The sequence below is a fragment of the Passer domesticus genome, chromosome 15 (genome assembly GCF_036417665.1).
Source record: "Passer domesticus isolate bPasDom1 chromosome 15, bPasDom1.hap1, whole genome shotgun sequence".
NCBI classification, from domain to species: Eukaryota; Metazoa; Chordata; class Aves; order Passeriformes; family Passeridae; genus Passer; species Passer domesticus.
The window spans coordinates 11,773,666-11,844,763 of NC_087488.1; the positions used below are offsets into that span (position 1 = coordinate 11,773,666).

The 71,098-nt window shown below is 49.0% G+C and overlaps 1 protein-coding gene and 1 long non-coding RNA gene across 5 annotated transcripts in view; both read right to left on the bottom strand.

Moving 5' to 3' along the window:
• Positions 1 to 21,559: 21,559 nt before the first annotated feature.
• LOC135281475 (uncharacterized) lies at positions 21,560 to 38,507 on the bottom strand. Its single transcript, XR_010348099.1, has 3 exons — positions 38,370 to 38,507; positions 24,713 to 24,806; positions 21,560 to 22,404 (listed from the first exon to the last, which is right to left on the bottom strand). It is a non-coding gene; the product is annotated as an uncharacterized LOC135281475 (long non-coding RNA).
• A 23,762-nt stretch (positions 38,508 to 62,269) lies between these two features.
• Positions 62,270 to 71,098, bottom strand: part of MICALL2 (MICAL like 2) — a 24,381-nt gene continuing 15,552 nt past the window's right edge. For 3 of the 4 annotated variants that reach the window (XM_064390129.1, XM_064390131.1, XM_064390130.1), the window contains 10 exons: positions 70,445 to 70,520; positions 70,190 to 70,305; positions 69,499 to 69,648; positions 66,853 to 66,908; positions 66,237 to 66,360; positions 65,710 to 65,800; positions 65,276 to 65,349; positions 64,862 to 64,976; positions 63,910 to 63,956; positions 62,270 to 63,818 (listed from right to left, as the gene is read on the bottom strand). In XM_064390129.1, the coding sequence (XP_064246199.1) occupies positions 63,733 to 63,818; positions 63,910 to 63,956; positions 64,862 to 64,976; positions 65,276 to 65,349; positions 65,710 to 65,800; positions 66,237 to 66,360; positions 66,853 to 66,908; positions 69,499 to 69,648; positions 70,190 to 70,305; positions 70,445 to 70,520 (935 nt within the window). In that variant the 3' untranslated portion in view covers positions 62,270 to 63,732. The remainder of the gene's footprint in view (positions 63,819 to 63,909; positions 63,957 to 64,861; positions 64,977 to 65,275; positions 65,350 to 65,709; positions 65,801 to 66,236; positions 66,361 to 66,852; positions 66,909 to 69,498; positions 69,649 to 70,189; positions 70,306 to 70,444; positions 70,521 to 71,098) is intronic. The other variant, XR_010348012.1, reaches the window with a different exon arrangement.

Here is a 71,098-nt window from a genome sequence, read left to right on the forward strand (position 1 = left end):
GCTGTGACCTGCAGCCATCAACTATTTTGATGTTGTTGAGCCTCTAAACCAGCTTCTGGCAGCAAGGATTGCCCTGTGTGGGGAGCACAATATCTCACAGACCTTGAGAAAGCACAGAGGCCTCCCAGCTGCCCATGTGCATGAATCACGCTCCTTCTCCAAGGCCAATCCCAGGGGAAACAGCCAGGAGGAGCTCTGGAAGGTCAGAATGGAATTAAAACAAAGGGGATTTTCTTAATGGGTGCATTAAGAAAGGAAAATGGCTCTCCCTCTTGGGTCATGCATCTCCCACCCACTCCAACCATCCCAGACTCTCCCAAGTGTTCTTTCCTTCCCTGTTGCTCATCCTTGTGTCCCTTCTCATTCAGAACATCAGCCCTTCTGATGTCCAGGTCCAGTGACTGGGGGGACAACTGGGCAAATGTCTAAGTCCTGAGGGGAGGGGATTTACACCTCCTGTTGCCCTTGCAATGAATTACCAGGGCTATTAATGGGCTGGTGCCCCAGTGCCTCGTAAATCGTGTGACTGAGGCCGAGCAGCGACGGGTGGCTTTGATCTGGACACGCTGCCCTGCCATGGACAGGAAAAGGAAGAGGTGATTTTTCATGGGTTACTACTCCTGCCTCCAAGTTTTCCACTCTGCTGAAACTTTGACAGTGTTTAATAATCCATCAGTGAAGCTTTCCTTGCTCTGCTTCCACTCCATTACCACCTTCGTGTTCCCATTTAGCTTCTTTCACACGGACCCCGGAAAAGTTGGCTGTCTCCCACCATTCCAAAGCAGTTTGGAGGGTGGGAGCAAGGGCTGGGGTCACTCCACACACTTCCTCTGAGGAGAGGAATCAAAAGGTGGATGCTGAGATGCAGGGAAAGGGTTACGTCATGTCTACAAAGCTGGGGAGAAACTCATTGGTGAAACCTTTAGGGAACTCAGAGGAAAAGCAAAACAAGGCTGGAATGTCACTTGGTGTGAGAGAGTTAGATCTCCTAGGGTTCATTTGAGACACTCTGGAGATCTGCTGTGCTGGGAGAATATGGGTTTTCTACAGGTCTCTTGTCACATCTTCCAGCCATGCCTGGTGTCTTGGATACTTTAAGATGTCTCAAGTAGTGCAATCCATTTGGGTACCCGAGCAGAGTCTTTTGTCACCTCCTTTTCCACCAAGGGCTGCTGTTCAGATTTATTCTCTAGGCTCATAATTTCTCTTGACTGTCCCTTCCTTCTGTCTCCTATAGATTAGACCGAGAGAGCGCATGCATTCAATTTTGTGTGTTCTGCCTTCTGAATGGAACTGAATCCTCGGAACTGCACTGTTTTCTTAGACTAATGAATTCTTTGAGGGGAGTAAAAACCACCTTGGTAATAAATCCAGACTGTGAAGCCTTGATGTATCTGTTTTTCTGTTCGTCTCCACTGCTGCTAGACAGAATTAGCCCTCACCTAATACAGAGTGCAGACTTGATACAACCTTGTTTAGCACAATTGCTTTGAATCCATTATATTGACAATATCAATTTGTGTAATTCCTGCATTAGGATTTTGTACTAAACTGTATTTGAAAGGAGCTGTTGACCTTGATTAGCTCTTTAATTGTGGTTAAAATCCAAAGTAATTCAGATATCAGCCTTGACTGTGGAAGGAAAGGGCCATGCCACGTGACAGGGCAGTCAATAAATGCCACGTTCCCCACGGACACATCTCCCCTGTTTTATGGGCTCTGGGTCTCACCACTTCCACAGTGCATCCATTTGCCTCCCCTTTGACCATACCCTTGGGGCTTCACCTCTCAAGAGCATGTTGTAGGAGCAAGCACTCCAGGTCTCCTGACACATTCCAGCTGAATTATCCTTGTGGCTCACACCACCACTGCTTCTGCATGCAGGTGGGATCTTTCCCTTAATTTTCCATCCTAAACAGGACTGTAACAAGGCTGGGAACTACAAAAGGGCTGCCCAGAAAGGGATAGGAAGGGGCTTGTCAACAAACCTAAATTTTGGCAGCAAATATTGCCTGACTCCCTTCATGGTCTCTTAGGAGCAGAAGAAAAAGAAGAGCATGATTAGTGCACATTGAGAAGTCCACACCTGCCTTTCAGAGCCCAGGAGTCTGCAGGGGATGTGGAGTGGTGTTAGGGGCACCCTGGAGAAGGGATGGACAGGCCTGCTGGCACCAAGCTCTTACCCAAACTCAGCAGGAGCTGGGTGCTTCATTCTCTCAGGAGAAGATCAGCTGTGTGCCCCAAGGTCTGTGCTGGTGCAAGTGTTCTGTGTGAAAAAATGCCAGGCAGGAGGAAAGGCCATTTCCAGGACTCCCATGTGCTGAGAGGGAAAATGGATGGGATGAAGCCTGGAGGGGGGGAACCCTTTTAAGTCAATGAGGAATTCTGCCAGAAAACAGCAGAAGGAGCAGTTCAGCAGGAATTACAGAGAAGAAAAAAAAATCTGGCAAGAGATACAGCCTGGAAGATGGAGCACTTCATTTTGGGCAAACTGAATGTTTCAATTAAAAATGACAGAGCTGCAATCCTTTAAGAGCAGTCAGAATTTAATAAATTTTTCATGAATGGAAGCAGCCCATATCCTGAAGACCTGACAAACTCCCTGCTCTTTGGAGATCACATGTTCTCCTGGATCTGTGTCCTCCTGGCATCAGATGGCACTGCCAGGCACGGATCAAAGGAAAAAAGCACAAAAAGGCCCACCAGGCATCTTGTGCTACATATGTGTGCAGAATAGAGTGTGCAGAGAGGAGATGGATGCCTGGCGCTACAGCAGCGAGGGAGAGGGTTCATGGGAAGGAAGAGCAAACCAGCACTGGAGAACAGGACACAGAGATAGATGAAAGAACAGGCAGTGAAGAAAACTAATATCAAGGAGAGGAGTTTGTGAAAGACAAGAGTAGAGCAGTGGAAGTGGAGGGAGGGAGGAGGAAGAGGGGGGAGGGAGGAATGTCCCCTCTGCGCCTGGGAAAAAGACAATAAAAGCTGTGGACTCCTGTCACGCAGGACAATCCCAGCACTATTTACTGTTTGCTCATTTAACCTGGTTAATTTTTAATAATGTTGAAATTTTCATTTTAATAATTTAGGTAAATTATTTATTAAACCACAGGATAAAGGAATCATAGCAATTATGAATTGACAGTGTTACCTGAGGCTCATGAAAAGGTAAGGGGTTTTACAAAGTCCTTGTTATTGGATAAACATTAAATTAGTAACAACTTCACATCCAATTCAAATTACCGTCTTCCAAGTCTAAGATTGCTCTCTCTCGGTCTCTCCTGGGAAAGAGCACTGTGGGCAAAGGAGGTGGCAGGAGCCAGGTCCCCTGTGGGGCTCGGATGTTTCTCCTGGGGGAGAGGATGAGGCAGTCTGTCCATCAGAGATGGCAACAAGGTGACATTCACTGCTCTGATCGTGTAGAAGAACCCAGCGTGGTCACAGAGGAGGTGACTGGATGGGTTTTGTCTGGCTGTGACTTTCAGAGGAGTGGTGGCTTTTCTGGTGCACAAACTCCAGGAGCAGCATGCTGGCACTTCCTAGCCTTGCTGCTGTAAGGGCTCCTACAGTGTTTGGGTGAAGCAGACCCCCAAAACTGCCCCGTGACCATGGGAACAACTGATTGAAGGCAGCTCCCTCACAAAGTTTTCCTGAGGAAACCCAGACCTGGCTCTGCAAGATCCCAGGGATGTTCTGGAGATGTTTGTGGAGAAATCCAGAGGCTGCCACTGGAGGAAAGCAGCCTTTGCTGAAGTTGGTGCTTGGCAAAGGGACACAGCTCTGTGCTTAATTGTAGTGGGAGTGCAAAATAAAGCTTTAACTGTTTGGGAGGGTGAAACTGATGAACTTTACAAACACCTAGGGAAGGTGGCATCCAGATATCCTCAGAAAGAGCAACAAGTTTTGCTTTAGAGTGGAAATCTAAATGGGGGATGGCAAGAGGTGGGAAGGGGAAGGATGAGGACGGGACCTGAAGCCTGGTGGCCTCAGCCAGGAAAGTCCTGCAGCATTTGCCCAACTTTCAGCATCAACATAGACCCACAGAATTCAAACCAACTGCAACTTGATAGCAATCCCAAATTTTAAGTGTTGCAATGAATCAGAGCCATGTTTGCAGTTTCATATTTTGTGATGTTTAATTTCCAAGCATTTTGTTTTAATTACCAGTTTCCAATCATTTTTATGTTAGCTCTGAGTGCCTTTCCTACATTTTCTTCTCAATAATTAAAACTTTTTAATAACATTACTTTCAATCAAAGAATTTCAATTTATCTTCTAACTTAGTTCTATCCTAATAGGTTCTTTTCCCCTGGAAATTTCCTAGCATTCAGTAAAGGAAATAAGCGTTTCTGAAGAGTCATATTTTTCCTTCTAACAAATTGACAGCTCGGTTGTCTTGAAAACATTATTTGGCAAAGGAAAAAGACACAGAGTCCCAAGTATTTGTACACAAGATGGCTCAGATACAAATCTGTTCTACCTCCTCTTTGGTTTAAATAAATAAAGCCCCTGACCAGTGTGTAAAAAGTTGATAAATAAACATGTCATGTAGGCTTGAGAAAACCCCCTCTCAGTTTTGAAATCTGCTCAATCACATTTTGTATCATGCCTGGCAGGTGAGAGAATACAACCTACTGCCTGAGAAAACAATGTTGGGCAGAGTGTACAACAGTGCACAAAGGCTTGATTCAACTGCAAGGCCTGTCTGGTTTATAATAAAATAAAACAGCCTCATTACAACAAAGCAAAAACAAGTGAAAACACAATTGTTCAGAGTCTGTAAGCCTCAAATTATTCTAAACTTGCCCATCTCCTGGGTTTATAAACTGCCAGTTTCCAAACTCTGGAGGGTTTAGCAAAGTCTCTCTGAGGGATGCTTGCACCTCACAGATGAAATCACAGAGAAACCTTAGAAACTCACAGGCAGAGAAGATGTAGGAGATAAATATGAACCATGGAGATCTCACTAATATGCTGAGGCACTCATCAGCATTGTGGACAGTCCATTATACCTGGATCAGCATATTCCTGAGAATATCACATTAACTGAAAACAAACAAAACACCAGCCATGGGCATCCCAGCTCTCCTTCCTTTGCCCTCAGTCTTCTCTCAGATTCTTCCTTCAGGAGATCAAGTGATAAATTTCAAGTGTAAAAATATTTTGTTACTGTGACTCAATGACAAAGAAAAAAAGCTGAGCAGCTTTTCACCAGAAAAATGCTTGTTCTACAAAGCCATGAGGTTTGTTAGGAAACCAAGTGTGCTGAACATTTCAATGAACATTTAGCAGAATCCTTCATGCAGGTGAAGTCCGTGTTTCAAAATAAGCAATGTTTTTCCTCTTTCTCGGTGCATAAGGACACATGCACAGGCTACTATTTATTTCACAGATCTTTTCCAATATCATGATGTTGTAGGATACGTTAAGTTTGCTCCTTCCATGGTCAGTTTTAAAATTTTGGCTTTTCATTTCAGTATTGAAACTTCCTACAGAAAGTGTGAGCTTTCCCTACTTTGGAGCCTAAATTCCCATTGGGAAAGCAATAGTGCCATGGAGCTGCACCCTACGTAAGCAGCTCCTGATCAAGAGGCACCCAACAGCCAAGCCCCTGAAACCACAACTGAGTCAGGGCAGGCAATTCACAGCCTCTCTAAGTTCCTTTCTACAAAATTTCTGTTCAGTCTAAATTGACAATTTGACACCCTTGGGTGTCCCCCGGTGTCAGCAGCTAACAGGTGGGGTGTCCTTTGGGGGGAGGCTCCCACCAGCTCTTGGAGGTTGGAGGAGTTCTCTTCCCCCAGAGCAGCTCTGTCTCTTGTGGTTTTGTTCAGGGAGTGTTTTCCTTGCAGGGTGCCTGTAGCCAGAAGAAGATTTTGCAGGTTTACAGCTCTTCCCATAGACAGAGAATGTATATACATTATATTATCTGACATATTTTCTGCTGCCCAGCTCACACTGTCAACTGTTTGGTGGAGCACACACTGAGATGAACGTGTGGAAACAATTAATAACCACATCTGATTACTTAGAGCAACTCTTCCCAAACTCCTCTTTGGCCAAGAATAACCAAGCTCTCTGTGCTCTTCCATTTTCCATTACTCCTGGATACTCAACAGTTATTTTTCAGAGGTGGGGTCTGATCCACAGCCTAACAGAAGATGAGAAGAAGTCCTCAGTGGTCACCACGTGGCTTTGGTTCAGCTCATGGGCACACAGAGGACATGCAGAGGTATTCAGATGCACATTCAGGAGCAGCACACCTGGGATGGCAGCAAGGCCATGCCTTTCCTGCAAGGGCAGCTGGGGAGCTCCTGAAAAACCCAGTGTGACCAATGCTGCTGTTTCCCAATGCAAGACACCCCCTTGTCTCCAACCCCACATGCTCCCTACTGCAACCCCATCTCCCACCATGCCTTCCTCAGGCAGGCACACTGCACATGTCTGTCTTTAAGTTACCACCTTATTTTTATTATTATTATTATTAATAATTTTTTTTTCCAAATGGAAAAAAATATCTCCCCCTTCCCTGTCCCTCCCTGCCATGTTCCCAAGGTGCCAACTAATCTCCGATGCCCAGCTTGTACACAGCCACCTCTAATTGCTCCTGCATTTTCATCTGGTGTAAGTTCAGCCATCGCTACAGCTGCCCCTCCTCCCTCCGGGAATTCACACCTTCATTATCACTCTTTACTGCGGAGCCGTCCGCAGGCTCCCGGCTCCGAACAGCAGCTCCGATAAAAAATAGAGCAGCTTTTCAGTGGTTTCAATTTTAATTACCAGCATCAAGGCAGCTCGCATTCTCACCAGGCTGTTTCGCACTAATTAAAGTGAGGAGGAGTTTATGGAAGGGACACCAACTCCACTTCACTCCCTCATCTATTATTTACAGACAGTAATACAAATAATTTCCAATTTAAACAGTCTGGGCTGGCCAGCAAAGAGGAGGGAGAGGTGGGGAGAACGCTAAGCAAGGAGAAACTCAAATAAAGAGCAGAAACTGAGACAAGGGAATGGAAAATCGACGCCCAGTGCCCTCTAGTGGGATGATTTCCTGAGGGGTCGCAAGGCTGGGGGTGTGAACATGCCCACGAGGCCCACCGAGGTGGCAGACGTTGGCTTCTCCTTGCCTGGCCTCACCAGTGACCTTCAAGATGTGACCAAGCAGCAGCAAAAGATCATTTTGTGCCAAGGTCCAGTTGGCTCCAGCTCTGTGCAGGGCAGGGGGGTTAGTCCTGTGCTGCCCTTCACTGGTGGGGCTTCATCTTTCCACAGGCATGGCAAGGTGCTGCTGGAAATGGGCTCTGGAAACCCATCCTGGGTGGGCTCTGAGCTGGCAGACACCCCCAGCTGGGTGCCCAGTCCAGCCTGAAGCCCTGGTTCTGATCTGAACAAAGGATGGAGCTGGGCTGGAGATCATGAATGGGATGTTATGGAGCTGTGGGAAAACCCCTTATCCAGAGGATGGGCTGCCCACACAGATGATCAAACCAGCAGGCAGGGTTTCCCAAAGGCAGGATTGTTTTCTTTTTCTGGTCCCTTTCTCCCTGGATGGGAAATGTTCTCCATCCCTTGGACTGGCTCTGTTCAGCCTCTCACAGTGCAGCATGTCAAGCCTAGAAGTTTTATAAATTTGGAGGACAAACCCTGAGGATGGGCTGGCACAGAGGGAGGTGGTTCCATACCCATGAAAACACTGTTTGTAAACAGGGAGTTTTACCCCACTGCACAGTGAATTTTGCCACGTCAAGGAATGAAAATGCAATAGTGTCTCATCCTCCTTGCTTTGTGCTGGTCAGCATGGATGGGGGAATATATAACCCAGGGAACTTGGTCTTTACAAGGCCCTGAAACCATGTCACCTGTGGGTCACATTCAGATTTCATTTAAACCAGTGCTGATTAGGAATAACTCCAATAAGAGCAGCGTTACCCTGGATTTACACCAGGCTAAGGCAGATAAGCCTGAAGATCAGTGACTGAAGGGGAAGAAGTTTCAACATAAATGATGTTACTACAGAAAAGTACCTTGATTGAAGCACAGGTGTTGAATGTTAATCACCAGAGGCTTGATCCAGCATCTGTGTAAGTCAAAAGCAATATCCCATTTACTGCAGCATCTCAGGACTGGATCAACAGCAGGTAAAAACTCAGAGACTGAATCATCTTTTTCTGGTACCTCTGCTGGAGTGTGGGAAGTGCCTGGGACTTCAGTGAAGGCATTTCTGATTTATACCATGGTGCAATAAAATAATCAGGCCCCATCTTCTGCTTCTTGGGTGTTTCCAGGGAATAATGATGGCATTTGGAGCAATTTCACCTTGAGATCATCAATTCAGAACTGGGCCAGACTGGGTGCCAGAAAAAGTTGCTGCCAAAGGCCAGCTTCTGAAATGAGTGGGGTTCTGGGGTACAATACAATTTGTCACTGGTACAAGAAGAGCAGATATTTCACAGATACTCTTAACAAAAACAGATTAGAGACTACGGCTTGAGGTACACTGCTGTCTCCCCTTTGGCAAACACAAGACTTGGGGCAGATGCTTGACTTTTGTTAAAAACGTGTGAGCTCAGCCCTGGTGAAGTCTCCCTCTCTTTCCAGGGCTGGTACTGGGAGACCATAGCTGCACTTACAGACAGGGGATTTGACCAGGACAAGCATGGAATCGTTTTCCCCAAAGTCTGCAATTCCTTTGTGCTAGCAGGGATGGGTTGGTGATCATCCCTGGGGTCCAGGGTGAGTCTCCCTGCGTTTTTTGCTCCACATCAGACTGTGCCTGCCCAAAGAGAGGAGAAGAGGCTGGCTCACGTGCCACTGACTGGTCAGACCCAAGCCAATGCTCACTCCACACATGCTGGCAGAGCCCAGCTCAGCTCTGGCAGCTGCCAAATGCAGCTGGAAGCACAAATCATTTCATAACTGCTGGTGTTTGTATGGCTGTGCTCGGGTACTCCTGTGGCCAGGCCTGTACATCTCTGTTATGGGCAACTATTTACACTAAAAAAAGAAAAAAATACAATGTCATATTTGCTCTCATCTGGATTCATGAGATGGATTTTGTTGCGTTCTCTGTGGTGAAAACCAGTCATTTGTGTCTGCAAATAAACACAGCCATTTTGGCCTCAATCAGCTCCTCTCCAACAGCATCAGTTAATTGTACTTTGAAATCCCTTTCTCTGTCCTAAAATGTGCTTTCTGATCATTGTCTCAGAGCAAATATGGTAAATAACTAACCAGTGTGAGCAGCCACAAAGCCATAAACATTTTACAGATGTTCAGCCAACATCCATGAATGCAGACAAAGATTCCAAACTCCAGCCATGTGCAATGAGCCCGACTTGGAGCTGAGTAGTTGGGTGCACTGTAAATGTGCCTGGTTTGTAAGAAAAGGCTTTTCACCACAGATCACAGAGAGCCCCTTCGTGGAGCTGAAATGCCTTTGCACCAGGTCTCTTGCTCCCAGCCAGAAAGTATCTCTCTCTCTGATGAGAAAAGGGGTTTTTCTAATTTATTGCTTTTATGGGATTGTTCCTCCACAGAGGCACAAATAGCAGCATATCAATAAAGCCAGTCGTTTGAAGTTGGATATTTCCACCTCTGTCACAGCAAAATAATTAAAAAAGGATTCACAAGATCATAAATTGCATGTCACCAAGGACACAGCCTCCTTAACCCTTTAAAAGCCAGGCTGTGCCCACCCGTGGCCCATCTTACGGAAGGCATGAAGACACATTTGTTATTTTTAGCATCTCAGTCACAAGGGCTTTCTTGTCTGGAAAGAGATACAGTAAGAACCTGTCTGCACAGGGAATGAACTGGCTGGCTGGTGGGATCCTAGCCCAGCTCTGGTATGCAAATGCACATATAGAGTTGATTTTCAGCCAGGCAAACCAGGAGCAGTGCTGCAGACCTGCAAGAGCCCACATTTAGTCACATGGAAGTTAAAACATGTTACAGGCATTGGGGATAACATTTTCAAACATAGTTGAAGAGTGGCAGCATGAAGGGGGCCTAAAATAATTTGTTCTCAGTTAAAAGCTCCTCTGGTTTCAGCTAGGTAGTAGAAAAGGATGGAGGCCATCTGGGCTAGAAACTCCTGTTGTCCTGCTGATCCCTCCCCAGTACAGATGCAGCCAGAACACACCCTGAATCATCGGAAAAAATGTTAGTACAAGAAAAGGAATGAATGCTATTTTCTAGGTGGGTTGCAACTTAGTCCCCAATACAACAGCCAGTGCTCCAGCCCAATTTGGTTGCAGTCGAGGTTAGCACCCATTGTTAAATTCTGCAGGTCACCTCCTGCCCTCTTACAAATCCAGAGAACTCCATGGAAAAGGCTGGGGGTGTAAATCTGCAGGTCTGAGCCCTGATGGTCCTGGGAGCTGGGCTCCCCAGAGTGCCAGGGCACACGAGGCACGAGAGTGAGCAGTGCCTGCTGGGCTGTGGGCAGAGGAATGAACCAGGGTGCCAGCTGCTTTGTCCTGGGGGAAAACACAACCCCCAGCCAGTGGCAGGTTGTTGGTTTGGTGTTGCTTTCGTAAAGACCACTCTTGAAGCCTGCAGAGTCTGTGGCATCAGGAGAAATCCTGCTGGGGGTGGATTAGTGGGAGGAACGGAGCTGAGTTAAGCATGGTTCATCACAGGGCAGTGTAATTATATTACACATATCCCATGGCTACATCCACGCTCACCAGCATGGGAGGGAGGCATGGGGGTTTGCCTCACTATGTCCTCCCAATCCAAAACAAAAACCCCTGGAAAAGAGAGGGATTTTCCTTTTTGTTACCCCCAATGAGGATGGTGGGACCTGTTTTTCCCAGCTTGAGATTTCTTGTGTGAGCTCCTTAGAGGAAGAAGTAAAGAAATCAGCCATTGTGGTATCTGCTTTGGGTAACACAACCTAATTTTGCATGGGAAGAGTGAGATTTGGGACATGTCACTCCATTATCAGAAGCTCAGGCAGAAGTGAGGCAGGTACAGGGGGTCTAAAGATGTCTTTTTCCTGAGCAAAGGGTTACTTGCTCTACTACAGACTCAGAAAATCAGAGGAGCTCAAAGTCTTTATGCCTAAATATCTTCAGTTTTGTAATGATCATCAACAAAGACAATAAAATTAAAACCTTAAGCCAGGAAAGCAGATGCAGAGCAACAACACGACCGGTGGGTGCTTGGTTTTAGCTAATACCCTTTCCCAAGCTCACGCTTTGCATGGTTGTAAAATCAGGAGCAGACCCCAACCCTCAGGAGCCCTGCCCTGCCTTCTGGTCTTCTCTCAACATGACACCAAATTAGGACCCTTCAGTGGCAGAGCCACAAACCAGGCAGACAGGAGCAAACAGCCCCTGGGTGCAGGATTACAGGGCTTTGCTGGAGGATGGGGCAGCACAGGGAATTGCAGCTCCCTTCCCATCACAGCCAGGCAGAAAGGGCCTGAGGAAGAGGCTGTGCAGATGGAGGAGGGCAGCAGCTGAGCCCTGTCTGGAGATCCCTGGGGACGTGCCAGGGAGGGGTGGGAAAAGCAGAGGATGAGCTGCAGTGCCCAAAGCAGGAGCAATGAATGGATGCCTCTCAGGCAGGGAGAAGGTGCCTGGCATGTGGCTCTGGTTAAACAGAAGGAATGGAGGAGACAGGGAAGTGGCTTCTCCTCAGACTGACACCCAGTGCCTGCAGGAGCAGCTGCTTTTGCTGACCCTCTCTGATGCCACCATGGGGCAGCAGTTGGTGAAACCCTGTGGGTTTATTGAGGAATTAGGAATCCTGCAGAAGCACCAAACCCAATTCCCTCTTGTGGCCTCCAGTCTACCCATGGGTTGTGAACTGAGGTCTGTAGCAGGCCACGAAACAAAGAGATATTGAAGTTTTTCTACTGGAAACCCTCATTCAGGAGTCCACAGACTGGAATAAGTTAAAATCACAGTTTCATTCCTAAATGGTAGGAATAAATTGCTGCCCTTCTAGACAAATTTTTCTATTATCTACCCAAAATAAAGCATATAGATAAATAATGAGATCTTACAGTACCTATCAGACTAGCTATAATAAGCATTTGAGCAGGATGAAATACTGTCTTATTAGGAGAGCTGAAGGTGTGAAGTTTGCCACCAGCTCCAAAGGGCAGAGATGCTCATATGACAACTGTCTCTTAATATTCATTAGCAAACTGATGGCTAATATAAGAAAACCCTTCACATTATCACTAATCCATCAATGGTACTCGTGGGGCTCCTATCACCATAACACCCAAGTACCTCCAGCATCCCTGCAGCAGATTATTATTCATGGAGAACCCAAATAATTCCTACCTGAGACTCTGAGCAAGTGATAAGGAGGTTTGAAGGAGGGGGGAAATCCTTCTTTTCCATGCTGGACAAAGAGTCTTGGTGAGATCTGTTGGACTGAGGGCTTGGTGAGCTTCAATCCTAGAAAACGGGGGTGTTCCAGGGAAGGGTTATGTGTGCTCATGGTGCAACACCAACAGCCAGGCCGTGCTGGGACAGAGGGCTCTGAGAAAACCTGCAGGGAGACACGTGAAATGAAATGAAGAGAATATGACTCTTCAGATTTTTCCTAGCTGTCCTATTTGGCCTTGGGATGGCCACTGGTCTCTGCCTCGTGGAAACCCCAAAGAGGCCAGAGCAGAAGTGGAGGAGTGACAGCATCAACCCTGTGCACCAGGAATGGGGCCAGAGGCTGAAACCTTGGCTGGGATTTTGAGAGCTTTTTGTGGGCTCACCAGGTGGGGTTTCTCTGGGCTGGCAGAGACCCTGCTGGGACCCACAGTGATTTCTGCAGCAAACCAGACAGGTCAGGACATGGAAAGTGGGGTTCAGACAGCTCCAAGCCCTCCAAGCACACCACAAGCACACGTAACACTCTAGCTTTTAATTTAAGAACTAGGAAATGCTGTTGTACTGCAGCAGACATCCACCAGCCCCTCTAAAAAACAACTCCAACCTCTGCCTGACTCACAGAACACACCTTTCCCCTAAATTCATCCCTGGGACCCAAGGGAAACAGCATGGGGTCCCCAAGAGAGACCAGAGCAAAGCTCCCCTTGTTTGCTTTGCCCCAGGAGAACTCAGTGAAAGATCCTTTCCTCTCTCCAACCCTTTGAACTATGCTCCCGAGTAGAGACAAAGGAAAAGAAGAGGGACAAATTAATTCCAGGCAGTTGAGTGTGTTCCCTGCTCTAGCTTAGTTTGGAGTAGGTACACATAATGATAACATTTTAATAATAATTTAATTTATAATACGCCCCCCTGCCAAGGCACTCAAGGCACTACACAAACAATTAAAATATGATTATAATAAATAAACAGCAATAATTAAAACATCATAAACCAGATAATATTAGAGACAAACTAAATGCTAAAAAGCAAAACAAAGCAGCATCTTTGGAGGAGGGAGATCCTTGCACAATTCATCTTCCAAATCTCCTGTTGATGTTAGATTGAAATTCTCCTGTGAAGCTGTTTTTGCATCTGCAAAGATTTTGGCAGTGTCACTGTCATTAAAAAATATGGATTTTATACTACCATAAATTAACTAGAGTTTTGCAAGGCTGTAATAACACAACATTCACTTTCATTTGAATAAATTCACAACTCAGTTTGCTCAGGAAACTCAGTTTATGGTGCTGAACTTGTGTTGACTGCCCTGAGTTTGGGAAAAACACACACTCACACTTTGTGGTTCGTAAAATGTGCCTCATTATAGAAACCAGAACGTATTAAAGATTTAAAACCAAACCCCAGAACTGAATGGCAGACCAGCCTTCTCCTGGCTGTCAGCTCCTCAGAGCCAATGGGATCAGCTCGTCCCAGTTTACACAACTGGAACCAAAAGACCTAAACTAACAAAAGAAGCAATCTCCCTCCAAAACAAATGAAATTCCAGCTTGTGCCAGGCGAGAGCCGTGCACTGAACTCTAATGATTAAAGGAGACAGGCTCTGTCAAGGCAGAGGTGGAACTGAAACACAGCCAGTCGGTCCCTCCTCTGAAAAAAGCTGGCAGCAGCCCTCAGACAATTACATCCAGGATCCGTTCACTCGAGTGCCTCAGCTGATCTCAGTGCTTGTGGCAGCGCATGAAGGGAAAATCCTTCTCGCAAACCCAAACCACACAGGGATTTCTCCATACTAGGGGAAAAAAAACCAACCCAAACAAAACAAAACAAAATAGAACGCATTAGGAAGATGACGCTGGTGGGTTTTATCCAGCACAGAAAACCAGGAGGATGTTTTCCATGTTTTCCATCTCGTTCCTCCGAGGTTTTGTTGTCGTGTGTTTTACTTTGAGCTTCAGATCCAAGAATCTTGAAAATCAAGGGGATGGCAAATGACACCACGTGGTTCTCACACACAAAGCTGCCTTTGGGGCTGGGTTTGTTCAAAAAGAGCCTTCAAAAGGGTTCATGAGCCTTAGTGCATGATGCCACAACTCTGGAGGCAGGTAAGAGGCCTGTGGTGGAGAAACCATTACAGATTTTGGGCACAGACAGATTCTTTCATTTGTTTCTATAATCTCCTATCAGGACCCTCTAAAAACTGAAATGAACCACAGATTCCTGGTTCCCTGCATAGCCCCTCCAGGAATAGCCCCAAACTTTGCTGCAAGAGTGTGGAAAGGGACCTCTTCTTGTCTGCAGGAAAAAGGTGCTTTCCAGGAGAGGCCCACATTACTAGGGCTGGGGGTTGCTTGTTTCTTTCCTCTGTTGAATGCAATCTCCTCCCCTTACAGGTCTCATGTCTGCATTAAGGCTCTACTGCCTCTCATAGAAATGGTCCTTCCTGGGTGCTCACCTTTTGAAAAGGATTTTCCAAGGGGAAGGGAGCCTCATCACGACCTCATGTTCTGGCATCTCCCTGTATCCAGGCAGCAAGGACCACTCATCAGTCAGTATTCTCACAGTTTTCCCAAATCCTTCACCCTGCATGGATGTTATTGAGAAAATTTCAAATTTCCACTCCCTGGAGGTAACTGGAAATTCATGGCTCCTCATTCACCTTCTTCTCCAGTAGACAACAGCATTTGGGATCCAATTTTACAAAAATAGTTTCTATTTTCAGTGGAGATTAAGTGCACTGAAACATAAAGAAGCTCATCCAAGTCCTCTGCTCTTCCTCATGCTGGGCCACATTTCAGTGAAAAAAGTTAAAATTCTGGGATGAACCACAGAAAATTTGCATTCTGTTTTCTTCACTACTATCCTTCAAGTGTCCTGTGTGACCTTGAACAGGTGAACCAGACACAAACTGTCAAAAATGTCTCTGCCTTTGGGATTCAAAGAGAGCCAAGCATCTCACACCTTGAAGGGTGTGGATTAGAGGTCTGTGCCTCAGTTTCCCTATGTTCTTTCCTGCTTTCCAGGACAGACTGGACATCAATATGTCAGTAGTTTTTCTCCTCAACTTCCTCATTCACTCAGCCATCAGTATTTTTAATTGAGATTTGGTCAATCATGAGATGATGATTCTGCCCTTGTCAGGATTTCACCATAGCAAGAGAACATGACTAGAGGTTCTCCCTGGATTGACACTCAGAGTCTTCTTTCCAGGTGTCACTCAGGGCTTTGATTCCTTTGGAAAAGCTTCCCAGATCCTCCAGGATTGGGGTAGCTCCAGCACAGGGGTTTGGGAGTCATTGGAAACTGCTTCAGGAGAGCACTCACTGACACTTGAGAGCAGAAGTGAGAAGACAGAGGTGGCAGAATTTATTTTACGACAAATCCTAAAAGGAAATTATGCAAAGTAATAAAATAAAGAATTATAAATGAGGACAAGAAATGGGTGAAATATAGAATAAATTATGGGAAAGCAGGAAGGTACGGGGGAAGAATTGAAGGCAGAAGTGCTGAGTTAAAGAATAATTATTAGAAACTGATGTATAAACTGAAGGGAAGTGGGCATTTGGGTTGGGGATGGGTTTTTGTGCATTTGCAAAGCATCTCCCTGTTAGGTGTGCCTTGGGGATGCATGGGGTGACAACCACTATTCATTATTTGGGTGCAAGCCCATAAATCCGGGGACAAGGTTGCTCCTGCTTTGACCTACAAAATCAGCCAGACCTCAGGAATGAAAGCCCTGGATGGTCGGTGCTCGGGTGGCTGCATCCTGCAGGAGCACGGCCATCCTCCCTCCTGGCAGCAGCGCCTTGTTCCCCGCTCAGCAGCCTCCCCCAGCCCTGCAGCTCCTCTGGGGATGGCTCTGGAGGGAGAAGCTCTGCAAAAACCCCACCGAGGGTTCCCCAGGGAGGGCAGGAGGGGACAGGGCGAGCCGGGCTGCTCCTGGGTTTGTCGGGGGAATCCTTTGGAGAGTTGTGTGTTGCCACATTCTCTCCACGGAGAAAAGCAAGGCACAATTCTTCCCAAGAATATTTCTGAGATTCGCATTCTCTGAGCCTCAGAGAAAGGGAAAAACACGATTCTTAGCACTTGCTGTGGCTGTGTTGTGCCAAAGTAGAATGCAGTATGGAGATTGTTTATCCAAAGTGAGGATGCTTTGTTTCCTTGGCCTGTCAGGGCCAAAAGTGTGTGTGTGTGTGTGTGTGTGTGTGTGTGTGTGTCAGGACTGTCGGGTGACAGCCAAGGGAGAGTCGATGATGGTGCAGTTCTGTGCAGTTCTGTGCAGAGTGAGTCAGTTTAGACGAAATGTACATGGTATAGAATAATAAAGTAATTAATTAGCCTTCTAATAAATTGGAGTCAGATGCATCATTCTCTCTCCCTCGCCAAGGTCGGGGACGCCCTGGTTTTCGGTGGCTGTGAGCCCCAGGTGCGGGAGGGGGCGAGGGAAGCCCTGCTCTGGCCAGGGACCCTGCCTGGGTGCAGCCGATGGCAGGAGGAGCCGGCCCCAGCCCCACGGCCCCAGCTGTCACTCCGAGCGATGAATTACATGCTATAAGAAGGTGTTGACAGGAGCAGCTGGACATCAGGGAGTGATGAAAAGGGAACAAAATTCATTCCGAGTTCAGACAGACTGGCTCGTTAGGGACACCGGCGGCAGAGGCCACAGAAGCACTGCTCCATCTCCTGGACATCCACCGAACCGGCTCCCGAGGAAGCCGAGAGCCCCAGCCCCTGCCCGGGGCGGTCCCATCGCGGTCCCATCCCGGAGATCCCCCCCGTCCCCCTCCTCGCCCAGCCCGGCCTGAGGTGTCCCCAAACACAGCACGGGATTCAATTTGGATGTCTTCAAAAGGAACCGAATCAAAGACTTTTTGTCCCCCTTGTCTGAGGCTGTAATTTGTGTAAACTGTATGAAGGATGGGGGAGGCGGGACGGGAACATTTGGCATCAAAACAATTATCTCCATTTTAATGCAAACTAAACGACATGCTGAAGGGGAATTGTTTCGTACATATGTACAGCAAGTGAACATTAAACCACGCGGCTAATAATTAACTGGCTCGGCATTCCCCTTGCTGCGAAATGCGAGGGTGTCCCCTTACATTAAATGTACGGAGAAGTTTGAGGACACGGAGGTCCCGTATGAGATTATTCTTAAAGCTGCGAAAATAAAAAGAGATTTTTTTTTTCTCTCCTAAGTCAAGCTACTTCTTGGCACTGAGAGAAGTTGGCAAAGAGAAAAAAGTGTCAGTGCTTCTCCCACCCCTTTCCTCCCTCTCTCCCTCCCTTCCTCCCGCTCTCCTCCCTTTCCTGACTTCCACTTCTTTCTGCCGCTGGAGAAAAAGAATAGCAAATTCAGAGAAAATTTCATTGACGTTATTCAAAGAGTTTTTCATGGATTATTTACACAAGTGCTGTTCAAACAGCCTTTGTCTGAACATCCCTTGAAATCTGCACCCAATCCTTTCAGATTCAAAGCAATAGCTCAGGGGAGACAAAGGGGAGCGGCTGACATGGGTTTCCTCTGCAAGTGAATGAGAGGTCTGGCTAAACACAGAGGGCTTTGGGATCACCAGCTTCCTTTCAGCCTGGAAAATAAACACTGCTCTGAGGCCGGGCAGCTGTACCTCAGAGCAGCCTGCCCCATCCACTGCCACGGAGGGAGTGGGGCACACACCTGGCTGCCCCCCGGGGCAGGGCACCCCTGTCCTGCAGTGCCCAAGCCATGTGTGCCAGCCCTGGGGACCCTGCACGATGGGCACAGGGAGACCCAGCACCCTGAGCCCCCCTCCAAACCCAGCGCTCTGTCCAAGGGACACAGGGAAGCTCCTGGTTGTGATGATGTCAGAACAAAATGTGCTCCTGCAAAAGCCATGAGTACAAACAAATATACTCTTAAACAGAGAAAAGAAAGAGGGATGGTGTAAGGAAAAGGAGGGTGAATGAAGGCAGGCAAAGCCACTATAGGAATATTACAAGGGGCACCCATGTTCAACACCCACTCTTGGCCCTCTCTCCATCCCAAAGCTTCTGCACTGCACTCTCTTCCCCTCTGGCAGAGGAGCACTCACCTCCCTCTGACCTGGGAAACGAGGCACCACAGGCTCATGAGATGCTTGAAATGCCCATAACAGGGTCAATTAAAATCAAGGGGATAAGTGAAATATGTAAGAAAGGCCAAGTTCTGCCTTAAATTACCCCCACATCAATGACCAGCTGTGAGGCAGGGAAGGAGCACAGTCCCTGCTCCTGCCACGCCTGCCCGTCCTCTCTGCACAGCAAACACAGCATTAGCTACCTCCTCTGCAAATCTTCACAACTTTTGGCTGTCACTTCTTTTAGATTAAAACATTAGACCATTCTACACACACAGATCAGTCCAAATGCTCTCTGCACTCTTAAAATTGTTCTTATTCCCTGCGTTCTTCTTCCCAGCTCCTGTTTGCCTCTTTCTGCTTTCCTAGCTCACCCACTAGCCCAGTACCAGACATCAAAAGAATCAACTTTTATGCTTTGTTCTGCTTTGCTTTGTTACAGACCTGCCCCAAGTAAGTGCCTTTGGATTTCAGTGGGAGGCGCTCACCTGCTGGAACTGTCCCCTGTCATCCCCTACTGCCTGTCAGAATAAATACTTTTCCTTCTCCACCAGTTTCTCCTTTCTTTCAGATATTCTCCTTCCTCCCTTCTTTCCCACCACCACCATACACCCAATCTTTTCCTTCCCTGACTTATTCCCTTCCTTTCTCATGGTCATCTGTGTTCTGGATGTCTCCACACAAGGGGTGAACAGAAACACTCAACTCGAGTGCAAACTGAGCACAGCAGTCCCGTTTCCAGGTGCCCCAGAGCTCTCAGGCTTCGTCTCAGCTCTACCACTGGAGGCAGCAGAAACTGGTGGAAGAAACCCTGTTTTGAGAGTAATGAACTTTGCTGGTTGGTGGAGTCCCGGTGCAGGCACACAGAGATCTCTCCAGACCACCACAACCATCGTATAATAATAGTAGTAGTAGTAGTAATAATAATAATAATAATAATTCATACAAGTCTGGATGTAGTTACCCATAAAAATGCTGAACCTCCTTTTGAACTCTGCTCAGCTTTCAGCATCACGCCTGGCAGGGCAGTGATTTCCAGCCTTCCTGGGCTTGAAGACGTGATCATCTTTTATTTTTCAGCAGCTCTGAGCTGATCTGGCTTTCCAGTTGCATTCATCACCTGGAGATGGAGGAAGGAGAGCCCCCTGCAAGGTTGTTTTATCCCTTTGAGTCCCACACAATCCTCGAGTCTTGTTGAATTACCACTTTTAACTTTCCCAGAGTGATGCTGCTTGTGAGTCACCTTTAGTGATGAAAAAAGTAGCCTCTCCTAGCAAGAAGATTAAAATCCTATTTACTTGTTATTCATGTGTTATTTAATGATATTTTTTCCATTATGTATTTATTTATTTTTAAGTTACTTGCTTTGAATCTCGAGTTGGTGTTTTTAATATTAAGTCTACTTTCTAGTTTGTTTTTCTAATTGGAATAAAATAAACATGGAATATGATTTTCTAGTGGTTATTTTTATATTTATTAAAGGAATGACAAAAGCAAGCCTCAACAACTGATGACCAAACAGCAGTAATGCAGCTGCACGAGATAAGAGCAACAAGGCAATAAAAAGCCCCAAAACTCCAATGTGTCCCTCCTAGAGACCCATTACTTCTCTGGTAATGATTTGGCATCCAAGGGTTGGTCATATAAACTCTGGCTTGAGGACAATCTCCTCTCTATACACAGGTATCTCTCCATCTATGGAGGAGGTGGGATGGATTCATGTTCCATCAGCTTTTGAGGATGACAAACTCCACTTTGGGAGAGGAAATATCTTTTTGATGACTGGATGGCTCTGAAGATGAAATGCCACAACCTCATCCAAGAGAGAGCTCACATCAGTGAGGAGATTCCTAAAAAAAATATTTTCAGGGCCTGGAAGGAAACCTGAGAGAAATGGGTCTTATTGGTGAGATAAAGAGCCAAATGGAAGATGGATGAAAGGGAAATAAAGATGGAAGGAGAAGAGAGGAAATAAGGAGAAGGCTCCAGAAGGAAAATCAGTCACTGAGATAGGTACCCTGGATCCAAGCAGAGCCAGGGAAGTGGAAGGGGGTCAAATGGGAGATCAGAAAGAAAACTGCTGCAGAAAAGAGAAGACATGGCCAGGAAAGGAAGGAGTGGAATGACAAGGAGGGAAGAGCAGGAGAGATGAAGAGGGTGGAAGAGGCTCGGAGAGACAAAGGAAGCAAGAATAGGAGAGAGGAGAGGAACAAAACTGCCCCCAGAATGAGGTGCAGCACCCCTCCTGCATCTCTTGGATGCTTTTAACAGGCACCTGGAAGAGTCTTCATTTATCAGGAATTCAATTAAGTGGAATAGTCATTAATAATTTTATAGGAATTATTTGTACAGGAAAGCCTGGAGCGAGGAAAAGCCTCCCGGAGCCATTTCTCCTGTCAACACCCTGGGTCAGGTAGGCACTGGCAGCACAGACTCACCAGTTGAGATATTAATGAGATGCCTCTAGGTGCAAATGATGGTTTAATAGGTGTTAGTTACCAGGAGCGCCCCTCGCCTGCACACGCCAGCACACACAGCTCTGCCTCCTTGTTAGAATAAGTAATTAGAATGTAGGAACACTCACTTTGACACTTTAATAAAGTGTCAGCCGTCATCAATTTAGTATTTAATAAAAATAAAATTAAATATTTACTGCTTTTTTTTTAATAACGTTATATTTAAAATACATATTCCTCAAATTTGGGGGGTTTGAAATGAGGTCCTGCTCGGATGCTGGTCCTAAAAAATGAGGTCCATGATTTCTTCCTGGGTTTTGTTTGCCATGTGGAGGAGGGACATTTTTATGGACAAGAAAATCCAGCAGCACTTGCAGAGAAGTGTTCTTATATGGGAGAAGAGAATGATGGAGATTCCTCCTCCATCTTCTGAACCTCCCTGTGCTGCCTGGAGACTAAGGATGAATGGAACAAACCCACCCAGACTGCCACTGCTGATGGCAGACACTCAATGCCAAGGAGTCAGGGAAAACACAACTTTGTTCCCATTTCATTGATAGAACTGTCTTCTAAACCAGGTGTTGGAAAGGAAACAGAAGAAAATGCTGGAAATGGAAGCGTGCTTTAAGCCTGGAGGGAATCTGAAAGTTAAAACAGCTTAAACGAGTTTATTCCCTTCCTATCTCACCATCCCGTGTTTGCCCTTCCTCACGGTGCCCACGTGGCCAAGGGAAGCCCAGCACCGCTCTGCCAGGCTGGGACCTCAGGATGCATCCTGGTGACAAAGCTGAACGAACTGGCCCACAGGGTGCTCAGTGCTCCAGCAAAACAATCTCTCCTCCATCTCTGCTAAAACAAAGAGCAGAGAGCCAAGAGCCCACGGCAGGGCAGAGCTGTTTGGGGTGCAGTCAGCTTTGTGCACGTCTGTGCCCACAGAGCTGAGATGCTCTGCCAAGCCAGGGCTGCTTTGGAAAACAAGAGGTGAGAGGAAGGAGCAGAAGGAGGAGCAGAAAGTCCCTCCAGTCAAGGTGCCTTGGCAACAGGGGGTGTCCCCAGATAGTGCCCTGCTAACAAGGGATCCTGTCTCAGAGACCAAGGAGTCACTGATGAAAGCCTGGCAACAATTGTTTAAATTGAAGCTGCAGCCCTTTTTCTCCTGGAGGGGGACAGTGGGGCTGTTCCCTGTCTTTTGGGGCTCCTGCTAGGCTGCATGCAGGATGTTTGCCCTGGAGCATTGCTCCTGGGGGCTGGGAGTGCTGTTGCAGACACCTTAAAGTACCAGGAGGCTTGTCCAGTGTCACCAGCCACCTCAGGCCAAGGCCAAGTTCAGCTCCTTGGGTTTTTCTAGGCTGAAAAAGCTCTTTCCTGGGCACAATGCATATTTTAGCCCAGGCATCAAATGGATTTTCTGGGGGAAGGCATCTGGGTTTTTCTTACCTCTGGGTTGGTTTGGTTGCATTCCCAATTTCTGGAGCCTCAGCTGTCACACCTGGATCCTCAATCAGACTAGGACCACATCCAACAAGAAAAAGCAGATTACATCTCCAAAACCAAGGGTAACTTACAGTAACACTAAGTCACATGCAAACAATTTTCCCAGGGTTAAAAACAAATATTATACCTCCCTCTAAACTATTTCCTAGGTGATCTTTCCACAAAACATTCATGATAATACAGACATACTCATCATGCTCTGAGCAGCTGTAAAGCATCCTCTGGGGCCAAACCCTGGGGATGGCAGGTCTCTGTGATGCCCAGCAAAGCACCAGCTCAGGGTGGAGAGGCAGTGGCCAGAGTAGGGTGTCCCAGAGTGGGGCTGTGTGGCATTCACATTTTCTGGAAAAATTCCTTTGCCCAGGATTTTTCTCCTGGGAAGCTGAGAAGCATCAGTAAAAAAGGAAAACAAATTTTTATCTCATTTGCTTCTCCTGTGTTTTGCTGCTTTGGAATGTGTTTGGAGACTGTTTACCCACAGGTGATTGTTTCATTGGTTTCTGCTGTGGGTTGTTTTCACTCATTGGACTGTTGGGTCAGGACTCTGGAAAGAATCACGAGTTTTCATTATTATCTTTTTAGCCTTCTCTAATTATCCTTTCTGTATTCTTTAGTACAGTATAGTTTAGTATTCTTTAATATAATATAGCATTATAAAATAATAAATCACCTTCTGAGAACATAGAGGCAGATTCTTCGTCTGGGGGAAACTCAAATACAATAGGGCTGGGGAGGCCCTGGGGCTGCTGGTGAGATCAGGGATGGGGACTGGCGTGGGGACAGGCTCCCAGGGCAGCAGGCAGGGTGCCTGGAAAGGAGTGCCACGCTGTGCCCGTGTCTGTGCCTCTTTGCCTGTGTCTGTGTGTCTGTGCCCATGTCTGTGTCCGTGCCAAGCCCCGCACCCGGCGCTCCGCGGGGCAAACCCGGCTGATGGCTCCAGCAGTGCTCTGTGCCTGCAGCATCCCCGGCACCCCCAGATCCCTGCTCCACCAGCAACCACGCAGGAACCGCCAGGAGCAGCTGGGGAAACCTGTGCTGTCAGCAAAGCCAGGGGAAATCTCCTGTGCTGGCGGCAAGAGCGAGGCAGGAGCAGAATTCCTGAGGGATTGCTGCCTGAGGAAAGGGAGCAGGCAAGGAGAGGTTCGGGGCAGCACCATGGCAAAGCCCTGCAAGGGGCAGCTGCTCAAGGCAGTGGGGCAGCAGGGAGAGCTTGGCTGGCATCAAATGCTCTGCTGTGAAGCCAGGTATGGAGCCAGGCTCCTGCCCCAGTGCCCAGAGGGGTCTGCAGGAGAGCCACAGAGGGACGTCAGACAAGGGGAGGGAGGGATGGGACAAGGGGGAATTCAGGCTGGCAGAGGCAGGTTTAGATCACAATTCTTCCCTGTGAGAGTGGAGAGGCTCTGACAGAGGTTGTCCCGAGAAGCTGTGGACGCCTGGAATTGTCCAAAGTGAAGGTGGATGGAGCTTGGAGCAACCTGGGATGGTGAAAGGCATCCCTGCCCATGGCAGAGGGGTTGAAACAAGATGATGTTTAAGGCCCCTTCCAACTCAAACCATGCTATGATTCCAGGCTCTTAATGACACCTGAATGAGGGTAACACACTTGGACAGTGATTCACTTGCTTTTTCCTCCTCTGGGTCCTAATGATGACTGCCTGCCCTACCTAAATTAAAAACTATCTCTGTTAGGGACTCAGCAAGCCCTGTGCCACCAGCAACATCTGTCCCCCAGCAGGAGATGAGGCCACTCTGTTGCCCCAAACACCAGCAGTTAAATTCACTGAGAAGTTTGTCTGATAGAGGTGAAGCCATCAGGGAGCAGCTTGGAGCTGAGTCTGATTTTTGTGAGGCTTCCTGGGAAGCCTCAGAGCAGATAGGAACATCCAGAGCCTCTAAGAAAATTGTAGCTGCAAACAAGCCCTGACTAGAAACCCTCACTCCCCATGAGCAAAGTGAGACCTACAACACTCCCATTCTGCAGGAGCCAACCAAAACATAACTCCTTGTAGAACCTACAAGGTTCTGCTCAGATGCAGAAGTAAAGGAGGTGCAAAGACACCCGGTGTGCTGGCAGAGCAGGGCAGGAGCTCTGTGGGTTCCCACCAGCCTGGGCAGGTGATGGGGAGTGCTCAGCTCCCGGCCCCACCAAGGGAGAGGTGTTACCTTGGAGAAGAGCTCCACGGCAGAGCAGCTCAGCAGCTGCCCACTGATTCACAAACTCACACCACGTCATTTGTCACCGGGAAAAGCACCCGGCTCTTGAATGGGTAATGCTGGCAGCCTCGCATCAATGTTTTCACAGGCAAATTCGTACGCTGACCTCCTCGGTGAAACACGCAGCAAATGCCTGGAGTCTGGTTTACATCTGCCGTGGGATCCTGTTACATTCAGAACAACCCCTGTCAACGCTGAATCTGTAACAATCAATAAAGAGAGAGAGTTTGTTTGTTCGTGTTTTGTTGGTTTGGGTTTTTTATGTTTTCTCATTCCTAATTGTGTTATTTTGCTACTCCAAGTTTTGCAAGTTTTGCAATTGCATCCCTCCTCCCCTTCTTGTTTTCTTTTAGGACAAGCTGTCATCTTTTCACATCTTTTCACCAGGCCATTGCAAATGTAAAACTGTAAATTGCAGGACTGTGCAAATAGCACTAATAGCATTTGCATAAAAATTGGTTGCAAAGAGCAATTAGCACTTCATTAATAATCAATGAAGGGCCAATTTACACATTGCCCAAAAGCAAATTGTAAATTCAATTTTGTCTATAACTGAGCATTTGGTGCTGGGCAACTGTACAATGGTGCCAGGAGAGACCAGCACAGCACTTTTAGAGTCAAATCTGCTGCGAGCTCAGGTTTTCAGTGATCCCCAACATGGCTCTTTCAGAGGCCAAGCCAGCACCCCCTTCCCAATGGAAGGGAACTCCAGGAGATCGATTTGTTCAGAGGAAACACACAAAAGTCTGGGTGCTACCAGTCCTACTGGCCAGGAGCATGGGTACTGCTTGTGTGGAAGCCTTGTCCTGCTCAAACAGAACTTGCAGGGAGGCTGAGGGAAAGGGGAGGTGCACAAAGGACAGCAGAGAGGTGTCATCACCCCTGTGCTGAGACCTGACCATCCTCCCACTGCAGTACCTGCTACTGCTCTGCAAGGGACAGCACAACTCTTTCCTTTGCCTCTAGGTGAAGGCCTGACAGAATCCCTGTGGGTGAAGGATTCCTACAAAGCCAATTCATCCAGCGTCCCCTTTGTCACTGCCACCCTCACGTGGCCTTTCTGGGACATCCCAGATTTGTATGCTGAGGTCAGAAAGGCCAAACAGCCCCTGCTTTGTCACCTTGATTTCAGTGTCACAGAAGGGTCCCCTGGTCCTGATTTGGCCATGAGGTGGTGCACCCCCCAGCCTCTTCCTTGACATTAATGGTGGTATCCAATAAACTGAGGCAGCTTAACCACTGCAACAACTTTCCCAGCCCCAAATTCTTTGCTATCTCATCCTCCACTTAAAAGGCACAGCCAGCTCCATTTCATGAGCAGAGCCTGACTCTAAACCACTTGACATCTGAAGTTTTCTTATCACATTTAGCATGGATCTCATGAATCTGGTGAAAAGCTAGACGATCATTTAGCAGGGGTTGGTCGCTTTATCTATTTTCCATAATAATTTGAATATTATTACAATGGCACCTTTCATCTGGGGATATACATGCACTTTACATATGTTACATTAATTTCACCGATGAGCTGGGGAAGCACTCCTTATCCCTATTGTGCACATGAGGAAATGGAAGCACAGAGATGATATACTGCTTGCCCAGTATCACACAGGAAGTTTCTGACAGAGCCAGGAATAGAAATCACATCTCCCATGTCTTATGCAGAAGAATATCTTTATGTCTCTGCCCAGTAACTGAGCCCTTAATCCAGACTAAGACACCCACACAGGACCCACTTTGCTGAAAGCAGCACAGACACTCAGAAATGGCAGTGCCTTGCTCTGGGAGAGACTCGACTGATCCAAAATTTCTCCCACAATGAATGCTGGAAGTGCCCTTTGCAAGGAGCAGCTCTGGGGGCTCAGAGGGAGGGAGGCTGGCTCTGAGAGTGGTCTCCATCTGAAGTGGATGTTATTAGTTGGTGTAAGCAGATGCTCAACGTGGGATGCTCAAGACTTCTCATTTTTCACCCAGCAACGTCCCTGCTCCCTTTTTCCTGCCTGTTCAATCCACCTTTACCAAGAGATTGAATTTACAATGGACTTGAACACATTTAAATCCATTTATTGCAAAATTACTTTTCAATAATTACATCATTGTGCTGACTGTGTTGCATAATGAAATTAGCATGAGAGATATTAGAAAGAATATAAAATTATAAGACATATTGAAATACCTCTTTCCCTGTCTGCCTTAGCACAACCCATAGCTTAACTGGAAAACAAGCACTGCTCCTGGATGGGATTTAAATGCATCAAGTGTAATTTTATAATGTTTTTTATATAAATTAATTATAATGGTTATTGCTGCTTTACATTATTAGACTGAAATTTGCCTCCACTTCAGTGCATTAAAAGAAAGCTGCACCCGTATTGCTTCTCAATGCCCTGAAAGTTCTTGTGGCATGGAATCATCCTGCCCACACTGAAATTATCAAAACCTCTGAGATAAAAAGCTTTGGACTCGTGTGGGACTGGCACTGCCCTCCATGGATCCCAAAACCACAGCCCTGGGAGCAGGCACTGGGGTCCTCACAGAGATCTTTGCCTGGGGTGGGACAACCCTTCCAAACCCTGATTTTTCTGCTCCATGCCTGAGCAATAGTAGGGATGCTCAGGCTGGTTTTAGCAGTCCCACCTCAACTGTGCATCTGAAAATAGTTGGAGGCAATAAACCCATTGCCAAACCCAAGCCATGGCACAGGTGAAGTGCCTAACTCAGAGCAGGCACAGCCCACTTAGCTGACCAGGGGCTGCTGGGTGTGTGTGGGAGCATCTCTAGCAGAGCTGGGGCCATCCTCAGGAAGAGCTCTCCTTTGAAAAAAAGAGTTTGGACACCGTGCAGTGATTCCTTTGCCATACCTCCATATTCACATGTTGTTTCCTCATCTAATCCTGGGCTACACCTGCCAAACCAGCCAAGGAGAGGAGGCAGTGAGCTCTTGGGTGGTTAACAAACCACTGGCCACGCTGGACAAACCACAGTCATGCAAAGCACAATGAAGACACAGTGATATGCTTTTACTGCCTCTTAATCCTCAATAGAAGTCTACTAATATTCAATTTGTGACATTATTTGCACATTGAATTAATCCAGAAACTAAAGGGCTAATGAGTTATGGAAAGTAGCACACGGTTTAATTGCAACAACAAGGGCCTGCCAGCCTCCCTCCACTCAGGAATGCCTGGGTAAAAATAAAATTCTGCATGCACTGGTACACACCAGATGGGCAGGGAACAGCAAACTAAAGAATGTGGACTGCCTGAATGACTGTTTTTTAAGTGCCCTAAGTTTTCCCTTTGTTTTCAGGCATGCTCCTCATGAAACAACAGTCATTAAGCATAACACAAAAAAGTCCGGATGACCAAGGAAATAAAATTTACCATGAAAATAATCATAGAATCATTTGGGTTGGAAAAAATCACAGAGTCCAGCTGTTAACACAGCAATTCCAGCTCCATGACTAAACCAAAACCCTGAGTGTCACAATTTCCTTACAGAAAGACACAAGGTCTTTAAAGGATATGTTGAAAATGAGAGAAGTCAGTTGCAGAACTTACAGAACAAAGAGGATAATAGATCTTTTCAGCATATGATGCCACCAGCCCTTGGCAAAAGCTGCTGCTTCATTCAGTGTGCTCAACCCTCTGCACAAGACTTACCCTGCAGCAGGACCACAGCCTTGGTCTACACCCAGATGAGTAAGAATTAGGACTTAAAAGTCAAACTGCAAAACAGAAACAATCATAAAACTTTTCCCCTCTCAAGCCCTCTTTTCAACCTGCTCTGCAGGAAAGATCTCCTCACTGTTTCACACCTTTCTGGAACACCTGAATTTCCCAGAATGGGCCCAGCTTCCAGCCAGCAGCACAGCACAGCCACATTCTGTGCATACACCTGATTTGGGGTCAAATAATAGGAAGGAAGAGACTGCAATCAGCAAAGAAGCTGATGGAAAGCATGAGGAAGAAAAAAAACAGGTTCACTGCCTGCTTGGTTGCCATTTCAGATGATTTAAAACTCTTCCCAAAGTTTTTTACTGTGGAGAAAAGCCAGGAAAAGCATCTTCTGCATGGACTTGTAGAAACTGTCCCTTCCTCAAATCCCCACCTGGCAGAAACTCAAACATTTCTTTTATGTTCATGGTATGGAAAGCTGGCCTTCTCTAAGGTCTCCTCCAAATCTGGTCTAACAAACATATAAAAGAGCAAATCCAGCAAACCCAGACGAAATGCCTCCTTTTCCCTGCCTGAGCTTTGTTAATGGTCAACCCAAGGCAGTAGATCCTGCATTTGTTTCCATCCTGCTGCTGCTTTCCCCAGCTGCTGGAACAAAAGCAAGATGGAGCTGCTAGCAAAGAGGGCTGGAGACCCTCATCTCAGAGCCAGGAGCTCAGGAGTTTGCACTATTTAATAGAAAAAGTGAATAAATCTAAACAGCACTTAATTTATTGATGAAGTAAGAAAGACTGTTTAATGTGGAAAACATAAGCAAGATCAATAGCAGGGAGCACAAATAACTAAGGCTATTGACACTTAAGTATTTTAAGCCTAATTGCAGGCATATGCACTTTCTAAGGGTATCTCACCTTCTAACAGCACCCTTGAGATTATGGGGTTAATTGATGCAGCTGTTTACTCCTGGCTCACGTGGTCCAGATTGGGATTCCCTGGAGGATGCTATTAAACTAAAGTGTTTAATGAAGTGCTAAAGAGTGGAGTTTCTAATATTCTCTTCCCTTGAATGAAATTGAATAGGAATTGGAGCAAACTTCTCCTCCCCAGGTGGGAGCTGCAGCTCAGCATTGGAGTAAATCACCCTGTGCTGCTCACAGGGAGCTTTGTGATGCAGGGGAGGAAGACCAGACCTGCTCAGGTTCGATTTTAGATCAACAGTATGGGGATACTTGTGGGTCTTTTTCCTCCCCAGTCACAGATAGAAGAGACCCACAGACATGCTCCATTTTAGCACTGCTGCTGGACAAGGAATCCGAGGAAGCCAATTCCACTCCTGTGGCTTTTCAGCATGATCTTGGGCTTCTCTCTTTTGGGGCGGGCTGAAAGGATTTGATCTGCATTTGGGAAGGAGAACAGATAACAGCACCCACGGTGTCACTGGCCCGGGTGGTTCAGCTCAACGGCAGCAGGACAAAGCAAGACTGCCAGAAAAGAGCTCTTTAACCAGCCTCCTCTGTTTATACCCTGCCCCAGGCTGGTTTGGTACCTTTGAAAACCAGGTAGGTGCCTGCCTACCATGTGATTGCTAGGCTGACATCCCTGGTCAAAGGGCACAGCCTCCCTGTACCCATCCTGCAGTGCACAGCACAGAGCTCAGCTGCCTTTGTCCCTGTAATGGGAAGGTCGTGGCTCTTCACCTCCATCCAGCACCACCAGCTTCTCCTGAGGGAGCTCTGGCAAAGCAAAGCAAGTAATGAAGGAGATTTCATCTCTGCAACCCTTCACCATCACCCAGACCCTGCCTGGAGGGACCTTGGAGCCTCCTCTGCCAGGGCTCATCCATCCCCTTGCTCCCTCTGAGCGAGGCTGGTAATTGCTGTAAGGCAGAAATTGCTTTCTCCATGTGGCTTTTCCAGCCTGAGAGGGCACACAGACTGATGAGGACAGGGAGTGAGGGGCACAGGGCTGCTCTGCCTGGTTCAGCACACTGGGCAGCACACTGACCTCAGAGCCTTGGAGCTCCTCCCAAGGAATCAGGTGCCATGCACAGACCCTTTGAAATCATCCTCTCCCTCCACAGCAGCCTTTCTACTGCAACTTGAGATTTTCTTCTCTTTTAAAATCAATTAGTTTGAAGCTGTTTTACAAAAGCCTTTCTGCAGCATAGCTATTCCCAGTGAAAATGCTCCTTCTATTGCCTCCATCCACATTGCACCTCCCCTGGGAGGGCCACAGAGATGGGGAGAAGGAAACATTATGTTTGTAGCCCAGATGATGTTACCAACTCCACTGAAAATGCTTCCAGGAACAAGCACGCTGACTGGTGTGTGCAGAATGTGGCTGGGAGTGTGGTGGGTTGACGGGGTTGGTGTTTTCAATGTGTTTGCCCACAGATTCCAGAGGGAGCCATCAGGAGTTGTGGAAGGTAACCAACACCTGGGGGTTCTGTGAATCCAAAAAGGCTGAGATCATGGGTGAAGTGGGGCTGTTTCTGCTGTTTCTGTCCCACCTCTCAGCAGGAATGTGGAACAGAAAGAGGCTGTGAATTCCGAGTTGGATGGGGGTAATCTGCAGGAGAAAACCCAAGCAGGGGCCATGAGTTTATGCCCTGCACAAGGGCCCCAGCTCTTGCCTGGTCAAGGTGTTATTTGTCTCCTTACTACCAGCTTCCTCTTGCTGGATTTATTCACATTTGCCCATGTGCAGTGGATTTCCCAGGCTCCAGTGGTGTCCCAGGCTCCAGCTCAATGTCACCTCAAATGTCACCAAGGGTGTTTTTACTTTCTCTCAGAGCCAGGGTGGCAGGTGGGCTGTACTGGGTGCCCCACAGCCACCTCTGCTCTGAGGGTCCTGCCCCTCTATGGAACCAGCAGCTCCTGGGAAAGTCTTTGTGTGACTTTCCTCCCAATCCAGCACGCCACAACCGCCCTTCCAAACCCACAGGACATTTCTCTTCTGCTACAACCACTGTGAGGGCAGGCTTAAGCTAAGCTGTTTTATTTCACAAATGCAGCCAGGCCAGCATATCACCAAACAGTGAGGCTTTGCTCTGTGCAAACTCATTAAAGCACTGTAATTTAATTGCTTACAATTGTCCATCCATCCCCTGAACCCTGCCCTCTCTGCAGCACAGGGCACAGAGGATCTCCCATCCCTGCGGCCTCCCCTGTCCTTGGCAGAGCAGGACCTGTGGTGGCAGAAGGGACAACACACAGTCCCCAGCCCAATGGGGCCAGCAAAGCCCCCAGGACCGGGAGAACAAAATAATTTGTGGTGCAGAAGAGAAATGAAAACAGCCAAAAGGCTGCAACAGAAAACCAGGCAGAGAGGAAAGGAAAATTAACTAAGAAATATGCAGTCTTGACGTCGATTCACTAAAGAATATTTATTGTCCTCTCACACATCTTGCTTGCTCTCCTAACAAATATAATATTTTTGAGAGAAAGTCTCTCTTTACCACTGCTGTCTCTCTCGTGCCCTTTCTCTGTCTCACCAGCTCTGTCTCTGTCTCTCTGATACCAACTCTGACAAACCGTGCGATTCTGATGGAAAATTCATTAGTCGTCCCTTTTTTTTTTTTCTTCCCCATTTTCCCAGTCAGCTTCGCGCCTGATCTGTCAGCCTCTTCCATCCTGATTATCTGGAGACGCCAATTTCAAAGAGACATCTTAATAGTGATGTCAACGAATTAATTAGATGTGTTAATGAGCTAAAAGCAACCCAAATTAAATTAATGCAGTAATAAGCACAGACAGCAAAATTAGCTCCAATTTCTGTAAATGATTCTGAACTGTACACAACATCTCATCCTGCTAGAACATTACCATCCCCCAAAGCTAATCAAGAACTCCAGTGCAATTAACTGCTTAATTACAAAACACACACACAGCTCATAGATCCAGCAGCAGGAGGGGTGCGCTGGGCTGCGGAGCGAGCGGGGAAATTCTCTGCAACAAACCCTGCACGTCAGCCCTGCCACAGAGGCTCTGCCCCACCAAAAACACCCCCGGGCTCCCCAAAACGGGGATCCACACAGAGGGCATGCACAGGTGGCCAGGTGTGCTCCTCAGGAGCATCCCCATGCTGGATGCCACCAAGGGAGTCCCAGCCTGGCCAGGGATGTTCTCTGGGCTGGTGGCAGAGGTGTGCCCACAGCCCCACGCTGGTTATTGTGTTTATCAGACTGGGGGCTGCGTGGAAAAGCCTAATTGTCCAGCTCTGCTCAGCTCCCCCTGGGATGAGAGAGGAGCCACTAATAGCTTTGCAGAGCTGCTCAGGTATCTGATTAGCTCTAATTGCAGCTGGGAAGGCAGAGGGAAGGAGCAGGATAGCGCTGTGGACAGAGGGAAGGGGAAGAGGATGGTGGAAATGGGGAGAAAGGAAGGGCTGGGGGGAATGGATGGAAATCGCTGGAGGCACACAGGAAGAAGGAGAGAGAATGGTGAGGCCAAGAGAGAAATGATGGATGCAAACAACAAAAAGAGGGAAAAACCAGACAAACAAAGAACTGAAGGCAGAAACAAAGGGATGGAAGGCAAGACAAAGAGGGCTGCATGCTGCCAGGCCCCGTGGAGCAGCCGGGGCAGGAAACTTGGTGGATATAAGAGTGGGTTTTGGACAGGCCCCATCCTGGCCCTGCAGAGCTGGGATGTGCTGGAGATAGTGGGAAACACAGCTGCCTCATCATGGGATGACACAACCAGTTTGGAGGTTGTGGAATCATTAGTCCACCCCATAAATGAGGAATATTTGCAATCAAGATGAAGGCTGAGATTCACTGTGACAAACAACATCTCCGTGTTTCCCCCTTTTTTTTTTTTCCCTCCACCTTTTGTTGCAATTAGTTCAGTCTGTTAATAAGCAAAGGATATTTTTAGTTAATTTCAGTTCCAGCTAATTGATTCAAAAGCGAAACCCAGCAACTGAGTTAATTGATCCATGTGTCTTCTGCTGCGGCGGCGAGGAGCTCTCTGGGCAGCTGCCGCGGCTGGGGCTCAGAGCAGCACGGCGAGGACGGGAAGCAGGGCAGCAGCAGAGCCCCTGCCCCGAGCACGGGGGCCAAGCACCACCCCAGCAGCTGTGCCACTCGCCCCTCGGTGCAGAAGGAGCTGCAGGATGATGGCCTCTGCACGGCTGCCAGGGGAGCGTGCCAGCCCCGGTGCCAGGCGGCTCGGTGAGCAGGATGCCCTGGCTGGCTGCATCCACAGGGATGTCCAGCCTGGCACACTGTCTCTGATGGGCACAGCAGGAGATGGTGTTTCAGAAAAGTGTGCTCCCCCTGCTGCTTTCCACTTCCCTCGTGATCCCTGGCAGACATGCTGGAGGGTGCACGCCTGGCCAGGGATTTTAGCTGCTACTTATAAAGCTGTTTCCATGAGTTTGTCTAATCCCCTTTTCCTCCTGTGGCAGTAAGTTCCCAAAGTTCACTACCTGCCGTGTCCAGAAGAGCTCTTTTATCTATCTCAAACCTAATCTCTTATGCTTTCAATTGAGTGCCTCTTGTTCTTGTATTTACAGGATTTGGTGAAGAACCATTCTGTGTCCAGATTATCCACTGCCTTCAGGATTTCCTAAATCTAAACCAAATCTCCCTTCAGCCTTTTCCACCTCTGCCTGGCAGTCAGCACCATCCCTTACCTGCCTTGTGTGTTTGCATCGTGTCACAAGGGCCTGGTCCATCTTTTCACTGCAAAACTGGATCTTCTTCCCCGTGAATTCAACACAACTCTCCTGTCCCTGTGCTGCTGGTGCTAAGGGTGCTCACATCCATGAGCACCCAACACTTAGCAGCATTTTCAATCACAGAATAAAAGAATGATTTGGGTGAGAAAGGACCTTTAAGATCACCAAGCCCAACAATTAATTTGGCACTGCCAAGGTCACCACTAAACCACGTCCCCAAGTGCCACATCTACAGGTTTAAATACCTCCAGGGATGGTGACTCCACCACTGCTCCAGGCAGCCCTGTTCCAGTGCTTGACAACTCTTTGGTGATGAATCTTTTCATAAAATCCAATCTAAACCTCCCCTGGTGCAGCCTGAAGCCCTCTACTGTCATCCTATTGCTTGTTACTTGGGAGAAGAGACTGAGGTGAGCTGTAGGGAGTGAGAAGGTTCCTCCAGGCTGAGCTGCAGCTCCCTCAGCCACTCCTGATCAGAGTAGTGCTCCAGACCCTTTCTGATCTCAGTTATCCTTCTCTGGACTTGATTCAGCCCCTCAATCTCTTTTTTGGATTGGGGGGCCCTGAACTGAGCACAGGATCTGAGGTGCAGCCTCACCAGTGCCCAGCACAGGGACATGATCACTGTCCTTGTTCTACTGGCCACATTACTGCTGATACAAGCCAGGTGTCATTGGCCTTTTTGGCCACCTGGGCACACACAGCACTGGCTCGGGTTCAGCCAGTGCTCACCATCATCCCCAGGTCCTTTTCCACTGGGCAGCTTTCCAGCCACTCTGCCCCAATGCATTATTGCATGGTCAGCCCTGACTGCTGCTTTTGGGATTTTTGGTTTCATGGCTGCAGGCAGAGCCAGCCTCCACCCTGATCCCACAGCCCTGCACACCCAGGACCTCACAGCAGAGGTTTGCACAGGCTGGGCAGGCCATGGGTCACACCTGACTTTATCAGCTGGGTTGGAGTCCAGGGGCAATCAAGTTCACAGCTCTGCAAGTTATTCCTGAAATACCTGTTGATATAGGTCTCCTGAGTTTCCTACAGGCTGCTACTGTTCCTCTTGCCTATTCCTCCTGATAGCTCCTCAAGTCAATTCTCAACCACCTAATCATTTCCAGGGGAAAGACAAAGCTCCTGGGGCAGATAAACCAGAACTGTCAAACACTTGAAGAGCACGAGCCATAAATTGCATCTCGCAGTAATGGGCACAGTGCAAACAAGAACACCCAGGCTACAAAACCAGGTTTGAAACAAGCCATAAATTGTGCCAGAGATAAACAAAGAGCCTTTGGGCTTCCTCTGCACCATCTTGGGAACCTGACAGGATCAGACCACATTCAGCAGGCAGCTCAGCATCTCCTGAGGTGTGTAATGGCCAACCCATGCACAGAGGCTCCACATCAAGCCACTTTCAGTAAACAAAATTTTCCTGGCAGCTCCATGGCTTCAGAAAGGGGTCAAAATGCAAACCAACCCATCTCAAAGGCTACAGCAGAGGTTTTCTAAGCATGACTTGCTTAAGGCTCAGAGAAACACGGTCAGTACATGGTACAAACCCAGGGGTGTGCTTGAAGCTGCTCTGCTCCTGAGCTGTGCAGGGGCCCTCCAGCTCACCCACTCCTGCTCAGTGGCCCTCAGAGACCCTGACCTGAGCCACCATGAAACAGGGATACTCCCTGCTCTCCTCGTGTCTCTGCCTTCACACCCACCTCCCTTCACACCCACCTCTCCTCCAAAGCAGTGGTGGGATGAGCCATCCACACCATGCTTGGGCACAGCTGAGTTCAGATCTCTGAGAAAAACTAAAAATTCGTTGTGTTCCCTGTTGATGAGTAGGAATAAAGTTGGAGTAAAAATCTGCATCGTTGAGCATGCTGACTATTTTGTGCCTGGCCACTTCTTTCTTACTCTCATGTAGGAGTTACATCTTTAAGACAAATAATGCATTTTCAAAGGGACATTAAGGGTGTTATTGCAGTCTCTGAGGGCTGCATGCCATGGCATTGAGGAGTAGTGATAGAGAGACAGAAAAATTCCTTGGCCTCTGCACCTGCAGTGTAACTAAGGATTTTCTAATGAAAGAGCCTAATAAAAAATAAGATTTTCCTGAAAGTGCATGCTTAAACAATCTTCTGCAGTAGGGCCTAATAGCAAGTCCTCTGTGCTGGGAGCTCAACGTGGTGCAGTTTCCCCTCTTCCCAATTTTTTAAATAGGATATTGCAATGCACTATCCATGAGGAAAAATCAGTAGATGAAAAGCTGGGCAGGGAGCTGAGCTTTTTTGAGTGTGATTGGCTCTGAGAGCCCCCAGCATCTCTGAGGAATGAGGTGCAGGTCCCAGCCTTTCAGCCAGAATTGGAAATAAGGCAATCCTTCCCTTGTCAGAACCAGCAGGGACAGTTTGCTTTTAGTGCTCATTGGGAAAAGTTGAAGGGAGAGGGAGCTCTTAAATAATGCTGCAAATTACCCTCACTTTAAAATGCTAGTCCTTGATTTGTCAGCCTATTTTTGAATAATTTACAGTGGATTTGGCAGGTTGCTGTGATATACAGTGTAATATGCATGTGGAACTCTTTCAAAGCAGAAGTTAATACTTTCCAGGAGAAAAAGGAAATAATTGTGTCAAAACAAGCCTTAACCACTGAGGTTTACCTGTTTCCTAATGCACAGGAGTTTGCAAACATGACTCCCATTAAAGCAAACGAGACACACACATATGAGTCTGTCTGCCTTGAGAAGAAAATATTCTTCACAAGTGCCTTTCTTGGTGTTGGATGATCAATCCACCATCTGCTTTTATTTATTCATGATTTCTCAGACTACTACAACAATATTGACATTAAATACAGCTTTGGCTTATTAATTTTTTTCATTCATATGTATTTTAAGTCAATTTTATTGACTTCCCCTTGGCTTGCTCTTTTAGCTGTTTGCTTGTTTTCCGGGCCTGCTACTTTGTGCCTACCCTTACATCCATTTCCAATATTTTCTTTCCAGCTCCTTGCTTTTGTTCCAGGTAGCCACCAGAGAGTAATTTTCTGTTCCAGGCGCTGTGGATGAGCTGGATTCAGAACTGCTGACCAGACTGAGCATTTCCCCAGCTCAGGCTGCAGATTTGGGGCAGTCCTGCTCACCCCGGGATCACTGAGGCTCCAGCAAGGATCTCTCAGACCCTGGAGCTGTTCCAAAGGGATGGCATCAGCACATCCTCATCCCAAGCAAACCATCATTCTCCCCCACACTGGGCATATGCAGATGTGTCCCTGTTCTCAGCAGTTTGTGAAACTCAGGACAGACAATTGTTAATTATATTTCATGCCTTTCCTATCTCATTGCCCCCAGGACCCCAGGCCTGGCTGGGGCTGCACATTTGATAGCCCACCCCTGACTCTGACCTGTCCCTCTCTTCCTCATCTCCACACCCTCTTCCTTCACCCCTTCACTGCCTCATCCCAGTTTCAAGCGAACACAGATCAAACATTTAAGCCCCAAAAGGCTCCCAGCCAAGGACCAAGTCTCCTTTCATGATTTCAAGAAAGACTTCACCTACAAACATTTTCAAGTTTGGGATCTTGCTCTTAAGATGTCATCCTTATGGGAGGGGACAAATCTCATTCTACCCCAGCAATTCACAACCCCACACCCTCCAAAAGCTCCATGTCCATTTTAGGGAGTATTGTTTCCTGAGAGATGCTTTCCCTGCCTCTCCAATAATCTTCCTTTTCCCTCTGTTTCTGCAGCTTTATTTTGCCCATGTCCCTCACGATTTTGTACTCATTCCTCTTTGTGCTCTTCTCTCTGATCACTGCTTCCCCTCTTGTCATATTCTGCACTTGTGGAGTAACAACCTGTCACATTCATAACCTCCTTGCACCAAAAATGTTCTTTGATCTGTGTAAACTACATTTGATGCTGAAATCCTTGATATTAATATCTTTTGTTTGTGTGTCAATGTTCTCTAGAATCTAATTAAGCAATGTTTTGAGAGCATTGTATATGTTTGAACAATTTGGCAGAGCAGACAATATGAGCTATTGACCTGCAAGGATAAATTGTGCTTGCAGATTCTAGGAATTCACACGTGCATGCTTCTTTATGCTGTTTCTTCTGAAATATGTGCATTCAGAACGAGGCCTTGCTTTGTAATAATCTCTGCAAGGCTTAATCAACTATCTGCTCATGCTCTTTACTGTAATTGCAGTGGCAGTTACAGCAGGGCACAACAGAGGTAGGTTTAAGCTACCAACACACCCAATATTAAAATACAACAAAGAACAAGTTCTACCCAAGCACTAATAACAGAGATTATTCAATCAATAGCCTCTCGTTATGAATGAATAGGCTAAATTGCCTTTGAATGATGTAAAGATTGACAAGGCAGGGCTCAGCCTGATATAACTACTTACCCTGATTTGACTTGGGTGATTTGAAAGGTGGCACTGAATGGCAGCAGGGTCAGGCCTGGGGGGCTGTGCAGGTGCCAAGCACGTCCTCAGAGGGGGCACAGTGCTCTGGGGGATGCTCAGGACCTGGCAGCAGACACTGCACACCTCTGCTGGATTGCACCTGGAGAGGGGCTTTAGAAGAGGGAGGGAGGGGAAAAGAGAACAGCAAATTGTAGTAATGAGAATTGGAGAGAATGCTTGGCTGGGTGAGGAGCTGTGCTCACACTCACTGCTGGCCCCGCTCCCTGGGATGGGTCTGGTGGCTTAAGGCAAGAAAATTGGGAAAATTGGGCCATTCTGAGCATACCCCACCTTGACATGTGCTCAGATGCAGCTGCCAGGTAAGAGCAGCTCCCAGTCCTGGGTTTGGGGCCAGGCTTCCCCCTCCCACCTACTTGCTGTTCAGTGGAGGATGCAGTATCAATACAGGGCCTTATCTCATTGCTTAGACCTCTTCAGGGAGCTGAAATCAAGGAAGACCAGGATATCAGTGATTCCCACCAGGTGGGACTGGAGGCACTGGGGAAGGGCTCCACAGGGCTCCACAATACTGCCTGGAAATGAGTTAGGGTCAGCTTGGAAGGCAGGCACATTTGAGTGGTGGGGCTAACTCACCCTAAATCTGCAGCTGGAGCCATGAACGTGTCTCTGCTCCTGGAGCAGCAAGCACAGACCTCGGGATGTGTGAAATAAAGAGCACTCTCACACAGGGGAGGTTTGATGGAAAAACAGGCAGGGGTTTATCACCAGGAGCCACCCTCAGCATCCCTCACTTCTGTTCTGCTGGTGGTGAACTGCCAGAGTCCCCAGGGCTAAAATCAAACTCCAGACAGGGGCCACCAGCTGACACAGCCACACTCTTGGGAGCCCTGCCCTCCTGCCAAAATCATCAGCTCCCACAGCTGATTTCCTCAGCTGGGCACTGGCACAACCCCGAGGCTGCAGGGAGAAAAACATTCCCTGATGAGAATCTGAACTTTTCTTACACTGACCTAGTTTGCTGGAGGGTTTTGCCTCCTTTTTCCTGTTAGCAGATAACATCCCACGGCTGTCTACAAATATCCCTGCTTTGCACAGTGCTTTGGCCATGGAGCCTTCTCCACGGTGAGACTTTGGTTGTGCTTTTGATGGGGAGACACTTCCCTGGAGTGCAAGGCTTCTCCAGCATTCGGGCATCCCATCTCTGGCCTCCAGAAAGGCTGGGCTCCTCCAGAAACAGCACAGTGCCATCTATTGGCTTCCTCACCCTGCCATGGAGCAGAACCCTCAGAAGTCCTGGGAAATCTGAGAAAAGGGGTGGGGAGGGGAAGTTATGTGCACCCTGGCTTTCCCCAGGCTTCTGCCTGCCCTTCTCACTGACTCCTGCAGAAAGAATTGGTGGGTCTGGCAGTGGGAGCACTTTGCTTTTCCATCTGATGCCTGGTGTTGTGTGTGAGCTCCTCTCCTGGGGCCCTGCTCCCCCAGCTGTCACCAGGCAGTGACAGCTCAGTCCCCCTGGGATAATTCACTACCAGTGAATGATCCAGTAATAATCCAGTTCCTGGCTAATTCACCAACACCAGGGCTCCTCCAGCACAGCTTCCTACAGCTCTTTTCCAAGTGGAAATGGGGAATTTATCAGGGGTGCTACATGACCCTGCTGGAAGTGCTGATGTCCAGAAAGCCTGGACAGAGGGACAGCAACCATGCACCTGCACAGTAAATCCTAAAAATCTGACTTTGGCACAGCAAACTGAGCAGAAAGGGCCATTCCTGAAAAGGCTTCAGTCCAACATGATCCAGGGTGCAGGAAAGAGTGCTGTCCCCCTGTCCCTGGGCTGGCTTACTGTGTTTTATATGGGAGCACCTACACTGAGGTGGTGGGTGGATTTATCACCGTGCTACACATCAGCTTCAGTGCTCAAGGATGATTCAGGTTGAATGACTGTGAACAAATGAAGATTATATTGCCACTCTACAGGATTAAGGAACGTGTGTCTGCTCCAAACATTTTTCATTGTATTAAAGAAATAAAGGAAAAAATGCCAAAAGAAAACTGAAATTCCTAATGAGAGTTAAGAAAGGATTTTTTTCTAATATTTTTTACCCTCTTTTCTTATTAGAGGAGAAGATTTTGTTAGTAAACCCAGAGATGATGTCCCCAGAGAGGCACTGAGGGATGCTGCCTTGGTCAAGTAGGAAGTTCAGCATCCAGTGCTGATCCTGCCCAACCTCCCCTCCTGCCTTGAATTTTCCACCTGAGAATGCAGAAGATAACATTGCACACCCCTCCAGTTCACAGGAGCAACCCAGGCCTTCATTAGTTAACACCTTCAAATGGAATTTGGAGATGTAAAGTGTTCCATAAATGTTAAATATTATTATTCTTGCCGTAAAGCAAGAAGTGGAAAGAGACAGGGACAGAGTTCAGCTGAAGAGCTCTCTTGTTCCTGATAAAACAGGGTCTCAAATGAGGGATTGATGGAAAGTTTACACCATTTCCATAGAAGAATGCAATTGTCACCTGGAGTAGTTTCACTCCCTAAGTTCACTCGTGTCCAGACCAGCCATGTTTAGTTTGGAGGTGGCCTGAGCAGCAGAGAGGACAGAGGGGGTGAAGCTGAAGTGTCCCCATCCACTCCTGTCCACCCTGGAGCCGAGCTGGGGGCTCTCTCCCCATCCCAGATGTATTTGCAGCAGCTCTTGCTGCTCTCTACCCAGAAATGGCATTTTTCCACTCTGGAAGAGAGGCTGGGAGATCCCTGCACGGTGTTATTAACAATCCAGGCTGGTGAGGCTGGCAGCAGGAGTGAAGGATGGGCATCCCACAGAGCTCAGCCCTGGCACCACTGCAGTGGGGAAGGTCCTGAGCCCCACACCCAGCAGATGTCCCTGTGCTGGGACAGCAGTGCTGGGGCTTCAGTGGCCACAGGCCAGGCACCAGGGAGCCAGCCAGCCTGAGAGAAAGCTTCTAACGTTTTCTACATTAATACTTTCTAACATTTTCTACATTAATACTAATGCAGGGAACATTTGAGCTGCTGTTTCCAAGCTGAGATGTTGTTCTTGTTTCTGCACTCTCCCAGGGGATGAGCTCCAGCCACCAGGATGTGGCAGGGCCTATTTCTTTCTGGACTATGCTTAATAATTTTTTTGAACCTAAGTAGACCTAAATTTTAAAGAAAATAACTTCCTCATCTCCTTCACCACTAAAGCCTCAGGTATTTTTGAAATACACAAAGGGCAGCAGTAACCAGGCTGCATTTTGGGAGTGAGGATGCTGCACACCAGGGTGAGCCTGAGTGAGGCAGTGGCCAAATCTGTGCCTCAGTTTCTCTTCCCATGAGATGCAGCCAGCACCTACTGACCCATGTGCAAAACACTTCCTAAACCACGCATGAAAGGCCTTACACAAGTAGTTATTAATATTAATAATAATAATTGTTGTTGTTACTAAGCCAAGTATAAAAATAATTTTTCAGAGAAACAAAGTGCCCTGTCTCGTGGTGATAGATTACACAATGCTAGAAATTACTCACAGTATGAAGCTGGTTTCCAGTCTGGTTCTTTTCAATAAATTATAGACTGAGCCCCGAGTGAGTGCAGTTTACCAAAGTAAATTCAAAACAGGCAGAAACCATATTCTCCCATCAATTGTGCTCAGGACCATTTGGGGTTTGCTCCTGAGAAGAAGTTAGATATCCCCCAGCAGTTTCCCAGAACCTTTTCCTGGGGCTGGTGGGGACATGGTTGGGCAGATGGCCCTGTGCTGTGCAAAGGGAAACGGGGATCCTGCTGGGGATGGGCTCTGTGTGGAAGGGGGCATGTTCCATATCCTGTATCCCATGTCCCATATCCCATGTCCCATACCCCATGTCCTATGTCCCGTATCCCATGTCCATGTCCCATGTCCATATCCCATATCCCATGTCTCATATCCCATATCCCACATCCCATATCCCATATCCCACATCCCATGTTCCATATCCCATGTCCCATGTCCATATCCCATACCCCATATCCCATGTCCCATGTCCATATCCCATGTCCCATGTCCCATATCCCATGTCCCATATCCCATATCCCATATCCCATACCCCATATCCCATATCCCATGTCCCATACCCCATATCCCATGTCTCATATCCCATATCCCATTTCCCATATCCCATACCCCATATCCCATGTCCATATCCCATATCCCATATCCCAATTCCCATATCCTATCCACCCCTGGTGCTGCCCTGCCCTCTCCCTCTGCTCCACGACCTCACCGGGGACGCCTGCACCTCCTCTCGCACCACCTCTTTATTCACAATTCCCATTTTGGGGGTCCCGGGCGCTTCTTTCCCCCCATCTCCCCCAGCCGGGGCAGGTCCCGCTGGTCCCGCGGCGCTGCCGGGGCGGGTGCGGGGCACGGCGCAGCATCTGCGGCGGCTTTGGCCCGCCGGGCAGCGCTCAGCTGGGGCCTGCCGGGGATGGCAAACACCATCTGGCCCTGGCACGGCCGGGGAGCCTTCCCCAGCAGCGCCAGCCCGCTGCCAGCCGCGGGGCAGCGTGCGGGGCCGGCCGCGGCCGCTCCGGGGGTGCCGCGCCTCCGGGAGCCGCGGAGCCGTGGGCAGGGGCTTCAGAGCAGCCCGGGCACCGGCTCCTGTCCCCGCCAAGCCCTCCAGCATCGGGCGATGGGGAGGTGGCACACGGCAGGAGCTCCTGGGGCTCCTGCGCAGCGCAGCCGCCGCTGCTTCCAGCGCCTGGACCGGCTGGTGCGGGCGGCACCAGAGCCACGAGCGGGAATTATTCACGGCAAGATGAATCTCCCTGCCTGGCGGCTCTGCCCTGGAAAGCTGCCTGCGCCTCTGACTGGCACAGCACACCTGGGATAGGTGGCTGTGTGTGTAGTGTCCTACCTGCTCATCCATGAGGAGGTACCAGCACTAAAACCATTTCGGGGTGGCTGGAGTAAGGTCAAAGGGAATTCAAATAAAACCAAAACCAAAACCAAAACACCAAACAAAATAAAACAAAAAAAAAAAAAAACCCAAAAAAACCCCAAACCAAAAAACGCTCAAAAAAACCCCAAAAATCAAAAACCAAAAAAACCCCAAAGAAACAAACAAACAAACAAACAACTCAAAAAAACCCCAAAAAAACCACCCCAACCCCCCCCCCCCAAAAAAAAAAAAAAACAAAACCAAAAACAACAACAACAAAAAAGAAACAACCCCACACCTGAAGCCCGTCTGGCATTCTAACAAAGTCCATGAGGGCAGAATCCATGGCTACTACAAATCTGGGCAGGATATGTCCCACTCAAGGACATTAGAATAAACCTAAGTCCATTTGGTTTGCTTTCCATGGTGCTCACACATTTTGCCTGTACTGTGATCACAGCCCCCTGAATCCCACCCACCCTCCAGGAAAGCCCTGCTCCTGCCATCACTCCCAAATCCCTTCCCAGTGAGGACTGGCAGGAAAGGGGTGGCATGACCTCACACGTGCAATGCCAAACTCTGGGACCAGCTCTGGCCTGAGCTGTGGTGAGAGATGCTTCTGCTCTCCCTGAGCTGTCCAGCGCTCCCAGCTCTCTGCCAAAATGTGGTCACAAGTTACAAAAACACATTTGCAAAGGAAAAGGGCACAGGAAAGCTCCAGGGACAAGGGTTTCCCTCCCTCCTGTGCACAGTGAGGGGCCACTCCCACAGGCTGCAGCAGCCTCTGGAAACCCTGACAGGAGACAAAACTTTCTGGAATGAGCTGTGCTTGCAAACATCTGCCCTTCCCCTGGGAAAAAGGGCTTCCCCCACCTCCTCAGCTACAGCAGCAGCAGCAGTTGTGAGTCAGCAGGGAGATGTGTATTTTGCATCCTGGAGGGATTCTTTCTGACCTGCTCACCCTCGTGATGGCCCCACTGCAGCAAAGCAGCCCCTGAGCAATGGGTGCTGGCCACGAGGGCAATCCTCACCTGCCTCTGTCCAGGCACCTCTCCCAATTCACATGAAAATTCTCATGTCTTCCTAGCCAGTTCCCCCAGAAACTGGCACATCCCTAAAAGCAACTTGCACCCACAGAGAGTGGCAGTGTGGCATCAGCACGTGCAAGTGACTTCTTTTGTGTGTTCAAAGTCAGAGAACACAGCTAAGTGCCTTGGACCCCAGGACCCTGCAGTCCTGGGCAAAGCTGTGCATCATCTGTGCAACTGCACAGAAAATAAGCATGCAAAGTCACGGCTGCACTGGAGCAGAGCATCTCACAGGGTCCATTTGCTGCTATTTGCCAGCAAATTCTGGTTGCACTGACATAAACCCACTGCAAGACAGTGACACTACACCAGACACTACACCAGACTTCAGCAGCGCACCTGCCAGGACCCATCAGTACAAACCCAAAGCTGACCCCTCTTTCCCTCTCTCTAGAGAAGGAAATAGTCTGATTTCTTCCTTGCCAGATACTGATCCCTAAATACAAACAAAACTCATGTTTTGTGAGATCCTTGTGTGCTAGAAGCTGTGAACCCTGAACAGCAGACTACTGTCTGTGTAGCATAGATACATCTACCTATACATAAATAATCCATATATATATATATATGTACTACACATCTGGCAATTTTGCACGTAGAGCAGCTTGAAGACAGGATAACCCTAAACTTACTTGAAGCCCTTTAGCTCCCAGGCCTCTCTAACAGCATGGCCATCCCTCTGGGGTCTGTCTAGCCTGGGAGGATGCTGACAAAGGAGAAAGAAGAATGACAGATGCTCCCTGTGCACGGAGGCAAATAGAGACTGGATGAGGGGAAAATGGGAGCCTAAAGGGAAAGAAAATGAGTGTGCACACACACACACACACACATATGCACACAAAGACAGGCAAGACAAAGGCAAGGGGGACAAGCAAAAGGAGGGGAGCTGGAGAAACCACTCGACGTGCTTGGCGAGGGCTCTTCATGAGATCCATCCAGGACGTATCTGCATTGGTGAACCACAATCCTGACACTGGTCCCTTTGATAAATATTTATCGTGCCTGGCTCTCTATCACTTCAGTTTCCACCAGATTAACCTCGATTCTTCCAACCAAAAATGCCCTGATGTTCTGCCTGACACACACACGCCACACTGACCTTCCCTCTCCGCATTCCCCAAGGCCCTTGCTCCCGTTCAGCTCAGGGAAAAATTTGCTCTCATCAATCAGGACCGGATTTCTCCCATGCCATGTAAATAATTTAGAGGCACAAGCATCCATGGCACTGCTTATGTGAAGCCCAAACCCAGTGCCAGGAATCTTGGGAAAAGGGCCCAATAATATTGTACCAGTCCAAAGTAATTAAAGTGCATCATTACATATAAATTTGTAATTAAACACTTTAACGTAATCATCCCGCACAGCACGATTCCTGATGAATTAATTAAAAGAACTCCAGAAATTAATGTTTTACTTGTCACCATTGTTGTGCTAGCTGTAGCCGTCTCCCTGACTATTCCTGCAGCATGTTGTGAAGTAATTATATAATTACTGGGGAACGGGAAGGCCCAAAGTCCCAACAGAGGAGAAACCTGAAACAAAGTGGAAACAGCAACCACAAAAGGCAGAAGCAGTGCCAGTCTCCCCTCACCCAGCCCCAGCAGAGGGGAGTTTGCAAGAGGAGGGGAATGATGAGGTTTCCATCAGCTCTGCAGCACAGATGTGCTCTCCCAGGTGGGAGCATCTTGCTTGCACCCATATGTGTGTGTGTAGGGATGGCTCCTGCACTCTCCTGCTGTCTCAGCCTGGATTCCTTCTCCCCACACAGGGCTCCCTGTCAAGCAGAAGCAGGGTGGTCACACCAACAACTGCCCCTCTCCGTATGTGTCCATCTATTTCCCTGCCTCCGTTTCCCTCCCTTCCACACCCTCCTCCTCCAGCTCAGAGTTGGTGCCTGAAAGGGGCTGTGCTTCCAACCCCACTCTCCATCCAACCCTCCTTCCACCCAGACCTCCTAAAATCCTTCCTTTGTGCCTTACATTACACCGGGCTTCAACTTCCTTTCTCCATCCCCTACTTTGGATACAGCTGAACAACCTGATCCCCCCAAGAACCAGCCACGTTCTTCCCCTCTCAATGGCTTTAAGTACCACCAGGTGCATGTCCCCCACTCCTGGCAGCACTGACCGCCGGGATTTTCCTCCTGCAGCAGTGAAGGGGTTAAGGCTGGGCTGAGATTGAGTCCTTGGACGTGCGGGGGTTTGTGCCAGGCCGTCCCTCTGTGTGTGTGTGCATACATCTACACACAGCGTGAGCCCTGCTCACAGCAGCTCCCCCGGGAAGCACGGGGGCATTCCTGCAACGCCAGAAACTCTGCTCTGCATGGAAAATGCACAGATGGGTGAAAGGAGGAGCCCCTGCCCTGCCAGAGCTGTGTGCCAAGCAGCTGTGTGTGAGGAAGGGCTGCCCAGCAGCTCGTGCCCCAGCCCAGGGCACGGGTGGCACGGAGCTCAGTGTCCCTCAGCACGGTGCCCTTGTTTGAGCAGCATCTCCAGCACTGGGCACACACAGTGGTTTCACTCCCTCTTTGTTGCTGGGGCTGCCAAAGCTCCAGCCACGGGGGCTGTTTGATGGGGTTCACAAGAGGGGACCCCAAGGTAAACCTCCCTCTTCTGCCACCCCACAAGCGGGGTGGGGAGCAGCAGGGGTGGCAGAGTGACCAGGTGGGGTGCTGGCCCACATGCTCCACAACAGCAATGAGTGTTAGTCCAGAGTTGGAAGTCCCCATCAGGGCAGAGGATCTCCTGTTGTGCATTTTCCACGAATGATATTCCCAATACAGTTTCCTACTGTGCTCCAAGAATATCCCTTATTATCCTGGGCACCATCCCTGGTCTCACCTGGTTGCACCAAGCTGTCACATGGTGAGAAGTCTCTGCTTCCAGCCCGTGCCTTGGCATGGCAGCAATCAGTGGCTTTGGATTTTCCCTTTTTGTTATTTTCTGTGCAGCCAAAAACAATTAAATACAGCTTGGTTTTACAGCAGCAAGGCAAGGGGATCAGGCAGAGCGGGGAAGGCTTGGAAGTGATGACAGTGCCTTCTGGATGGAGCACAGGACAAGGACCCAGCAACTCCCCATCCAGGCTGAGGCACTCATGCAGTGTGTGACTCTGTTTCCCCATCTAGAGATTATGCTTAACTGGGGCTGTATATTAGTTAACATTTGTACAGCTCTTTGAAAAAAGTAAAGTGTTTGAGGCTTTAAATCCTGCCAGTGGGAACAGATCAACAAGATTTCTAACCCTTCTGAAAAATTAAAGCTTTTGCCAATTAAGCTGGCAAACACATGGATGTGCATCTAAAAACCTCTCAAGCTCGAGACCAAGACTGGAGCCTCCTGAGAACAGCCTCTCCTGGCTGCTCCTTGCTCTCCTCCTGCTCCCTGTGTCAGAACACATCAAGTAACCAAGCTCTAAGCCCTTTCAGCAGACACATACTTGAAACATAACCAGGCTCCAGGAAGAATTGTGGTGGGGCCACAGCTCTGGACCCTTAAAATGGACAATATGGATGTACAGACAACATCTCCTCCTGCATCGCCTGATCTGACTTTACAAAAATGTCATAGTAAACAATAACTGACTTTAATTTTGCAATTAGCCGTGTAATTCCAGTTGCAGCTTTGATGCCACAAGCTATGGATGATCTCCATGCACACATCTGTACCAGCATTGCCTGTGCCTGGGGGATGTTCTGGGGGTTAAGCCACTGCTGGAAGATTACATCTTCCTGGATGACTCTGAGATTTAAGTACTACATTTTATGCAAATATAATATAAAGCAATTTTGCACACCCTGTTTTTACATAAATTTTTGGGCAGATTTCCACCTTTGCAGGCAGAGCTGATGAGCAGCAGCACCAAGACAAAGATGTGGGGAAAACCCCAGCTTGCAAAAGGGAAGGGCACTGCCCATCATCACACACACACTTGGAGAGGGACATGGACTTACCTGGAGTCATGCAGCCAAAGGAAAACCACACAGGACAGTGGCAGCACCACAGGGAGGGATGGTGAAGCAAATCACCCAATAACTGAATGTCCCCTTTCCTTCCAGTTGTCCCCACCAACATTGGTTCAGCCTGTGGTACCTCATCAGCAAAAAGCAAACCCCTGAACTTGCTGCAGCTGCCCAGAGTGTCCGTGAGGATGGATGGATGGATGGATGGATGGATGGATGGATGGATGGATGGATGGATGATGGATGGATGGATGGATGGATGGATGGATGGATGGATGGATGGATGGATGGATGATGGATGGATGGATGGATGATGGATGGATGGATGATGGATGGATGGATGGATGGATGGATGGATGGATGGATGGATGATGGATGGATGGATGATGGATGGATGGATGGATGGATGGATGGATGGATGGATGATGGATGGATGGATGATGGATGGATGGATGGAGGGATGGATGGATGATGGATGGATGGATGATGGATGGATGATGGATGGATGATGGATGGATGGATGGATGGATGGATGGATGGATGGATGGATGATGGATGGATGGATGGATGGATGGATGGATGGATGATGGATGGATGGATGGATGGATGGATGGATGGATGGATGGAGGGATGGATGGATGATGGATGGATGGATGATGGATGGATGATGGATGGATGATGGATGGATGGATGGATGGATGGATGGATGGATGGATGGATGATGGATGGATGGATGGATGGATGGATGGATGATGGATGGATGATGGATGGATGATGGATGGATGGATGGATGGATGGATGATGGATGGATGGATGGATGGATGATGGATGGATGATGGATGGATGGATGGATGGATGGATGGATGGATGATGGATGGATGATGGATGGATGGATGGATGATGGATGGATGGATGGATGGATGGATGGATGATGGATGGATGGATGGATGGATGGATGGATGGATGGATGGATGGATGGAACAGGCACACAGGTTGCAATGCTCATGTGCCCAAGCAGGGGCACCTGAAGCAAAGCCAAGGGACACTTGGGCAGCAGTTGTTGGTGAAGCCATTTGTAGCTCAGACCTCAGTGCCTGCCCAGCACTGGGCTGTGGAAAAATGCCTGGCAGAGCCCAGGGGAGGGTGGGTCTGCGTCCAAAGGAGCTTGGAGACACCAGTTCAGACTCCTGCTCTCTGACCAACCCATGCAACCTGAAATAAGTCACTCGGTGTCCCCGTGGGGGTGGAAATGACCCTGACATTGCACCCTCAGAGCCAGGGCTGGGGTGCAGCCTGGGGGAGAGCCCTGTCCTCCCCACCATGCTAACCCTGGGAAAGGTCTGGCTCACAGAGCCAGGGGCCCCTTCTCCACCCTTCCCCAGTCCCCAGTGGAACAATTTACCTTTCGGAGCAAGTCCAAGATATTAATTAAGATAAATCTACCTCAATTTTGAGATTCTCTTATCATGTAATTTATCAAAATTATGTTAATTATTTCTGTAGGGCAGCAAAATTATTACCTCTTCCGTGTCTGATTTGTATTAATATTCATAATTTAATAATTCAGCATCCAAGCCATCTGGTTTGGGGAGCCGTGCTCCTTCCCCTCCCTCTGCCAGAGCCAAAATGTTCCCCCCTCCCCACTCCAGCACCCATCCAGGCAGCCCCCACCGGCTCCCAACTAAAACTGCGCCACGGGCTCCTGTCGGCATCGGTGCTGGTGTCCCCGCGGTGTCACTGAGGCTGCCGTGGCAGGATGCTGATCCCCGGGGAGGAGGAGCAGCCCTTCCCCGGTGCCAGGCTGAGCCTCTGTCACCGGCACTGCCTCAGCCCGGCAGGTGAGCGCAGCTGAATTGACATTTTCCACACTTTGTGATTTTTACACTGTAATTTGACATAATTAATGCCTACATTACTGCTGATAATTTAGCTAGTTAATTAAACTCGGAGGAGATAATTAAGGAGAGGCTACTGCTTGGACTGCTAATTGTTTTTGTCATTATTTTAGGGGCCCGACAGCTGCCGGCTGAGTCATCCTCGCCATCAGCTGATGGCCACACGTGCCGGCGGCGCCGCGGGCAGCGGTGCCCGGTGCAGCGGCCGCGGAGGCGGCAGCTCGGCCGAGCGGGGCTGGCCGGGGGCCAGCGGAGCCGCGCAGGTGGCGAGCGGGGCCCGGCGCCGCTCCGGCCCGGGGTGGGGCTGGAAGAGAGACGCAAAGAGGGTTTGCAGAGGAAGAGTGGAGTGGTGGGCAGGAAATCAGCCCCGCAGTGTGCCGGGGAGGATGCTCGGGGCAGTGTCCGGGAGCGGCTCAGGGCGGTCGGCTCCTGCAGCAAAGGGGATCCCGGCGCGCTTTGGGCTCACCTGGAAGCAGAGATGCTGCCCCGCCCAGCCAGCTGGAGACCTGCAATTCCCTCAGCGGCAGTGCCAAGTGCTCGCCCTGGCACTGGGAAAGCCCATCTGCCTGCAGCCCGAGAGCAGCAGGGCAAGGAGGGCACAGGAGGGTCCCTCGTCCCCTGCGAGTGGCTTTCCCCTCAGCCCCAGCCCTGGGCTGTGCTGCTGCAGCGTGTGCCTTCTCCTTCTCAGGTGCTTTGGCTTCATCCTTAACTGGCAATATAACCAAGCACTCACTGAACAGAGTGGGCAAAAACCCAGCTGGTCCCTGAAGGGAAAAGCACGTCACCGAGCCAAAGCCCCTGCTTCCCACTGTGTTTCTCATCTCCTGGAGCCCTCTGCCAGCCTCATCCCACACCACCCATCCTGCACCATTCCCAACCAAAGCCCCAGCTCCCCATAGCACCTGACACGGGCACCAAGTTCAAAATGACTCGGTCAGTGCCTGTATCCCTTCTACACCTCCATCCTGCTCAGCCACAACCTAAACTGACATGGGAGCAGAGATCCCTCCTCACCCTGTGGCCAGCTGGGAGGTGCAGGAGCTCTGCACATCCCCACCATTCCCCCTTCTTCCCTGCAGCCTGGTGGGAGGAAGGCAGCATGAGCCACAACCATCACCTTGTTCCTGTTCCATCACAGCCAGAGAAGCTTTGTCCAGCCTTGCTGACACACAAAGCCCCCCAGCCTCCCCCTGCCCACTGGGCAGCAGCAGCCCATGGCCCCTGATGGCCAGCTTCCCTCCCCACCACGGGCAGCCCTGCCAGGCTGTTTGCTGCTGGAGATTTCTTTCCACCCTCTGCCTCCTGGCGAGCTCAGTGCTCCGAGCTTTGACATCTCAATCCAGAGATTAGGACAGAGACTGGTCACTGCCCAGCTCTGGCGAACGCCCTTCAAATAATTTGATTAATCATCTTAGCTTCACTCGGCGCAGTTGGCATCCTCCAGAATCAAAGCCTCTCCTGAAATGCTGTGCTGAAAAACCATAAAGCTGCTGTAAAGGTTCAACCAAGCATGGACCAAAGCAGAAGCCGGGACTCCAGAGGCTGTGCACTGGGTTGGCTAAATATTCCCTCTAAATATCTCTGCAGCTAGCAGTCAGAGACATATGAGATGTGTAACAAATTGCACAGGGGCTGCTTTTCCTTCTCTCGCTCTTAGGAGAAGATTTTTTTTTCCCCTCCTGCATTTCTATTTATCACAACGCAAAACAAAAACGTGCCAAAAGGGTTTTATATTTTCACTTGGAACAACGGTATTTGGACAGCCCCAAGGATAGCAATTGCAGCAATCATGAAAAAGTAATACTTTGCACTTCTGTGGTCTCTTTCATCCAAGCATCTCACAGCTCTTGGCAAATGTTGGCCGTGATCCCATGGAGGCCCATGCACATGGATCATCCAGTGCAGGAATTCATTCCACTGGGTTCAGCAAATCAGGACTGTGGGGCTCTGTGGGGCTCCTGAGCTGCTCACCTCACGCTCACCGAGTCAGCTGCTCCATCAGCACTCGCACTGCATCCTGAGTTATTTGTTGATATTTAAGTCTGAGCTCCTGGAGTCAGGGGATTGTGTTTCCATTTTGAAAACTCTCTAGTTTGTCATCTTGGTGCAATCCCTGCAACAGGAATCCTAAAATCCCAGAAAGCAAAAGAAAAATAAGACAAACCAAACATACTCCCTTTCCAGTGCGGTGCTTTTTTTTTTGCAGGCTCATCTCTCTTTGGAGTCGTGCTTCAGGATTTTTGTATTTATTTTCACCAGAAGACAGCAATTCCTGCACTCCAGTACTCATAAAAGAATAAACCCAGCTGATCTCAAACTGCTCAGGGAAAACTATGGTAGGGAGAGCGATTTGCCAAAATCTGCAGCACAGAAAAGAATAAACCTCACAGGTTCTGGTTCCCAGTGCCTACAACCACAGTCCAAATGCTCGAGGGTTTGGTTGGAGTTTCCACTGTCATTGTTTACTTGCATAAAATCAAAAAAGTTTTCTTTCTTGCTGTATCAAATGCCCCACCAGGGACAGGAGGCCAAGAGCTCCCACTGACATTATTCCTCCTTCTCCCACTCATGTTCCAGTGCCAAAGAGTGGCCAATGTTCAAGACAAAGCTCAAGCCACAGCCCTCTTGCAGGGCTCCTGAGGGTCATCCCCCCTCAAATGGAGACCTTGCATGTCACCCCTTAGGCCTTGGGTTGACACCTCCATGATGGACATGCTAATTGTCATTGCTAATGAGCCCCTCTGCCACAGCGCAGCAGTGGGAGACAATCAGGCATTGCTGTGAGAGTGGCTTCCTTTAAGCATGAAGAGGTGGCCCCTTTCTCTCTGCACCCCAGTGCTGGCCATATCAGGTCACCAGATCCCTCATAAGTGTCAGGATGTTTTTGCAAAGATCCCTGGAGAAGCCACTGCCACTGCATCACTGGGACAGCTCAGCTGGGATGTTCCAGGACATCATCCAGTGCTTCACTGGGCAACTTGAAAGTAATTATGGCCACCTGGGAAGTGTGGCCCCAGGTGACCAGCTACAATCTAGAGTCCTTCAGAGCTGTTTTCTGCTCCTGGGGACACTTCCAGAAAACCATCCAGCCTCTCTGTGTCCCAGTTCCTTCCCCTGCAAGGAGCTGCACCCGGAGAAGTGCTGCAGCCTGCAGTTCAAACCAGCAGAACTTCAAACCACCCTTCCACCTCTCACCTCTGTGCTATCTCCCAGTGAAATGAATCTCTCCCATCTGCCCAGTCCACTGTCTTTGTCCCAGCAGAGAGAACCTCAGCCCTGCCTCCCTGGCCCCCTTTCCAGACACATGTGTGCAATGGAAGAGTGCCCGTGGCACTGGAGGGGAGCGAGACGCGGAGGGAGAGCATTAGGTGGAATGAGAGATAGCAAAAGCACAGGCATATCAGACGTCTCCAGGCAAGATAACACGATAAATAATCAATCAATCCCTACAAAATCCTTAAGTGCTTGATGTATCCTCCTGCAAATTGAATCACTTCTTCTACCAGGAAGTTCTCTCTTGTAAATAAATGAGAGCAGAAATGGCCCATATTGAAAAATAATGTTGTTAAAACCACTGATTAAGTTTTACACAAGCATATGAGAGCAAACTAAAAGGTTTTAGCTTTTTAATTTAAGAAATGAGGAATATGATATAATTTCAATTTGTGATGAGATAAGATGTTCTCGATATTGTGGCTTCAATTGGATTATATCCTAATGTACTTTTATAAAGTGTCAGGCTAGCTGCAGATTAAGGTATGTGTGTAATATTCTTTATTAACAATTTAATGGACTTGCTTTCACTCTATCCATCTTAATCAGTGTTTCCAGTCCACCTGGGAGATCTAGTTAGTGCAGAACCTGAAACTCCAACCTGATGAAAGAGGGAACTCAGTGATCTGTCAGTGTCAAAAAACAAGAGGGAAGTACTGATAAAAGACTGCTGAGGATCATCTTTAACCTCCTGTCATCAGCCTCACTCCAAAAGCTCTCAACAACCGCTCTTGGAGTCACTCGAAGAGACATATGCCCTTCCTCAGATCTGCATCCTTCCCCTGCCAGAATAATAACGGGGCTTTTGGCAACAGGCAGAACTTCCCAGATCACAAAATGTAGTTGCCTGATCTCGAGGGATCTGCTCCTGTAATCCTGTTTTACAGTCAAACGCCAGCGCAAGAGCAGCCTGGTTGTGTGGACTCTCCAGCGCTCATCCATAGTCTCTGCTCTGGTGCTTAGGCACTTCCATCTCATTTCCCCATGAAATTTATTCATGACTAGTTTGTATCTGCATGTTTTGGTATCAACATTGGCCTTTAGCTTAACTAGCTCCTCTCCCTCTCTTGTGTTTATCTGCCTGTGCAATCACATCTCTCAGCCTTCCTTTCATTAGGCTAAATAAGCTGTGCTCCTTTAGTCTCTCATAAGGGGGCTTCTTGACACCTTCCCTACTCTGATGACCTGGCTCTGCACTTCTTCCAGTTTTTCCAGCCTGCACATAAGTGTGCAATCCTCCCATGCAAATGTTTCCCCATTCCTTGGAAATGCCTCCTCTCCAGACAGCTCCAAGACCCAAGGTGCTACCCCAGCCAGCTCCTGCTCTCCAAGCACCCACCTCTCCCACCCTCAGGCACCCCAGGAGGATTAAATCCCCCACCCCAACTGAGAGCTTTCATACTGCAGCTGTTTGGTGAGAAATTGCTATTTCACACACACACCAGCCCACCACAGGGTGACCGGGATGCTCGTGACGCGCTGCACGAGGTCTCACCGCTGGCTGGTCCCCAGCTCCCCCTCCCCACCACTCACACTGCCGTGTGCATGCACAAACAGGGACTCCATGCACAGAACTGGGAGCAGCAGTCTTGTAAATAATGGCCAGTCAGGGGAGGAAAGGAAAAAGTTTATACATCTCATCTCCTTTAATTCCCTTGCAATGCGATGATTCTGCAAGGGTGGGTCGGTCGTAGCTGCAGGTGCTCCCGGACGGGGGAGGAGCACAAAAATGAAGTTGTTTGCGGCTTTTGATTCCATCCCTGGAATTATTTACAGCTGCAGGCAATATTAAACTATGTAGAGCAAGTGTCCTCATTTACATGCTAATTCATTTATACCCTCTGGATTGATTTCTCCAATTCATTTTCAGCCCACTAACTCTTCTGATATGAATTATATTATCACCTCCAGAACAGCAGCAGGGAAATGTGACGAAGCCACCCCAGCTCTTCTGATCTCTAATTGCCCTCGCTGTTCGGAGCCGGCATGGCCAGCTGCAGCTCTGCCTCCTGGCTACCAGCACCCAGCTTCCTTCCATCTCCTGGAGAAAAACCAGCGGTGTGGCTCAGAGAGGGAATCATCCCACTGCCATCGCTCGTCTTATTCTGGGGAAGACCCAAGCAAGAGCAACTTGGGCTTGCTTTGGAAATCATTCCCTCTCTCTGCCCAGGAGGAGGAACCACCTCATTTCAGAGTCCATCTGTGTTCTGCGGAGGGAAGTCCTGGAGTAGTAAAGAAATTGAATTAATCCTCAATTTCCCAAGGGACTTTCTGAGGTTTCTCAGCTTTCCACAGCAGCCTCACACTGCACTGGACAGACAAGACAATTCCCAGTTTTCCCTGCCTTGGAATGAGATACTCACCAGTGGAAAGGACACAGTGCCCAGAGAATGGAGAAGGGCAGGCAAGTCTGTTCACAGGTAGAAGTAGCTGGAAGAAGTAGGGCTTTACTGCCACCACTGTCACTGACAAGGTTTAGGCTCCTTTTCCAGAAGGCACATCTAAATGTGCAGGTGCCTCTCTGGAACCCCTGGTGGAGGCCTGCCAAGGTAACAAGCAAAGACCCATCTCCTGCACTACACCTAAGCAAAAGGGTGAGTCTTAAGGACACCAGATGGGCTGGAGGGAGGGGAGAGAAGCCACCAGCAAATGAAGGTGGGCACATGCAATGGTGCAGATGCAGTGTGCCCCACACCCCATCTCCCTCAAAATAACTGTGAACTTGGGCAGGTTAATCCAGGTGCAAACCCAAGTGCAGCAGTGTGTGAGGCAGCATGAGGAATCCATCACCAGGAAAATGCTCAGCTGGACAAGCACCTGAATCTGGGCCACTGTGGTTCATCCTGGCCACACACTTCCCTCTCCCTCTGAGCACAAGAACCCAACTTGTGATAGACACCAACACTGTGGTCCATATAGACACATCCAAATTGGATAGACAGACATGGCATTCAGCATTTCAAAGCCTTCCAGAAGCCTTTGTACAGCCTGACTCATTCCTTCCTCATACCCAGCATCTTGTTTGTCAGAGGGTCTGGCTGGTCCAGGACTGATGGAAGTTAAATGGGATCACTTCCCATCCAAAAATATGAGCAAAATGAAAGCTGTAGGGAAATAAACAGGTTTTGTGGTTGGTGTTTTTGTTGGGTTGTTTTGTGGTATTTGTTTGTTTTGGGGTTTTTTTTTCTTTTTTTCTGGATGGCAGGGAAAGGACAGCTCTGTGCTCCTAATTTACATCATCTGAAACAATTAATTTGTGAAATCCGCAGTACCATTCCCCTTGACATCCAGTGTTTATTATGCTTCAGACCATTTCAAATGAGCACTTGAAAGGAGAGAGAGCCCCTCTGCCTCCTGATCACTGGAGGGAAGAACGTTGTCCTAAACAGAACAACACACTGTCCCTTCTTAATAGCACTTCAAAGCTCCTCGGACAGGAAAATTGATAATTGTGTCAAGTACAGTTTTTCTAAACTTCATCATTTAGCACTGAAAACTGGGCTATTGAATTCATATAGTTCTTTGATCAAGACCAGTTAATTAAGTTATTCCCTTGATATGACTCTTATCACTTTAGTGCCAGACCTACATCACACTTGTGCAATTTACATCCTGGCTTTGATATGCATCATTTAAGCTTCCCAGACCACAATCACTGGGTTTCTGTAGATTCCCTGCTACCTAGCCAGCTTCACCACTAGGATGGGCTGCAGGTCAGTTATTAATAGAGACACTGTGCACACCACAAGGCTCCTGGGTTTCTCTACTTTTGGTGACTCCTGTCCTTCCTGTTTCCTTCCCACCTGATGCTTCTTGACCCTTCATCTTCACAGCCATCCTCCATTCATCCTGTTTCTGACCAACCATCCAGGGGCCTCTTTCAGCAAATCCTCCTCCTCCTCCTCCACACTTCTGCTTTCCACAGGAGAGTGACAAGCTCCAATTTAGGTCTCCACAGTTTTTCTTGGGCTTATCCCCTTAAACCGGATTAGCTAACGTCTTAATGCCAGTGACACCAGTCACAGCTCACCATCTGATCCTGCCTTTCAGGATTTGCTGCATCTATGCACTTTCCATTGCTAAACCAGATCCTCTGATCTTTCCTTCCAAGCCCCCCAACTCCCATCACCCATCACCCTGCCACCGTGGCTTGCTCGTTTTACTCCTCATATCTAAGAGATGCCCAGATCTCCTCCTTTCTTCACCCAGCACCTCCAGGGTCTGTTCCAACCCACTGACAGCCTGTGCACTTACCCTGTTTTCACAGCTAGGACTATCTCTTCCAGACTGTTTGGTTCATTTTGAGACACAGACTTCCTGCAAACTCACAGCACCCTTTCCTTGGGCCTCCCTTTTCTTCTGTATCAGATACAAGATCTCAAGGCTTTCTTCCCCACCACCATCTACACACAAACCAGCCCACATGCTGATTCCTCTTGTGCCTTTTACACCTCCTTTACAGGCCCACGTCCTTTCCAAGCATTCCTTCATTCTCCACCCATCTTCATGCAAGGTGGAGATGCTGCTGCTGTAGCTCTCTCCGTGCAGCTGTGCTGAGCATCAGGAGCTCCTTTTCCTCCCACCTCCACCCCTTTGCCCTAGACCAGCTCTTAAACACCTTAGGGTCAAACCAAGTGTGTCATCAAGCTGTCTGTCCCGATGATCTCTATGTTCCTGAATTTTAGCTACTCTCCTGATCTCTGGGTGGAGGTAAGGGACTCTTTTTGGCTCAGTAAAAGAATTATTAGAGGGTGAGGACCAGCCTGTGTCTCCTGAAGAGGTTCTGCAGCTGGCAGCCAATTGTGACCATGAGAGGAGATGGTGTGATCTGCAGCTTTCCATCATGGTTCCTCCTTTCTGGGATGTGATGGAGGAACCACTGAGAGAAGTGTGAAGGAAACACAGGCAGTGCTGAGCCCTGGTGCTTGCCCTGCTCAGTCCCACCACAGCTCTGGGTGCTCCCCAGCATCCCCAGCATGGCCCAGTTTGGTTCCCAGCTCATGGCATGATGTAAAGAGCAGTCACATTCTCTGTATCGATCAGGCTGTCCCTCCACACACATGCTCCCTTTGTCTCCCCTAAAATAAAACCCCAACTGAGAAGAGTCACCAGCTGGAGTTTAATTTCAGACTCCAAGGCATATCTGGAGCCAATTTGCAATGCGCTTACTCCGAAAATCACCCTCCCCTGTGACGCTTGACAGCTCCAGACCACAGTCCTGCTCTCAGCTCCGAAGGAAAAATGTTTTAATTTGTCACAAACCAATTATAGCGTCTCATCTATCCCTGAATTACTCATCTTGGCTACAGTCTAGGACAAAGGGCCCCTCTGAGAGGAGATTAGACATGGATATTAACAAGAGAAAAAGTGTCCACTGTCTCACCTTGCTGGGGACGTGGCTTCCAACGAGACAGGAAAAGGAAACCCCTCCTGACTGACAGCCAGAGGGAGGGCTCCCATCCCACAGCAAATCCCTCGTTTCACGCGGAAGAATAGTCACGACAAACTCCGTATTCAAACAATATTCATGCATGGCAGATAACAGAGGCACGGCTGGCAGAGCTGCAGCATGAATATAAATAATCTCCGCTCCCCCGGCTGCTGCTGCAGATGCTTTGCCACTGTGCTGGAGCCTGGGTGAAGGAAGGGGCTGTCAGAGCAGGGCAGGGGTAGGGATGCTCCAACAGAGGCACTGCCTGCTCCATGTGCCACCCCTCTGATGAGGCCCCTTTCCCCTGAGCCCTGTGCTGGGTTGGAATGCTCTCCCATCCTGTCCTCTCCAGCCACCTCCTCCCGCTGTCAGGTGTGTTTGTGGCTCTCACAGGGCACACCAGCATCCCTGTGAGTTCTTGCTTTGGACCAGACTTCATTTTCTGGGCTCCAAGTTCTTCTGTGTCAATGTTCCTTCCTTCCCTCCCCAACCCTGCACTCTCTCCATATCAGTACTCCTTCTTTCTTTCCCTCATTATATCCATGCTGGTCTCAGGTATTACCCTTCAACCCAACAGCCATGACCAGGTGTTACCTTCCAAGCTGAGACACAGCCTTGAGGACACTTTTGGACTGTCCCATCTCCTGAGCAGCCCATGTTCCAATTCATCCAGCTGGAAACAAGAGGTGAGCACTCAAAGGCAGCACCCAAAGCTCTCAGGGCAAGAAGCACTTTGCACTTTGCAATGGTGACAAGTCCCAGCCACTTTGCTCAGCAGTGGGGACAAAAAGCTGTGGGCAGAATTGGCCTCAGTCAGCTGGAAAAGCTGGATGTGTTGCTGCTCTGTCTCAAAGAGACTCAAAGCATCAGAGGGCAGCCACAGCATCCCCATGCTCACTGCAGATCAGCTTCTTACTTGGATGAAGAGGGAGACGATGAAAGTCGATTTCCCTTTGTGCTCATGGCAAATAATTTGGAGAATTCCCCTTGTTTACTCAGAACTGTTAATGATGCGTCAGAAATTACCTCGGAGATTGTAATTAAAGAAAACAGCAGAAGAGAGAGAGAGAGACACACACACACACACACAGAGCCTAATCACAGCTTCATCTGCAAGTCTGGAAGTGACAGAGCCCACAGCACCCCAAACCTGCAGAAAGATCCCCAAGAGCCTCCGAAATGGCAGAGGCTCAGGGTGCAGCCCCCAGGCCCTGTGCAGCCCCCACACTCCTCCTCAGCTACAAAGAAAGCAGCAGCAGCAGCACTCCAGGTATCCAGGAGCTGGTGAGGCCACGAACCCGACTGGAGGCCATCAGGAAATGAGCAGGAAGCTCAGCCCCCTCAAAACCATTTTGGAAGTGGAGCAGCTGACCTAGAAGAGTAATTAAGGCCTCAGTCATCACCGAAATGCAGACACCCACATGCACACAGCAATGTATCTGTCAACCCCCTGCCAGCCTGACCTCGGGGCTCGGCGTCTGGTGGGGCTGGAGCAGAGCACAAACAGCCCTTTCTCATGGAGAAGGGAGAGGAATTTGATTCCCACTCGGTTATAGGAGGGTGCCTGGATTGCCTAATTACTCAGGAGTGACCACTGTGGAGAGGCAGTCGAGAGCTTCCCAACCCCTCCCTTGATGCTCAGTCCCAAGGCCAAATCCTCTTGCTTTGCCTTCTGGAGCACTTCCACGGGGTGAGCAAAGCTGCTTGTGCCAGGAGAGCAAACAGGGGTCAGGCAGGGGAATCAGCTCAGCTAAAAGCAGCCAGCTGGAGAAAAGCCATTCCTTTTCTCCACCTTAGCCAACAGCTTAGTTCTTCTAGGGCTCGTTTAAAGCATTGGATTAGGAGAATGGTGGAAGTGCAAATCCTATGAGTCCCAAATTCAAGGCAGAGGAAGGAGGAACCAGTTCTCATGGTCACCATCAGCATTAGTCAGGGTGTGCAGGAGCTGTGGGACAGGCTGTACAGAGCTTGGTTTTGGTACACCCTGGCCACAGCCAGACAGCATTCCATCCATACAGACAAGAGTCTGGACTCTGAGCAGGATGTGTTTGGATCACTGCTCCACTATTTACCCTCCTGTCTTTGGTGTAGAAATAACTGAGGTTAGTCTTGCAGTCAGCCTCACCAGCAGCATGGTGAGGCAGGCTGGGTTCTGCCTCCCCTCCCTCTCATTATTTTTCTACTTAGAGACCACTTAAACCTAACCCCACACAGCATTTCCAGGTGAACCTCATATCCCTTAGACCATGGCTACCATCTCAAACAGACTCCAGATGGGAGAAGGAGCAGTTTTTCCTTCAAAACCTGTTCTTGGAGCAGGTAGCTAGCAGGTGTACCCCTGTCTGGCAGCAGCCTGGCCTTCTCACAAAAGCAAACCCTACAGCAGGCCCAGCCACTGCCACCACAGGGCCCTGGGGGTGTTGTTTAAGCACTTTGTTATCACATTCCTGCAGAGGTCCATTTCCTGCCCGTTTTCAAGGTGGGTGAAGGCTGGAGAGGGAAGGATTGGATGAGTTTGGATGGTGCTGCCACCATCCTCCAAATCCATGCAGACTAAACTTCTTGAGGCTGGAGAATCAGAGCCTGAAAAGATGAAAGCCCAGCAATAATGACAGCCTGGGACAGCTCATCAGGAAAGGTATTTCTCTCCTTCAGCAGAGTTGGTTTCAGCTCCCTTCCTCTCAGCTGGCAGCCCACAAAGGCAGGTTTAGTTCTGGGGATTTGCCCAGGTCTGGAGGAAGAGCCCTCCTCCCTCCCCTCATGTTTACACACAGCCCCAGGGAAGAAAGAGCTCCCTGACAAGCAGACCAGGATGGCAAGGCACAGCATGCCAGCCCTGTGGTCAGCATGTCCCCACAGAGCAGTCTGTCTTCCCCCTGGGTGAGCACAGGCCCTCAGGGGCAGTGTGGAGGCAGAGCCTCCGTCAGCTTCCACCGGTGACACCGCGGTCCTGCCACCCGTGTCACCAATGCCACGGTCCAGCTGTGGCACAACAAGCTCTGCCTCTTCCTCTCCCACATCTGCTGGCCAGGCTGGGACCCCACAGGCTTTGGGATGTGTGTGATGCTAAAGCAGCAAGGGGGGAATTGCATTTACCTGAGAGCAGGGGTGAGTTTGACACCTAAACAAAGTGGGTGAAAAAGCCCTTGGTGCCACTGCTCCCTCAGGCCGTGCAGCCCTGCAGGCTGTGGGCAGGGATTGCTCCATCACAGGTACACCAAGCTCCAGAGAGGGACTATCAGTGCTCCCAGGACAGCCATAACCACAGTGTCCCCAAACCACACTGGGATGCTGAGATTTGCTGCTGTAATTCTTTATTGAGTGAAAGCATATGCAGGTTCGGGGTACCCCAGCACTTGCACATACACGGTCCCGCTGTGGGCTCCAGGAAGCCCCTCGGGCACTGGTCCCACCCCAGCACATCCCTGCCCGGAGAGTCCCAGTGCCACCTCGTGGGAAAGGGACGCAACGCCTCTGCTCTGCCGCACAGCAAAGCTCCTCCGGCAGAATCCCTGCTCCTGCTGGGAGCAGCACCCCGAGAAACCTCGAGGAGCTGGCGTGGAGGGAGGAGGTCCACACAGACCACAGGCACCATGAATTAATCGGATCTTTCCGCGGCTGTCTCCATCCCTGCTCTCCAGCTTAACTGGGAACAGAGGGTGCAGCCAGGGCAGGGTCTGGCTGCACTGAGGAAGAGTGGAAAGGCTCCCTGCAACAGCCCAGAACCAGCTCCTGAATTCCTGCTATCACCAGGGTGACCCACAACACCCCTTGAGGGCACTGGCTGTCCAGGGATGGAGCTGAGGAACTGAAATATTGGTCCCATGCAGAAAACTCAGGGGTGAGGCAAACCCATGAATTCCCTTGTGCTCCCAGTTAGCACCAGGTTATTAAAATAATAGTTCTGTTCATTTTCATCAGGACAGGCCACAGACAACGAAAACGCTGCTTCACTGAGCAGTCAGAGAAATAAGGAGGCTACAAATCTCCCCCACAGAGGGAATGAAGCAGTGAGCAGCCTCTCATGGCTTTGAGAAATCAGCCTACAGCAACTTCCAAAAGAGGTCTGGAAACAAATCACTATTGCTGAAACTGCTGTGGGTCGAGAACATCCCAAGATGATGCCTCCAGACATAGAGGATGTTCTGCTCTCTGCTCCCCCCAGACATGGAGCCTCCAGTTTGCATTGGTGTGGTAAGAGAGAAACCATCAATCCCTCTTGCCCTGTAGCATCTCCCTCTCTGCATCTCTGATCCTGGCCAAAGAGCCACAGCACAAGCAGAGAGGGAGGAAGGGAGGGACAACAGCCCTTCCACAGCCCAGAGCAGTGTCCTGGGTGCAGCCCTGGGACAGGTAGGGGACACCATGCAGGGCCATGCTCCTGCTTGCAGGACTGCACTGACCTGAGCTCTGCCCCCCTGAGCTCCAACAAGGCTGACCCAGCTCTGACCCAGAGGCAAAGAAGGAAAACAGTCTTAAAGTCCATGTGCTGGGAAAGGTATCCCTGGGCCCCATACCAGGGCCAGAGGGGATTCACACTGTCCCTTTGCTCAGCAAACCTGCAGTCTCCACATCAGGGAGCACAGGAGCCTCTCACAGTCCAGAGGCTCCAGGAAAGCAGCACTCAGGAAGGACCACACCTTTGATAGGCCTCTTGGGGCCTCTCACAGTCCTGCACAGCTCCAAGAAAGCAGCACTGAGGAAGGACCACACCTTTGATGGGTCTCTCTGGACCACTGGGAAAAGGAACATCAAGCTCCTGAGCTTTACTCTTGCTTTTTCTGCTTCCATATTTTGGACAAGCGGAACTTGTTCTTCTTCCTCTCTGGCTCCTGGCTCTCAAGAGATCCATCTGCAGGAGAGGGAGCAGACACAGAGCAGGTTGAGACCCACAGCCCCAGTAAGCCCCAGTGCTGCTCTGGAAGAGGAGAAAGGGCCCTTACCCAACCTCTGTATCATGTCTGCCAACATCTGGTCTTCTTCTTTCTCTCTGTAATGGAACAGCATGGCATTAGAAAACTTTGCTGTGCTCATGACAAGCTGGTAAATACCAAAGCCCATGCAAATACTGCTCTTATTCCCCAGTAAGAAATGACCAACCTTCACAGCATACCCTGAGAAAGGCTGCAGGAAAAAACCCAACAGTCAGAGTCTTAGACATCAGCAAATTCCATCTGGGTCCCTTGAAAGCAAAGGCCTGTGTGGGGATTTCCAGACTTTCTCCCAGCTGGCTGATGAATTATCCGAGTTCATGGAGTGGTGAGACACCAGCACACCCCAGGAGATGAATGAAGCTGAGACACAGTAGCCCGGGGTGCTACAGAGGAGCTCACTGTGCTCACTGCCACCAGGGACAAGCACACTGCTGTCACCACCTTGTCCTGGGCAGTACCAGAATCCACAAGCAGGAGCTGGTGCTCTGAGATCAAGAAATGGAGGCTGTTCTCAGCATCAGGAGGCACAAATCCAGCTACTTGACACAGCAGTTTTCCATTCAACTTGGGAAAGATCCAGTTCTTGGCTACAGCCGTTCTTCCACTTGCTGCAGCAGACGAGCACATTCCTGACTTCATGTTCCCAGATTCCTCCTGCATCTCCCATACTGCCCCCAGCCTCCCCATCTCCAGCCTCTCCCTCTCCTCCCCTGCATTCCACATCTCCACATCCCTGTTCTCACAGCAGCTTTAGCTTGAGAGAGAACAGGGCTGTGGTCCTGATCTCTTCCCAACAGCTGCCAAGGATGCAAAGACAGCAGCATTTAGGACAAGATGGCTGATGACAGCTGACCACCCACCTCTCAGGGAGCAGAAGTCTGAACTACAGCCACTCATCCACCCCTACAGCAGTGGAAATACAGTAGTGCTGGCTCATTTCCCACCATCTGAGCACCCTCACCTGAGCCTGTCCTCATCCAGGCAATCCACAATGTTATTCCGGTCATTGACCGTGTTCAGGTACGACTCCAGCAGCTCCTTCTCTTGCTCCTTCTCCCTGGCAGTCTTCAGTTCCTCTGCACAAGACAAGGGAAGCCATCTCACAGCTACAGGCAGTACCTCCCCTAAAATTAGCCCACAGGGCTGATTTTGCAATCCTCACACTCAGGGCATGTCCTACATGCCCTCTCAATGCAGAGGTGGGCTGGATGTCACAGGGAGCCTGCCCCTGCCAGGGGACACCCAGAGTGCACCTGCAATCCCTGCAGCACCATCAGATCTGCAGGACATCCCAGGGCTGGCACACAAAGGGGAGGCTCCTGGGGCCAGCAGGACTCCCAGTGTGGCCAGTTTTGTTTTGTTTGTTCTTACAAACCTGGTTTGTTCATGAGGCTTCGCAGCTTCATCTCAATATTCCACTGCTGCTCCTCCAGGTTCTGCTGCTTCATCCTGGAAGGAATGACACAAGTGATGAGTTACTGCCCCGCCATGCCCCAGGGTTGGATCCCTCTCCTGTCATTCTAAAGCCTCATCTCTGTGTTGCCCACCACCTGGGCAGGGGCTGGTGGCTCAGGGGAAATCTTCCTCCATCACATTTCTGAAGTTTCCCTCCTCACGAGCTCTTCACAGACCCTGGGTGCTCAAAGCCCACCAGCTAATACATCATGATGCTGGCAGCTCTCCCAGAGACACCCTCAACCCTTCTCATCCCCCCAACTGGCACACGAGTTTTTTGGGCTGTCACACTCCCTGTCCTTCATTGCTCACAGGAAGTGCACAAGCAGACAGGAGAATTTCTGTTGTACTCACTTGTACATCAGCTCTGATTCCTGTCTGAGCAGCAGCTGTTTCTCATGGATCAGTTTGAACCAATCCACCATAAGAGCATCCTCAGACTCATCTACAGAGGAGACAAAGGGCAAGAAGCTGCATCAGTTCAGCCTCCCTAGCTCAAACACACAATCTCTTGAGGGAGAGCCTAAGATGACTTATGTGAGCCCCAGGCAACCTCAAGTGAAAACAGGCAATCTTTGGAGCCCCTGGCTACAAGGGATGCAGCTCACTCCCTGTGGATTCAAGGAAGCTGCTTATGGATCCTCTGCTACAGGACTCCCAAAACTCTGATCCTCAGCCAAATTAACAGAAAAAAATATATTACAAAGCAGCAGAGAAGGTTCAAAATTCCCCAGGCTTTATCTTTGCATACCAGGTACCTCTGGCAACCTGGTGACTCACATGTGGCCTGAGCTCCTAAAAATGGAGCCAAGAGTGCCCAGGGGTAGGACATGAGCCCCAACCTCCCCAGCAGAGCAGAGCTGGCAGCAGAGCTCCCTCACCTCCCTCGCAGGCACGCAGCTGCTTCTCCAGATCCACTCCTTTCAGCTCCAGCTCGTCCAGCTGCTTCTCGATCTCACAAACCTTCTCCTGGATTTTCTCCTCAGGGAGGTAGTCTGGGTGCAGCTAGGGAAAAAAAAAAGTAGGATCAGACACAGCTCAGCAACCCTGAGACTGCCTGCTGAGGTCACAGCAGAGATGGGAAAGGGCACAAGGAGCCCAGCCACAGAGCCACAGCCTGGGAGGGCCAGGTCAGCAGAGGGCAGAGCTGGCTGCTCACAACAGAGCAGTGGCCACTGCAAGGCTGTGACACATCTGCAGTCAGTGGCAACTCCCCCCACACCTGTCAGTCTGCAGACATTCTCCCTCCTTCTGTGGGGAATGAATCTCTACCACAGTTTTGTTTGGCTCTGTCTCATTCCAGCTCTGATTGTCTCCCTGTATGAAGATAACCAGCAGCTTCTCCACCTGGTCTCTGCCCCAGAGCCTTTCACCCTTTCCCTGGGTATCCAAATAAACCCTCCCAATAAGACAAACTTAGATATATGTGGATAAGCACTCTAGAAGGATATTTAACCACCCCAGCCTGCTCCCCTTACACCTGGTTTCCAGCCATACCTTGGTTGGGGACACCACTTGAAGCTTCCCTTTGCTTTTTGGAACAGCGACTTTGACTAGAAGAGAGAAAAAAAAGTCACAACAACCTTTAAATAATTTTATGGTGTGGGACAGTGCCTATACCACCAGAGCACAACAGGTCCCAGCTACCCAAGAGAGGTCACAGATGATACACATGCACCCAGGTGCCTGAGCAAAGTAAGAGACATATCCTCACAGCCTGATTTACTCCTTGTGCCTTGTCACTCAGGTCACAGGTTGCTGCTTTCAACCCCAGGGTATAAACAGTCACCGAATTCAGGTGTAACTTTGGAACTTCCACCCAAGAATACTGACTTGCATGTTCATTCACTATCTTGTTAAAACCCAAAGATATTTGTTGTGGCAAAACCCATTCATTCCTTATTAAGGTTCCCGAGGACAGCACAGAAAGACAGAGTTACTGCCACAGCAAACACATACAAAAATGTCCCTAGTGCTCTTTCACAAAGGAGTATCAGTAAATACTGATGAAACAAAGATGGTCTAGGGGACCTCAGTGTAGCTCTCAGGAAACTAAGGTTCAATTCCTCCCACAAAACACTTCCTAGGTGAGAAGTCCCCTAGGCCCCACTACACAGCATTATTTAGGCTCTGGACACCTATTAAAATCAATCCTTAAGCAATGTGTATTTGTTCCACTGTGCCTCAGCTTCCTCTGCCCAACTGTGCTGCAAGGATAACTACAGAAGAGTGTGAGGTATTTGGATACCCGAGGGGCTGGGCTGGATAATTACCACAGAGAGAGAACAGAGGCGTGAGTGGATGATGTGATAAGGAAGGAAAACTCTGCTATCAAAAGAGCAGGGCTGTAACAAAGGCAGCAGCAATGCAGGCTCAGCACACACAAGCAGAAGGACAGGACAGACAGACTAGGAGAGCCTCCTGAGAGTCTCTGGAGATTGAGGAAGAGCTCAAGGACAGCTCTCCAGTGCCCAGCCCTTGCTCTGCTGTGCTTTCTAGAAGGAGTGCAAGGGGAGAAGATGCTGGATGTGGCTGTGTTGTTCCTGCACTGCTGGGCTCTGTCAGGGATCTCTTCCCTCTGGATGCTGCTGCCTGTGCACTGCCTGCAGCTCACACTTCTCCTAAAGATTCCTCCAGGAGGGACTTGTCCTGCCTCAAGCTGTCTGCCTAAACAACACTTCCCTCTCCCAGCTCAGTCCTGCATCTGGGCTCCTTCCAGGTGGCCTCTGCAGCACCTCCAACCACGGCAGAAAGCTGCACCCCTGATGGAGAGAAGGCCAGGGTCACTGCAGGGGAAGAGCCTGTAAAATGACACCCTGTGACCAGCTCAGGATCTGATATCCCCTGATACCCTCAGGTTGTGGCTTGACAGACACAGGAGGGGTTGGCTGCTTGCCAGCAGGCTGGAAGTAGGACAGTTGGCAGGAGAACCCTGGAGTCTCCTTTCTCAGCAAAAAACACCACCTACCACCAAAGAAAATGAATGATCTACAGAAATGCTCACCACCCACAGCTCCACACAACCCCAGGACTGAGGGCAGGAACAGCAGCTGGCTGTTCACAGCTCTCTCTGAGTGCTGAGGTAAAAATCTACACAGAGCAGCAGCAGCTCTGTCCCTAACCCACAGCCTGCCCAGTGACAGCAGCAGGAGCCAGCCTTTCAGCTGGGGAAAAGTGGGGGGAGACTGCCAGGAAAATTTCCCAATGGCCCTCCCCCATGGCAATCACTAACCTTTAGAAAGACAGATATAGAGCCAGCCTCCCTTATCTTAACAGCTCACTTCTTGGGAGAGACTAGTACTGAACCCTGGGGCTGAGTCTGAGGAAAGAGGGGGTGGGAAGTTTGGGAAAATGCTGGCAAAGGACAATGCTGGAACCAGCTGACAAAAAGTAAAGCATGAGGCCATTGAGCCATCAGGACCCATCCTGCTTGCTCCAAGACAAACATCAGGGGCAGGACTGAGCCCTGCTGTGTGAATTTCCTACTTCATACAGGTAAGACACACCAAGATGGGGTAAGGAAAGGGGAGATGAAGAAGCTGAGCAAACAGGACAGCAGCAAATATCAGGTTAGTTCCAGAAAATTTCCTCAGCATCATGGTGGGATATGTCAGAGAAAGGATAACTGGGCACTGGAGGAGAGGTGCACAGTAAAGCTGTGGCTGAACAAACAGGAGTAAGAAACTGGATTAAGAGTAGGGACAAACTGGACAGGACATCTTTGAAAATCAAAGAAACAGCAGCCTTGGCTCCTGCTTCTGTGGCTCCTGCCAGCTGGAGTCTCTGGATGACACTTCTCTGCATTCCTTTTATTTCCTAAAGCCTCTCAGCTGAAGAGGAACAGAGACATCAACTAGATCCCAGTTCCCCAAATTAGGAGATGGTCCTCTTCATAGCACTAAGTCTAAACAATGACAGGACAATGACCTTGAAAATTCCTATTTCAATTTCTTCCTTTCCCACTGAATTCTCTGGCCTTGCTGCTTCCTGCTAAGGCCAAGTTGGCTAATAAAAATCAATTACACAGGCTCTGCCCCCATGACAGCAGCCAGAGGGTTAGTCACAGAAAACTATGGGCCACATAACCCATGTTCCTGACAGTGCAGGGGAGAGAGTGGCTTTGGTAGGCAGAAGAGATCTTACATGTAGCAGTGCTTGTTTTCAACTGGTTGCCATCTTCCTCCTTCTTGGCAGACCCTCCAGGGTCTTTCCAGTCTTGCTTTGAATTCTGACAGCTCCTGATAAGATCTGAGCTGGGAATCAACAACTTCTTTGTGAATCCACCAGATGAAGCTGGATTAAGAAGCACAGACAGGTTTTAGGTAAGAAATTTCAACCCTTATCTCATAAAAATCCCTTTAATGCCCAATGTCTCTGGCAGTCACCACTACCAAACTCCATTTCTAGTCCTAGTCCTCCTCTCTTGATGATAATGAAGAGCATAAGCCCAAAGTAAACAGGGGAAAAAACACTCATTACAAGGCCAGAGTAAGAGGAGAATAAACATTTGGGAGGAGAATAAACAGCTGGGAACCATCACTAAGATTTCTCAACATTATACAATCATGCAAGAGAGAAAGTGGAATCTTGCTGGCTGTCTTGCAGAAGAAGGGAACCCTATGGATACTGAGTCCCTCTCCCTGGAAAGGATGGAAGGCCACCCCCCAAAGGCACAAAATAAAGGCAGCACATGGCTAAAGCAGATGCAGAAAGCAAAGATCCCTGAAAGCAAGGCACATTCTCCACCAACACACTCCTCACTTGAGCCTTGCAGTACCAATGCCTGGCCCCTTCCTGATCAGCAAAATGAAGGCAAAGCTTTTATCCTCCATACCAGAGTCCTGCTTTGCTGGTGGGACAACTAATGGGCTTGGCTTTGGCTCCTTGTGTGCTGGGCTCCCTGTTGCCACCTGGGAGTTATCAGTAGGTTTCTTAGAGCCATCTTGGTCCCTGCAAAGGAAAAAGACAAAGGTAGGAAAAATCCCTCATGGAGAATGGTCCACAGGCAAAGTTCTGGACATCCTGGTGTGGATCTCCACCTGGGATGGTCACATTTGTCATGGAAATCCACCAGCTGCCTGACACTCACTTGTTGGCCACAGGCTTCAAGCGAGATCTCCACCCTTCTGGGCTCTCAGACTTGTTGTCAGCAACATTTGTGCTTCCTGAAGAAAAGAACATAGCAAGGTAAATAAAAATACACAAGAACAAAAACATCCAATAAAAAGAAACAAGCCAGATTTGAGTCTCAGGAGAATTCTAGGAGATAAGGCATGCACTGGGGTAGGTACTGTGATGTTATTGCAGCAAACCAGCACCAGCTCAACAAGTTTAACATGGACACATTCAGATACAATAGGCAGTAGGTAATCTCAGTGGCATTTTGTCTTTCAGATGAAATGCTTTAAAACCTACACAGTTACAGAAATTCAGCCACAGAGTACATGGATAGGCACCTTCAACAGCAATACAACACAAACAGCTCAGATCTCAGAGACCAAAGGCTGGGGCAGGAAGAGGGAGAGACAAAAAGCCCCACAAAGTCACAGCAAACTGCAACAGACAGTTCTTCTGGCCCAAAAAATACCAGCCACCTGAAAGTGCCTGGGACACTGGGAACCCCCAGATATCATCCCCTGGCCTGCTGCAAAGTCACCATGATGGAAGCTTGGTACAAAACAGGGAAGGAGGCTGGGTGACCTGCAACTGCAATAAAAAACCATCCCAAAGCTCTGGCAAGGTC